The 72089-nt window shown below is 35.0% G+C and overlaps 2 pseudogenes; one reads left to right on the forward strand and one right to left on the reverse strand.

Annotated features, from left to right (window-relative positions):
* The first annotated feature begins 19632 nt into the window (after window positions 1-19632).
* On the forward strand, window positions 19633-19791 carry LOC114501061 (annotated as a pseudogene).
* Window positions 19792-21788: 1997 nt separating this feature from the next.
* Window positions 21789-23209, reverse strand: LOC114498819 (annotated as a pseudogene).
* Window positions 23210-72089: the final 48880 nt, after the last annotated feature.

Consider the following 72089-nt stretch of genomic DNA (forward strand, 5'->3'; position numbering starts at 1 on the left):
GCCATTTTTATGGGTTGAACAAGGCCCGGAAATCAAACTGGAGGGAGATATACATGGGGCAGAAAGCTGGACCTAAAGTTGTTCCCCCAGTTCTGCTACTGTCCAACCCCGTGAACCCCAACCCAAATATTTAAACTTTCAACCTCTTTTCTTCATCTGTAAAATGAGATAAACTGCCTATCTCACAGAAAAAGAGGATTGTTTGACACAGTAGCACAGGCAAAAAAATTATAAACAATAAATAAATAAGTAAGTAAATAATAAATAAAATACGGTCAACACATAATGAAAAGATGCTCCACATTATTATTCAGCTATAAATACCGAATCTTCCCTTTAAATCTCAATATTTTACCCACAAGAAGCATTACATTTAACAGATTTTATCCTGGTATTTAGTCTCTAGGACATACTTTTATAGGGTTGTATAACTTTTGATATCTTCCAAGTTAATGCTAAACTCTTTGAGAGCAGAAAGATCCTCAGTGAACTTCAAGTCTCCACATTTGCTGATTTTGTCATGGAGAGTGCCCAATAAGACACTGAGGGTCTCTTATTTATCATTAATAAAGCTTTGAGCATTTTCTAATGTCATGGGGACATGGTAGGGGGTAGGAAGTTTTACAGTTGACCCCATCATAGGGTCCTGCCTCTCATATAAGCTTCTCTCTGCAAATTTCCATGGGACTTTTAGAAGCACATAAAAATAACAGAAGATAACCATTTTAACACAGAGTCAGAGCTGTCACCTGACAACATTCCAGAGCTGTCAGAGCTTGCCAGAGGAGCTCCCTGGCAAGCTTCACTCCTTACACCTCTGGAATGTTGACACTGGGCAGAAATAGCTTGACATGAAAGCAGATATTATGAATACTGGAATGAATGTTTGAAAACATTCTTTAAAATTAGTAGCTCTGTGCTAGCTTATCTGCACCCATAGAAATTCCTTTCTTCTGTTATCTTTCTCATAAACACCATGGGCCTGTGCCTCCTGACCAGAGCAGCATTTGGGTTTTGATCTGAATCAGTGCTTTCCTAACAACTCTTCCTTTTGGATCCCAACTAAATCCTTATTTCTTCTTACTTTGGCCTTTCATTTTTAGGTAAACAAGCAATAAATGAATATTTTAAATAAATAATTTAATTTAAAAAAGACTGCCATTAAGCTGATGAAATTTTTTTCAGTTTTCCAGGGGTTGATTTCACCATGATTTTCTGTCCCCTAAGCAATTCTGAAAAATATATGTGACTGAAGGAAAGAAAAACAATGGTAGATTAAAGAGAAGGAGAAAAGTAAGAAAAAATGTAAAAGGAAAGGACAACACATAAAAAATGCACCTGTTATAAATGTATTAGTCCTGCCAGAATTTATGGCTCCTCCGACAGTCGGCCCTGCTCAATTAATTGTCTTCATGACTGCAATCCTCCAAACAGTTTAGAATGATGATTTAGAATTGGTGACATCTGGAGGTCTCAACAACGGCTCTAATTTATATAAAATCATGATGTATCAAGGCTGTGGATGTATTTTAGGAGGATAAGCTTATTCTTATTCTCAGAAAAACATATAAATTTTTATAGTATCAAGAGGATAATCACAGGATTTTCTCTAGAAACTGTTCATTGCTAGGCAAAATGGGTAGGAAAGTTGTCTTAATCTGTTTCATACCTTTACCCCTCCAAGGCAAATATTTCAGTCTTTTTGTTTTCACAAAGAGCTATCTAATAATTGACCTAAAGAAAAAAATCAAAGGTAATTGCCCATGGATTAAAAAATTAATAAGATGTGCCACCTGATCCTTTGTCATTAGTATGGCATAAACATTAGAATATCTGAAGTTCTTACTTAAAGAAGAGGTCAAAAGATAACCCCTACAAAAATGACAAAAATTATACCTATGGTAGCTCTTTACTCCTTTCTGTCTATTGCTTGATAGATGCTATAGACATATTCGTCTGTATTTATGCTACACACACACATGCACACACACACATCTCGTTCTTGTTGTCTTAAAACTTGATGCCGTTCGGGAGGAGGGAGAGTTCTTTAATGGGTATAGAATTTTAGACTTGCAAGATGAAAAAGTTCTGGAGATGTGTTTCACAGCAATGTAAATATACTTAACAAATCTGAAACATATGCTTAAAATGGTTGTTAGGGTGGTGACTTTTAAGTAATGGGTTTTTTTGGCCACATTTTTTAAAAAGCTTGAATCAGTGTTGTAAGTATTTTATCAGGAGATTAAACGTGAGTGAGGCTCTGCTTAGCTTTAGATAGCTTATAATTTATGGAGAGTTATTGGACAATGCAAAGGTAACTAATTACACTAAATATCCTGTGTACTGCAGATAAAGTGCTTTAAAAATTTAAAGAGAGAGAAATCTTATCTTGGTAAAAAAAAACATAAATGAGGGTGTTTTCTTTCTATTGAAAACAGGAAAGAGTTTGTGGGGAATCCTTAGCTATACACTAGTGATATTTCTGTTTAAGAATGATATAGGTTAATAAGGTGGTGAAACCTAATCCCCTTCAGGGTTAGAGTTAACTCCATTTTAACCTCACTTTTTCATTTCAATAAAGTTGTCTATTAACAATGGGAGACAGAGTCTACAATATCCATGGCATTCCAAGTGCTTCTAAAGTTTCTAGCTGTATTCAGCAAATATAATTTTAATACATTTTTGGATATAAAATAAAAATATTAAGAATGGGAAATTGAACACTGATCCGGATGATGTAGCATAAAAAAACCCCTCAAAGTTCTTTATTGTCCTGGCTATAGATGTGAACATGTATTCTTGATGTTAAGTCTTCAGATGCAAGCAAGTTAGGGCACTTGAACCTGAAATTGCCCATTAAGGCAAAGACCATTCTTTGGATTAGAATATAATCTCAAATTAGAAGCACTCCCTTCACAGTGACGGAAAAGAAGGCAACTTTTACTGAGGAGGAAATCTACCTCACTCAGCACAGTCCCAATGACATTGCAGATTATGTTCCAGTAAAGAGTTAATTACAAGAAAAAATTTTCAAACACATGAAGAAAGCATGCACTATGAGTGAGAATTCACAGAGATGAGATTTAGATCTCTGTGGTTTCAGATATCCAATTATCAGGAAGAAGCTATAAAATAATAAGCAGATGGGGAATATTGATTCTTCTTTCCCTTGTCTTCTTTCAGTTTCTTTTGTTTTAATTCATATACTATTAAGGATAGAAAAAAAAATTTAAAAATCTTGTGAACATACATTGTAGAGAATAGATAGGAAAACCTTAGCATTTACCTTTGGGGAATTGTGTGCATCTGAAATATGTAGTTTAGTGTTTACTTTTATAGGCACATGTTACTTCACATATGAATTGCTTTAAGTGGAAATCATTCTAAAATAAACTATAGTCTCTTTTCAATGCAATCTTCTGGGCATTAGAAAATATTTTTAACAACCATTTATTTCTTCATTTACTCAGCACATAGGAAGGAATATAAATTTAGCAGATAAAATACAGAATGTCATATGAAATTTAAATTTCAGATACACTTCAGATCACATTTAGCCAAAGTATGCCCCAAAGGGACATTTAACTGGGCATCTTGTATTTTATCAGGTAATCTAACATGTAAATCCTATGCTAAGTGTTAGGGCTATAGGGAAGAATAAAATAGACATTATCTCTGTCTTCATGAACTTTATAATCAGTGGTGGTTTGAAAAGGTATAAATACGTATAAGTATTTTTAAATGAGAGATTTTCTATACCACATCTAAGTATCCTACCATGATTAATGAAATATTCAGGATTACATGATCCTTTGTAAGAAAAGCTCTTGCTTTTGTCTCCTGTTATAATTTTTAACTATTAAATTAAAACATACAATTTCATTGTGCACACACTCCTCCTTCACACCTAGCACAATCTATTTTCCAAAAGAGAGATAATCCCTTGAAAACTGATTACCACACATAATCTTCTACTTTAAAATAATCTTCACATTAAGGTTGATATGTGAGTTTTATTTCAGGGATATCAGTGAAGTTTGAATTAAAGACTAAATATTACAATGGTTTTTGAAATTGAAATAGGTACTTTATTTAAAAAAAACAGTGTTTTAAGTATTCTTCAGAAGTAGCCACAGAGTAACTGAAAATAAATTCAAATGAAAAAGAAACTAAATAAATATCTTGTTTTGATATAATTTTCTCAAGTTGTTAGAGGAATTATCTTTTCATTGACAACAAAACAAATCATTAAGTATAAATACACAGTTCATTCAGAATTGAGTTCTATATCTGGAATGTACTCTCAAAATCCCAAATACATGGAGAATTCAGTCCTCTGCTGCATGTGTGTGTAATTACATTTCTTTCTCAATTTTAACAGAAGTCATTCTCATCTGATTTCAGGATAAAAATGTCTTCAGAGCAATTTTTTGAAGGATGTCTTTTTGTCATCTTGCTTAGAGTTCTAAATCATATTTGCAAACAAAAAGCATTAAAAAATTCTGAACACATTTGATCTCTTGGCTGTTTGTTTGCAATCTAATATGTTGGTGCCAGACTTTTTTCAAAAATTTCAGAGCTAGACAATAAATTACCACTTAGGAATTTTGTCATTGACTAGATAACATGAAGAAGGAGACTGTAGAAATTAGAGATGCATCATAGGTAATAATTGAGTTGATGCTTTTTAATTACCCTGTATTTTCATTGGGTAATGAATTCTCCCTCTCAATCGTGCAGAGTGCAATGACTTCTATAAGGCAAGTCTGTGGTAGATGGATAAGCATGAATCACAAAGCACCTTGTTTTTTGAGACAATGATTATTGAACACATATTTGCAGATGAAGCAGTGTGCATATTCCCTTTCTCTCCTTAATAAAGGAAGTATAGATCTTGGTCAGAAGTATAAAACTGATAAACTGAAAATGTTTCAGGAAATAATATCAGAAATCAACTTCCTCCCTTCTTGTTTTGCCTATTTATTTCTTCTCCAAAAACTAAAGGATGAATTAGGAGGAAAAAGAGAGGTTAGTTTAAAAGACACAGCTGTGTATACATATTCACCTAGTAAGCATTAGAAAATGCATGAAGCTGAGCAAAGGGAAAGGAAAGTAGAGTAGGCAGAAAAAAATTTATAGGAAAGTGATGAGACAGAAAGCGAAGTTTGGTTGCTACAGACTTTCATCTTTTTTTTTTAATAGCTTTACCTGCTATCTCTCAATTGAGGGTATCCACTTTATTTTTTTAAAAGATTTTATTTATTCATTTTTAGAGAGGGAAGGGAAGGAGAAAGAGAGAGAGAGAAACATCAATGTGCAGTTGCTGGGGGTCGTGGCCTGCAACCCAGGCATGTGCCCTGACTGGGAATCGAACCTGCGATGCTCTGGTTCACAGCCTGTGCTCAACCCACTGAGCTATGCCAGCTAGGTCAGACTTTCATCTTAATTTGAATAAATCAACTGGTAAAACAAATGATAGTATGAATATGCTTTCCAAAATAGTGCATTTTATTTTCACAAGAGAAAACATGACTTCACTGAGCTGTGTGGGAAGACAAAACACTTTAAATAAAAGGGATTTATAAAAATAGAAAGATACTTGAACCACAGTTGAGAACATGAAATACATTTTGACATTCCATGTATTAGCCTTCAATTTAGTAGTATTTCATGCACAAATTTCCTTTGTTCTAGAAACCAATTAGAATACACTTCTATTTTTTATTTTTTCTTTCTATTTCCTGTATTTCCCTGCAAAACACTTTTTATGGTTGCATCAGGTTGTGTTCATACACTTGCATTTATACCAAGCTGTGAGCGTTATCCTGAATATATGTTCTCTGCTGGATGCCAAGCCATCAGGTTCTCTCTTAAAGTGGCTATGTTGGATTTATTGGGAAAAAATAGAAAATAATGTAAAAAGACTATTTATATGCAATGGTCAAAATCTCTGTGGTCCAAATAATATGCATCTATATGCTTATGTATATGCAGGAATATGAATATTATATATATACATATAAACATATACACATATACATAAATAGGCAGACTGATTTCTTAGCCAGAAAGATTAAGAGAGGCTACAACAGCAATGATAACTAATAATCACTACGTGCCAGACCATATGCCATTTGCTAAACTCTCATTATTTTCTTTAGTTTTCTCAAAAACATTATGAGCTAGACATTACTAATAAAGAGACCAGTGTTTACATAGGTTAAGTAGCTTTTCCATAGTCCTGCAGCTTGAAAGTAGCACAGAAATATTTGCTCTGAAAAGAACTAATACCAAAATAAATATCATTTGTCTTTTCAAAGGCAAAGAAGAACAGATGAAAATTAGAGGTAATTGAAGGCAGAAACATGAGGAATGGACCTCAAGTGATACCACAAACTAACCTAAATTGTACACCACAAAAATATATTCTTTTCAGTTGGTCAGTTATGTATTTTATTGATTCCATACTGTTTCACAAATCTAAGAATTAAAGTTATTTATAGAAATGAGGCTTGAAATTTCAGTTGGATATCTGTATTTAAAGGGTGCAATGTCAGGTAATGTACAATGTTCTATGACAAGAACACAAACAATAAATAAAAAACACAAAATGTTTATTGGGGCATACAAGTGGAGATCAATTTACTAAGGCAATTTCTCAAAGCATTCCTGAAAGCAAGGTTATCACCATCAGCCCTCTGATCTGGCTGGAAAAACAAAAAAGAAATACCTGAAAGAATAAATATATTGCAAGTGATTCTAGCTCACTGAGTGATGAAGAGTGGAGGTTGCAGTTCATTGCTAAGTACTCCCTATAGAGGAAATTATTTTAGTAGTACGTACATTAGAAATGTCATCATTAAAAAAAATAGCAAGGGAGGGAGGTTGGTTTGGCTGGGTGGCGGTGAGTGGTGGGGAGAAAATGCGGACAACTGTAACTGAACGACAATAAAGTAATTTTAAAAAAGAACAAAGTTAATAATTGAATTAGTATTCTTTAATGAAAACAGAGGGACCTACAGTGGATTCCTGCCATTGTGGAAGAGTGCTAACACCTCTCCAGGATGGGCCAAAGGTTATCACTACCAGTAGTTAGGGAAAAAACAAAATTAACACAAGAAGGCTGATGATATACCTTTCACAAAGCCTATGTACCCAAACCGTTGTACTTCATTACTGAAAATTTCCTGATATCCAAAACTGCCAACTGTTGTTTATAAGTTCTTCTCAAACACTTGAGATGTACACTTTCTCCAGAACAAAGCATGCCCATGCAGCGGGTTACAGAGACCCAGGGAACTGATAGTGTGGGCATAAGTGATGGCTCCCAGCAAAAAACTAGAGAAAAAGATGGAGCTCTTAGAGCAAAGTGTAATAATTAAAGGATGCACTTGTACTTGTAAAAATTCAAAAAGCAAAAAATCAATAGTCTGTTAAAATTTTTAAACATTTCAATAAATTTCATACATGCACATTTTTTAATGAACAGCAAACTACAAAAAGTATAAAATGAAAGTAAATCTTTTATTCTTCTATCACCAATACCATTCCCTCTCCTTCAGAACTAACTTCTGTTTTCATTTCTTTTGGTAGTCATCAAATATAACTTTAAATGACATACAAATCTAATATATAAGCATACAATACTGTAAGCATATTATTAAATATACTTAAGTAATAAATAGATATATAAATAATATATAGAAATTATGTGTTATAAACATAATTATATATTATAATATAAGCATATTAAATATATTTAAGCAATATAGATATATAAATAATATACAGAAGTTATACATTATAAACACTACATTAAAGTTTTAGTTGAACAAATTTTAGATTTATATTTTTAATTACATTTATTGGGGTGACATTGGTTAATTATATTATGCAGGTTTCAAGTGCACATTTCTATGATACATGACCTGTATGTTCCTGTGTGTACCCAACACCCTAAGCCAAATCTCCTGTCACCACATATTTGGCCCCCTTTACCTGTTACTTACCCTAAACCCCTTTCCCTATGGTAACCCCCATGCTGTTGTCTGTGTCTATGAGTTTCAGTTTTATATCCCACATATGAGTGAAGTCATATGGTTCTTAGCTTTTTCTGACTAATATTTCATTCACATAATATTCTCTTTTTCTAGTTTTTTTATTTATTATTTTTTTTCACATAATATTCTCAAGGTCCAACTATGTTGCTGCAAATGGCAGTAGTTCATTTTGTATGCCTGAGTAATATTCCATTGTAGACTCATATATGTACCACATCTTCTTTATCCAATCTTCTGTCAAACAACACTTTGGTTGTTTCCATGTCTTGGCCACTGTGAATAATGCTGCAGTGAACATGGGGGTGCATATATCTTTGCAAATAAATGTTTTCAAATTTCTCAGGTAGATACTATGATATATTTTTGTCAATTTCTCCCTTTAGTTATGTTAGTAGTTTCTTTATACAGTGCTTCCTGATTGCATGCATATATACTGACAAGTGTTATCTCTTCTTAATGTAGCATCCCCTTTATTATTATAAATGTCTATCTTTGTCTCTTGTTAACTTTGTCATCTTGAGATCTATTTTGTCAGATATAAGTATAGCTACACCTGATTTTCTGTGAATTCCATTTACTTGGAGAATCATTATCCACCCCTTCACTATGAGTCTTTCTTTGCCTTTTCAGCCTACATGTGTCTTCTGAAAGGACCATATAGTTGGGTTTTGTTATTGAATCCAATCTACTATTGTGTGTCTTTTTATTGATGAATTCAGTCAATTTACATTTAGGGTGATTATTGATATATAAGGATCTCCTCTAGTCATTTTATCTTTTGTTTTCTGGTAGCTCTATGCCTCCATTATTTCTTTTTCTTTGTGTTTCTGTCTGTTGTTTTTGTTTGATGTTATTCCATAATTTTTTCCTCTATTTTCTCTTTTTTAAGTTATGTGTTTCAGTTTGGATTGTATATGTGTGTAGTTACCGCTAAGTTTATGAAAAAGAAAGTTTTCACATATACAGTAGTCCTTTTTGTCTCAATGTATCTATCTCCACTCCCCTTTACAAATTCAGATGTTTACCACCCCCCCCTCCTCTTTTTTTTTATTTGTCATAAATTACCACTATTTATTCTATAAGGTTGTTGTCTCATCAGGTGTATTCATGCTATAAGGTGTACTCATAATTTTGTTACATTTTGTTCTTTGTTTTAGGTCAAATAATCCTCTTGAGTATTCCCTGCAATGGAGATCTGAAATTAATTCCCACAGCTTCTGTATGTCTGGAAAAGTCTTTTTTTGTTTGTTTCTTTCATATCTAAAGGATAACATTGTTGGATATATTTATTCTTGGCTTGTCATTTCTTTCATTAATTTGTATATTTTGTTGTGCTATCTTGTAACTTGAAGAGTTTCTGCGAAGAAGTCTGCTAATAACCTAATGGGTTTTCTTTCATAGGGTGCTTTCTTCTTTCCCCTGCCTTCCTTGAAAATTCTTTTTTTAATTATTATTAATTTTTGACAGTTTTAATAAAATATGCCTTGGAAAAAGCCTTTTTGAGGTAATTAGGTGTTCTGTTTGTTCCTTAGATTCAAGAATCTAGTTCTTTTCATAGGTTTGGGAAGTTCTCATCCACTATGTGTTTAAATAGGCTCTCAGTTCTCTTCCGTCTTCCTCTTCTGGTATGCCTATTTTTCTCATATTTCTCTTTCAGATGAAATCAGATAATTCTCATAGAATTCTTTCTTTTTTTAAACTCTGAGTCTCATTATTTTTCTCTCTGCATCATTTCTAGATTTTTATTTTTGATTTTACTAGTTCTTCCCTCCATCTGGTCAGCTTTATTTCCTGTGCTTGCAAGTTTATTCTTCATCTCTTTTAGTGAGTTCTTCATCTCCAGAATTTCTAATTGGTTCTTTTTTAAAGTTTCAGTCTCTTTGATAAAATATTTATTTTGTGCATTGACTTGGTTTCTGAGTTCATTAAACTACCTATTTGTGTTTCCTTGAATTTTGTTGAGTTTTTTCATAACTGCAATCTTGAATCTCTGTCATTTAAAATCACATGTTTCCATGTCTTTATTTTTTAGAAATTAATTTTTTTCTGAGCTGCTTCATTATCTTTGTTATTTATGGTGGTTGATGGATTCTTTCTCTGTTTAGACATCTATGCATTGGTGGCATTCTCTGGTAGATTGATAAGGAGTCTTTCAGTTGTTTTTTGCAGGTGACACTGAATCATAAGGTTTTATTTAGCTGTCTTGCCTGCTTTTCAGATCTCCACAAGGTGGTGAAAAATTGCCTGAGTTTCCTGGGAAAGTGGGGACCTGCCATGTGATACAGTTGCTCTGGCCCCAGGGAACCAGCACTGCAGGAGAATTCAGTGGATGATTGGAGCACCGAGTTTATGAAATTCTAGTGCTTTCAGATGCTCCAGTCAGTGGCCACTGGAAGTGCAGTCCTGTCTCAATATACAGAGGTGGGGTGATCTGAGGGAGCTCAGGATCCTTTGTTGCTTCTCCCTCACAACAATGTGGACCAGTGGACCTCCACGTGTACCCCTGGGATTAGCCACAGAGTATATACCTTTTGCTCAAGGTAAAAGTGTTCCTGTGGCACATATGGAGCAAATACAAGGCCTGTGGGCTGAATCCATCCTTCCACCTTGTTTTATTTGGCGCAGCATCTTGTTTCTACCTGGCAGCAGCACCAAGCTCTCACTTAACTGTTAGAAGTAGTTATATTTATACAGTCCTAAACTTACATTCAGCCCTTTGAAGGCAACTGCAAGGCTTATGTGGCCCCTGGTGAAAATGAGTTTGACACCCCTGCTGTAGTACCAGTTCTCAGGTTTTCAGATAATGTGCTCTGTGACCTGACAGAAAGGGTGAGGGGAGGTGACCTCTGGGAGGATAAGGGAAGGTGACTATGCTCTGTGGCTTTGTTTTTCTGTCTGTAATGCTGATTGACAGACAGCTATGATTGCAACTCTGAGTTTTGTCTCTGCCTAGGTCAATGGACTTGGCAGCAGCTTATATTGCCTACTACTGCAGGGATACTCAATAAATCTCTTTGCTCCCCAAGCTGAAGGGATTGCTCGCCACAACCAGACTCCTCCCCTTGCTGGACTGAGCCCCTCAGTGAGCTCTGGGCTGCAGGGCTGCATCCATGATTCCTCTGAGCTCTTCTCCCTTCTCACCTCCCAGTTTGGTCCTACTTGCTCACCTTTAGATGTTCTACTGCATGGATCTCTCAGATGTGTTTGTACATTGAGCAGGGAATCCTTTGTTGAATAATATCTATTCAAACTGTAGAAACTTCAAGAGCAGGAACCAAGGGTATCTCTCATGCCACCATTCCTGGGACATTACCCTATGTTAAACTTTAAATAATATGCTTATGCCTGTGTCTTAATTCTTCTCCTTCACACAATAAATCTGATCACTCTTCATTATGAAAATGAGGATATTATTTATAGTTATTTCCACATGTCTTACCTTTTTAGTCTCAGAAGTTTTGATAGTTGTTTCAATATTTTATATAATCAAATTTATACTGTTTACATTTTATTCAGTAATGTTAATTAAGCTTCATCTTAGTTCTGTTAGCAGAATATCTCAGCCAAAGTGTGTGAGCTATCTGTATCAAAATCCCTTTCACTGCTCACTTAAATGCAGATTCTTAGGTATATCTGCAGGGATCTAATTAAGAAGATCTGAAATGAGGAATAAGGGTTTGTATTTGTAATGATTTCCTCATGTAGTTATTTGGCATACTAAATACTCAGAAACACTTGGGAATTTCCATCTGAAACTTAAAGCAATAAAATGTATATTAAATATGCTCCTGTAAACGTTCTCACTATAGGAGCAACAGAAAAGATAAATTGCTATGCTACTAAAATTAATAACTCAAAACAGAATTTTGCTGTATCCAAATCTAATGCATACACTTTTAATAGCTTTTTGCTTTCCTTCAAGTTTTGCTCATACTTAACTATGGGAGATTTTTGTCAAACATATCCAACTTTGCCCATCCTTAGAATACTTTTGTGGTTGGTGTATATTCTCAGTAGGTACATTCATATGAAAGTTGAAAGCATTTTTTCTCTTACACTTCGTGAATAACATGAGCACTAAATTAAAGGTTCACTTGTTTTTCTATCATAATTGCAAAGACATTAATTCATTTTCTAATATGCATGATTCTAATGAGACAAGCAACATCAGCCAATGGCTGCTCCTTTCTAGATATCCTAATTTTTTTGTGTGTGTTTTTCCCTTTGGAAGCTATTAAGGTGTTTGTGTTTGAAGTTGTGAAATGTCTCCAAGTAATAGGTCTTAGCAAGGAATGGAATATGCTTCTCTAATGAAATAATTTTCTGTAGGTGTCACCAGTTGGCAAGTACATCAAAGGCATGTAGCGTGTCTTCTATGTGTGAGAGGCATATAAATAGGGCGAACTAATTTTTTTAAATGAGTAAAAATGCCATTTATTTTATAGATTTTCTCTCTTGACATTTGAAAATTCCATCTTCTAGCAATATTATTTAAAATGGAGTAGAATTGTCAAAAACCTGAGCTTTGATTCTTTCTCTAGATGCTTTACATTTCTATGACTTTGTTTCCTCAGCACAATGACCAAAATGTATCTCAGGGTGTTCTTTGTGCTGGCATCAGGTTAAAGATTCAAAGTGATACATTTTTTATGGATATCCAAGCCCAGCCATTATTAATATAACTAGAACAGTTTGAATGACTTTGATATAACCTGATTGCCAAGGAGAGTGGACTGGGATGCTCATGCATGAAAATGATGACTTCACTGTACTAGTCAGTGGGGGTGGTAGAAGCCTTTGAATGAGCATGTGTACTGTGTGGCCATCACATTCATTGGTGAGTAGAGCAATGAATTTCCATCAAATTTGTATTAAGCTTGAACACTCCTCTGTAGACACTATTTGGATGATTCAGAAAGCCACAGCTATGGCAAATGGTGATCGGCAGCTTTATCACAACAATGTACCTGCTCATGCATCATGCCTCATGTAGAGTTTTTTTAGTGAAATATCAAATCATCCAGGTGACTCAGCCTCCCTACAGACCAGATTTGTCACCCTGTGACTTCTGGCTTTTCCCAAAGCTAAAATTACCTTTGAAAGGGAAGAGATTGCAGAACATCGATGAAATTCAGGAAAGTATGATGGGGCAGCCAATGATGACTGGGAGAACTGTGTGTGAGGTCCCAAGGTGTCTACTTTAAAGGGGACTAAGGTGCCATCATTCTACATACAATGTTTCTTGTATCTGGTATCTTCAATAAAGGTCTCTTTTTCATATACATGGCTGGATCCTTCTGAACAGATCTTATATACTAGACATATAGATTTATAGTATGTCATGCCTTCTATCATACATTAAGTTTAAAATTTCTTAAGCTTTAAATTTTTCAGCTAGTCCAGTGTTCTAACTAAAGAATGTATCTATGCATATAATTTTTTAAAACTTTCTTAAAGCATGTTCACTCTGTTTCAGTGCAAAAGAGTTATACAGTTTTGGAGATATATTTTATAATAAATAATTGTAATATATGCCATGGTTTATAGGTCTGGCTTTTAAAATGTACTCATTTAACATTACATTGATAGCTACTTGATGGGAAAATGATAGCTCAGAGTATTCTGTGGATGATAAGACTTTGATCAGATTCTTTCTTTTAGTCTGAATGATTATATTTGGTTCTCAGGAAAATTTTTATGCATATCAGGTAGCCAGACAATTGCTTCACCCATTAAGATATTGTGTTTTCCCTTCCTTAACTTAATTTCTTTTAGCAAGGCTATTTTTCAGGGTATTGAATTTTTTTATAACAAGGAGAAATACATGCTCTATTACTTCTTTGCAAAGTCATTTACATATAAATGAGCTCCTCCTCTTATCCCCATCCATTGTCTTAATTCTGCAAACAGTTGCAGATTTGAACAAGTCTTTCAGACCACATATTAAATTCCAGAATAAAAAGAATTGGCAATATTACATTTGGAAAATGGTGATACAATGTTATTACTTATTTACTCAGTTCCCATGAATTCATTGAGTCAGAGAATATACCTGCTTTTCTAAGTATTGATTATTAACTCATGTTCCAGGAGTTTGAAAAATTCCACCTGATTCAGTTTGATTCTCTACTTTTTAATCAAATTAGTTGATAATAGTTCAGCCCTCTACCTTTCCTCACTGGTTCAGGCTTTACATTTTTTAACCGATGGCTACTCTTTTATAAAAAGAGCATGTGGCCCTGGCTAGTGTAGCTCAATGGATTGAGTGCAGGCTGTGAACCAAAGTGTCGCAGGTTCTATTCCCAGCCAGGGTACATGCCTGGGTTGCAGGCCATAACCCCCAGCAGCCCCACATTGATGTTTCTCTCTCTATATTCCTCCCTTCCCTCTCTAAAAATAAATAAATAAAATCTTAAAAATAATAAAAAATAAAAAGAACTTGTGAGAAAATAGGCTACACAATAAATTTGAGAATGTCAGGGGGTCACACCACAGGCCCGATGAGATCAGGGACCTTGAGTAACCAAACAGTGTAGTGTGATCACAAATTCTAATTGGGCTGGTCATGAAGGATAGTCATGTCTCAGACCTACAGCTTAGCAAAGGCCAGTGGTCACCTTCAGTGAGCTTTGTTCATTGTTCTCATGCATCTAGGCCAGCACATCTCTATGAAATTTAAGAGCAGTTATTTTCTCTCCCTACACCCAAAGGCACAACCATTGGTACCACTGTATAAGATCACCCAGGAGATGACAAAACATTTTGTTATTATCTTGTTGCCCACATACAATCTCTACACCAACTATAAATGTTAATTATTACCTATCCTGTACCCACCAAATGTAAAGGAACCATGTGTTTCTCCATTTTGTCTTTTATCAAGTCCTAGAGATTTCCCTGCTTTGCTTTCTGCTGCCCCTTTAAACTACCACCAATGGATTCCATGTACATTCTTTATGTCTTCTCCTTTTATTTGATGTATAAAATAAGGTGACATTCTCCAGAGCATATGAGATCTTTCTTCTCAGAAGATGTCCTAAGTTTTGCTTAAATAAGCTTATGAAAATTCTCTGCAGGTTTGGACATGTCTTAGATTGACAAGCACATCTAGAGCTTGCTAGATGTCATCAGCTGTGTTTCTGGATATTCGTGGTGTGATTTTTACTTTGAACACCATAAATCCCTTGTACTAGACATTTATCATAAAAGTATAAACTCAGCTAAAAGATTATTATTAAAAAGATCTTAAAAGATATATATAAAATTATATATATATAATTACTTTAATCACAATGTAGTTTCTGGCTTAAGATTATCTGGTTTTTAATTTGTTTTATTTTACTTTACTTTTTTCTTTTACTTTATTTTAATTTTAATTTTAGAGAGGAGAAAAGGAGAGAGAAAGAGAGGAAGGAAACATCCATGTATGAAAGAAATTTCAATCTGTTGCCTGTCACATGCCCCAGGAACAGAACCGGCCACCTAGGCATGTGCCCTGACCGGGTAGCAAACTGGCCACCTTGCACTTTACAGGACAGTGCCCAACCAACTGAGCCCATACCAGCCAGAGCTATATGTAAACTTTTAATAATCAGATTAATAAATATGAATTGTAAAATGTACAAAAATACAAAGGACATAAAAGGAGTTAAGATCTATCTTTTATACTCAGTCCCTATCCCCAGTTCTGTACTAACCATTTAGGGATATATTTCCAAACTCAATGTTTATGTCAGAGAAGGCATGGCCAAATGCTGCTGTCATTTGGCCTCTCTGCTGTGTTTCCCAGAGAGGTCATGTGTTTCCCAGTGTGAGGCCCAACCCTATGTCAGCACAAATAATGAGACTCACACACATGTGCCTACACACACACACACACACACACACAGACACAAACTGCTCCTGAAAAGTCCTTTCATTTCTGCCTCTAACTCCCCAGCCATGATCATAAATAAATCTTGATTATTACATTGGCTATAATACATTAAATCTTCCTAAAGAGAATAATTGATCTATAATTATCATTCATAAGCATGAATGGATATTTTTTCTATAACTTTTACCTGGTTTAAGTACCTATTTTTTCTTGTAGTCTATTCCTCTGTAGTGTGTACTGTTTATTACTTCCTTCAGGGATGACTGATAACTTGGCTTCTGCAAATTTAATACCAAGATTTTTTTTTCATTTTTATTATGGTTTATTACACACATTTTGCCCCTGGCCTTTAAATTTTTTTTTAAAGTAGTTACAAAACCAATCCTGCCAAATTTAGAGTCAATACAATGTAATATTCTATATATTTATAACATGGAACCATTTATAATAATATTATAGAAAACTGTCTAAAATAATATTAATCATATAGTTAAAAAATACAAAGTAGAATTATAAAACTAAAAGTGCTCTGATTCAGTTTCTTTACCTCCTAGGTTAGGAATGTTAGCCTTACTTTTTAAAATAATTGTTTTCTGGTTATGAAAGTATTTAAAAAATTTTTAATGGCAGTTTACATTTAATATTTTTAGTTTCAGGGCTACAACATAGTGGTTAGAGAATCGTATTCTTTACAAAGTGCTCCCCTTGACGTTTCCAGTACCAGCTGGCATCATACACAGCTGCTACGGTGTCACTGACACTATGTGTGCTTTACATCCCTGGGACGGTTTTGTAAGTGCCAATCTGCACTGCAGTTTAACATTTTAATCTTACATTTAAAATGTGAAAAACATAAGAGAACTAAAGAAAGAAGTTATTCATAAACTTGCCACTTAAAGGTAACAATTGTTAACATTACAATGTATATATACTGTGAGTCATTTATTTCTACATTTAAAGACAGTTTTTATGATCAGGATATTACTGTATATTGTTTTATAGTCTGCCTTTTCACTTAACATATCAATTTTTTATACATGAAAAATTGTTTATCTGCTTAACTTTTTTCTGAAAACATACTTTGACCACAATTTTGAGCTTAATTTTTTAAAATTCATTTTCTTATACTTACATGACAACTCCCATTGTATGCTTTCTGATAAAATATCTATTTTTAATATAATTGCTGTTTTTCTAGTAAGTTACATTATATTACTATTATTTAGACAAATTAAGGAAGCAACTTTACTCTACCTATTGCTATTTTCAGATAGTTAAAATATCCTACATGCTTGTTTAGGTTTTTCTAAACCAAAAGAATCAGATTTTATGCCTCAATCCCATTAGTGATTGAAACGGTGCCCCATATTCCCTCTTCCCACACAGGTCGCTGCTGCTTACCTGTGTGTGTAAAGTGTGCATGGAGAAAGGAGACAGAGGAAAGACATGGTTGTGGAGATAGTTTGTCCAGAAATGTCAGCCGCTTTGACTTCTTGTTGTTTGCCATTACAATGAAAACAAAAAAAAAAGTGATTAGAAGAAAGTTGAGGTAACTTACTTTTAGAAAAATAGGGGATTATGAACTAGCATATATTTTCTGGAAAACAAATTGCCCCTCTATAAAAAGCTACATTCAGGTTTGGAAGAAGTAGTATCACTTCTGGCATTATATCACAGTAAAATAATTAGAATTTCAAGGGCTATAAACAAAGATGTGTTTGCTACATTGTTTCTCACTCAAATGCTTATCAATTGATCCTGATTAAGTAAATTGTGGTATACCTTTGCAGAGTCAGTCAATAACAGTGTTCAAAAAGAAACTCAGTGAGAGATATATTTATATTCCATACTGGCCTAAGCCAGTTTAGTCTTGAACAACTATAAGTTATTTGGGCATTTTTAGTACTCACCTGTAGCCCTGGGTGAGGAGGGATAGCTGCTACTCCACAATTATCCGCTAAATGTTATACTGAAAACAAGTCTCTGACCCTTTCTGCCACATATTTTGACTTATTTTAATGTCTTCTTTAATGCCAAGAAGAAATGGATTTCAACACAAACCTTTGACCTGAGACAAACGTTAAGAACGGTTGCGGACAATGTGTTCTGCACAGCTCTTTAGCATTCATTCTTTCTTACATTCATTGTAGTCAAGTGATTTGATCAAAGGGTTTGAAGTCAAATCTCATGTATTTTTCTTTCTTTTATTGTTCTATTACAATTGTCCCAATCCCCCCATTGCTCTCCCTTGCCCCCCCAACCCCTGCTCCCACTAATCCCCACCCTGTTGTCCATGTCCATGGGTCATTTACACTTGTTCTTTAACTAGGCCCTTCCCCTTCTTTTCTCCCTTACCCCTCTTGCCATTTCTCTCTGGTCCCTGCCAATCTCTTCCTTGTCTCCATGCCTCTGGTTTTCCATTACCATTTAGTTCCCTTATAACCCCCTCACCCCTGTAACCACCAGACTGTTATCCTTGTCCATAAACCCTTTTTTCTTTTTGCTCAATCCCTCTACCCCCTAACCTTCCCCAACTTAGCTGTCATCCTGCAAGCATTTAATTAAAAGTAGGCACCCAATGTTCTAAAAGCTCTGACTTTTTCAAGAGTTCTCAAAGCATCCTTTATTAAAAAGGTTCATCTGCAGTAAATGGGGCCATATCTCAACTGCAGTATTCATCTATAAATAACCATCTGTAAAGGTCATGTGACTGAGAATTCTCAGAAAAAAAGATCAGAAGATTGACTAGTTGGTTGGAACATTGTCTCACACACCAAAAGGTTGTGGGTTTGATTCCCCAGATGAGAGGCAACCGATCCATGTTTCTCATGTAGATCTCTCTCTCTATTTCTCTCTCTCTCTCTCTGTCTCTCTCTCTCTCTCTCTCTCTCAAATCAATAAACATATCCTTGGGTAAGGATTATTTTCTTTCTAATTGCCCATTTAGGGACTAAGCAGAGGGAAGCTTCTCAACATTACATTTTAAGGTTTTTCCTAAATTTTTATACTCTGCTAATGCTAAGATGGGGAAGTATTTTTTAAATATTCTAGATAATTCATTTATCATCAATACCATTCTAACATTCATTTTGCTAATTAATTTCACCAAAACCCAGTTTTAACATACATTATATTGAGCAGCAGGTGCAGATGGGGCATAGAGGTAGCTAGATTACTCATTGTAACAGCCTCTGTAGTGCAGTGTTTCTGATAAATGCTAGCTGACTGTACCTAGAGTGTGAATTAGTGATTTAGGAACTAACAATCCCTAGAGCATACCTCATACAGTATAACCATTGACTACACTGAAGAATTTAAATTACATAGATCAAAATACATATAACAATGCATTCAAAAGTCTAATAAAAATATGTCTAAACCCTATAATTCCAGGTATATTAAAATATATACATACAAAATATTACTGGGAAATACACCAAAAAGTTAACAGTTATTATAAATTATTGGTATTTTCTTACTTAGAGATATATATTTAGAAAATACCATAAAAATAGTACAGAGTAAATAGGAAAACAAGAGAATTATATTCCTTAGACCAAAAAAACATAGATCAGTGGAGAAGTGTCTCATGTGCTGCATTCTAGACAATGGAACTCTCCAGCTTGATTGTCTCAGTCAGAGGGCTGCTCTAGCAAAAACATCAAAAATTCGGTGCCTTACAAAATTATTTCTCTTAGCTTTGCACAGTGGCAGTATTGTAGCCAATGAGGTTTATCCGAGGTGCGATTATTGCTAATTGAAACAAAATTATTTCTCACCATTCTGGTGGTTGGGATGTCTGAGGTCAAGGTGCCAGCAGATTTCGTGTCTGTTGAGAGATCTCTTCCTAGTTTGCAGCTGGTTGCTTTCTGATTGGATCCTCACATGGCAGAGAGAAAGCAGAAATCAGCTACCTTATGTCTGTTCCTACAATGGTACAAATACCATTTTGAGGGCTCTAATCACTTCCTAAAGGCCCCACCTTCTTCTGTCATCACATTGAGGGGTAGGGCTTTAATATATAAATTTTGGTGGGTGGGACACAAATACATTATTTAATCCACATTGATCCTTCATATATACACGTATAGTCAACAAGGTCAGGATCATTTCATTGGTTCTGCCTTCAGTTTGTGAATAGATGACTCTAAAGCTTTCTTGTATTTTTTCCTTGCTTTTTAAAATTATTTAATGAAAATAGTGTTTCTATAAAGACAAAAATATCAAAAATAAGACACTTAATTCTCCCTGTTGAAAATAAGTAAAGGGGTTTCTTTGCTCTCCTTTTTCTTAGATTACGTACTTTAGAAAACTTTTAGTGTAAGTTCTTTCTATCTCTTTGAAATGTATGTAAATCTTCCTAATACTAATTCCTTTTGCCAGCTTTATGAAACGGGGGTATATTTCTCAAAGACTTGGGAACTATCTGTTTGGAATGCAAACATCCAAGGAATAGAGTGACCCTGCCTCCCAGTTTCTGCCAGATGGTAGAAACCCAACTTTGGCAGGCTTCTTACTCTAATTTGCAAAACTACTCCCAGTCATGAAGATATCAGAACTTTATTTTACTTTGTATAAAACCAATTGACTAGCACTGACAGTTGATTCAATTATAAACTTGATGTTAGATAAGCTGTGTGTAACAAATGGGGTGAAGTCCTCCTACTTCAGGACTAGTTAGTGTTTATCTCAAGAATGCAATGTTGGTGTATCTGCTTAGCTATAGAGAAGTGGAATATTTCTTTTTGTCTTTGCAATCATTTTGTAGATAGCCCATGATGCACATCATATTCTGGTTTAATGGCCATTCAATAATAAAATTGTTTTCTTTCTCTTCTGCCTTTGTAGAGAAGTCTGGGATGGGATGACATTTTATTTTTAATGATGTTTCCCCAATAATGCATACCTTCAAAATCTTTTCCAACTACATTTTAAAATCTATCATTAATAATTATCATTTTTTCTTAGAAATCACCAGTCACAGAGATATTTGTTTACAAATCAGAATTTTTTTCTTCTTATGTTTCAGAGGTTTTGTTTTTTATCCTACTACTTGTACATATTTTAATTACAAGACTAAATACAAATTTTAAAAGGGAAAAGAATACAAGGAAAGGCATAAAAATACGTAAGCCCTACTGTCTCATCCCTTCACATTTAGCATCTCTATTTCTGTAATGTAACCAAGGCAACCATTTGACATTTATTCCCATATATTCCTCCATGGCCCTATAATTCCATACAAAACATCCTTGCAAGCTGTGTAGTACTAGATTAAGTACAGATGATTTTAGAATGCAGTGAGTGTAAAAGTTAATTTGATGAAGTTTATTTCTAAGACCCTCCATCTCTGTTCCCAGTTGTGGGGCTTTTAACAGTGTCAAAAAAATTGCGCTAGATGGGACAAAACAGGATGGAGTTAAAGAAGATAAAAAAAATGTATTCGAGGCCACTGCATTAGTAGTAAAGAGTAATGCCACATGGGAGAGTTGGTGAACTTAACTCTTACTCTCTTAAAACAAAAGGCAGAAGAATTTTGAAGCACTGGGAAGAATTAGTGAAAAAGTACTAGAGGACACTACAGGAGAGGGTGTTCAATATAATTAAGCCATCTGCATTTGCCAATGGATATGTATCAAAGTTAGGCATTGATCTTCCCCCAGGAGACTGGTATATATGCACCCTGTCTGTCTTTTTCTTTTTTTTTCTCTTTCACAGTGAGTGTCCCTATTTTTATTATTTGTAGAAATCTATAATACAAAATGGCAAGCAGCAGTCTGAAGCATTTCAACAATGCCTATGAACTCTTCTTTGCTGACACCAACAAGGCTATTATCCCATGTTCAAAAATCAGGACTTGTTCCAAGAGGACATATTATACATCCTGTGGATACTCAGGCCACGCTGCTCTGGACAAGTGTGTGATGGTGTCTTCTTCCCTCTCCTCTTCACCATCATTAGTGGGGCCTGATCTGCATTCCCTGCCAAGTACCTGACCCCAATGCAGCAAGCTCTTCAACTGCTCTGCTTCATCCAGAGTTGATGCATGTGATATGGCATTCATAACTGCTTCTACATTCTCTGGCAATGGGTCACCATTCTTTTAGTCAGTTGGAAAACTAGAATCTGTACTGAGAGTTTTGCTTGTTCTGGTAATCTCCTTTGCAAGTTATGCACCCCGTTTGCCCTTGAACATTTTCTCTGCTGCCTGACATTCTTTTAGTTTCACCTGGAAATTTAGTACTCTGACTTGTGAAACTTTATAAATTATATAAGTCTATAATATCTCTTGTTTTTAAAAGTATTTTACCAAATACTTAGGTAAGTCAGTGATTTGAGAGATGCCAAAGGGTCCAGCTCACCCAGTTCTATAAGATATGTTGGTGAAAATGAGTTCTGTCAGGTAGGGCAAGGCCTGATCAAGTCTCTCACCTATATGGCATATTCTGTTGTTCACCAATAAAGTTTCCAGTCTTCTCAACAAAGAAAAAAACATTCAGTTTTATGACTTCATTGCGAGAAAAAAATCAATAGCATCAAACTGGTCTAAGGTCATACCCAGATTTTCAATGACAGAAATTTGTCCATGTAAGACACGTAGAAACCTGTGAGAATTTTTTAGTTTATTTGAGCCGAACTGATGACAATTGCTGAACAGCAAAATTTCAACAGATTAAGAAAATGCTCCACCAAATGAGTGTCAGTATCAGCAAAGAAGAGTTCAATGGCAAATTTGATTCTGACATTTTGTACATCAGAATCAAATGAGAAGGCATGAGGGGGTTACATGAAATTCCTGGGCAATAGATGAGGGAGGCTGGAGAAAGCAAAGTGGGAAATCTCTGTGATTGAGTAAAAAGTAAAACAAATAGACACATAATTCTTTTACATAGGTGGGTATTGTATAGTTAACAGTTAAGAATTAACACAGTAACCAGGGCTGGTATAGCTCAATGGATTGAGTACAGGCTGTGAACCAAAGGGTCACTGGTTTGATTCCCAGTCAGGGCGCATGCCTGGGTTGCAGGTCAGGTGTTGGTAGGGAACACAGGAGAGGCAACCACACATTGGTATTTCTCTCCCTCTCTTTCTCCTTCCCTCTCCTCACTCTAAAAATAAGTAAATAAAATCTTAAAAAATAACAATGAGGGGCTCTGTGGTCTACTTTTCTTGTGGGAGATTGTGTCCTGAGCGGTCTGGGAAAAGGAAATTACCCTGACATTCCAATGTATGTTGTTTTAGATACTAAAACCTTAATCAAGAAAGATACCATTGTCAAGAAAGATACCAGACTAGGGAATAACTACCTGCCATGAGTCGCTTTTAGCTTTTAATTTCAGACCATTCCATAAGAGTACTTTTTGTCTCTGACTTCGTAAGGTCACCATGCTGGCCTCTCTGACCATGTCAGATTTGGAATGGGGCCTCTTTTTTCTCCACAAATTTTGTGCACCTGGAGGTCTAGCTCATGGTCCACATAGCATTGATGTACTCTACCACCTGCTCCATCAGTTCTGCCAATAGTTCCACTATCCTGCCACCTCCTAACTGGTATGTGGCCCACTGGGGACCTTATCTGTCTTGATGCGTATGTTTTCTAAAAATGCCTCCCATGTCCTTGAGACATTTCTGGGTTGTAAAATTGACCAGAGTTTAGGAGAACATTTACATCTGAAAGGGGCAGAAAATGAATTTATAATTGAAAGTTTTTTAAGTATGAATGCTCTAAGAAAATGGAGTGGGGAGGTCAGGGGCCTGTAATAGGAAAGAAATATGTCTAAAATTTAGTCAAACTGATAGAAATGTTGAAGTTATCTTGATCAATAGTGAGTAATCTGGCTAGAGTTGAAAATGAGAAATCCAGGAGACTCTGTATGTGAGTAATTTAATCCAAATAATATCAACTTTTATCCTAAACTAGACCATGAAATATTCTACATTGAATCAATATTTCCATTTTAAGAAAACTACATTAATAGAATAAATCATAATGATCACATTTACCATTTTAAATAACTAAATACTTTTAATTTCTCCATGTGATCAGTTTCTTTTACAGTCTCATTGATTGAAAATGGAATCCAATTATATTTTCTAGCCATAATTTCAGGAATTAAAACCAAAGATAAGAAGTCAATAAATATTGGTAGAACTTAGCTCAGTCAGCACAGTCTAATGATCTAATAAATTCCACTTCTTTGGGGCAGTTTTCAATGGAATTAATTTAACCGGGCTTTATGTTTTCTAGCTTTCTGTAACCACATATCATCCTAATTAATTTAAATATCAAGAACTCCATCCATTGACTGTTTTATAAACTTATTAAATGTTTACAGCACTTGTAGGGGAACTTAACTGAGATGCATTATGGCTCCAGCAGCAAAGGCAGCTGGGAAATGTTAGACTCTTAACTCTCTGTAGCCTCAGGCTTGGATGGACTACCCAGAAAACCAGAATATCACCCAAAGATGAACCTCATGCCCCCAGGAAAGAGGTTAATGGGTGTATACAGTGTGATAACTATGTTACTATCCTTTAAGTTAGGAATGCATTCTTTCTGGTGGTCTATGTGACTGCCCAACATATGCTTTTACTATTATTCCCTGGCAGAAAGAGACCTTGTCCTGGGAGGGTGTGGTTTTTCTCAGCAGGCATCTCTGGGAATAGCTGCCTTGCCATGTATGGAAGTTTCTCCTGGTAAAGCTCTATGAACTTGTGTAAGACTTCATGTCAGTTCTTCAGAATCAATCCTGAATTTAGACCTTTGGGGCTTCTCCTTCAAAATATCTACTTGTATGAATGTATGTACGTATGTATATATGTTTCAAAATTTATTATTTGAAAATAAACATGAGCAATCATATCATGTTTCCCATAAATATTACTGGTCTATGGTCAATTTCATAAATGATATGTTATGTGGATTAAAAGGGGGTTCTACTGAAAGTAACCTCACAGGGTGTCCCAATCATAAATTTTTAAATGGGCAGGTCATGGTGGGTAGTCAGGTCCAAGGCATATAACTTCACTGAAAGGTTTATATTTGCCTTAAGAAAGCCCTGCCCATTATTTCTGTACATCTAGGTTAACAACCATTGGAATACCTCTTTTCAGAAGCTTACCCATCCTAAGAGAGCACATAATCTTGTTAACTATCCTGTGATCCACTCTCTGCTTTGCTTTTTCCCATCTTCCTGTAATCTTTCTTAAATTCTCTCCTTAATTCCCAATGCATAAAAGAAACTGCAAACTGCCATTCTGAGAAGCATTTTTCTCAGTCTGTTGAGATCTTGCTTCTAGGCATATCCTCTGTTTGGCTCTAATAAATTCTATTAGGAATTCTCTACAGGTTTGGACATTCTTAATGTTGACAATTATAAGGATACATTGTATCACCAAGTACTGTACCTTATTATAATGAAGATAATATTTTTCTTTTAACTTCTTTTTGTTTTGTTCTGTTTGTACAATACATTGAAAATTGTTCAGCTTGTGGTCCATAGCCAGCAATTAACACCACTTAGAAGCTGTTAAAATGAATAATCTCATGTTGTTATCTTCATGTGGCTAAATTCAAATGCTAATTGCTCTCTGAGCACTGATCATAAACCTACCACATCCTGCAAAATCTGCAGACATTTAAGAAAATAAATAATACTTTTTTGCTGTTCTTTTGATGGTAATACTACTGTTGAGAAAGAGAAATGTTCAAGAGATTTAAAAATTTGGACTATAATGAAATGCAATGAGGGTGCTTCCAGAAAGACTTAGTCACTAGTATCTTGGTGGTACAGTTAGATCAAGGAGAGTTGTGATGTCCATTATGACAGTCAAACACTTGAAATGAGGCTGGTGTCAATTTAGATGTGCTGCAAATGAAATACACACCAGATTGCAAACACTTATTACAAAGAAAAAAGTTAACTATCTCAATAATATTTACATCAATTGCATGTTGGAATGATAACATATTGGGTATACTAGGTTAAAGACAACTTATCACTAAAGTTAATTTTACCTGTTACTTTTATATTTTAGAATGTGGTGACTATAAAACTTAAAATTATATGCGTGACATTATGTTTTTACTGAATAACACTGAAGTAAGGTATGAACATACTCGGAAGGCTCCAGGAAACATCGGAAACAACCATCTTGCCTTTCCAGTTACATGACCCCTGTTTTGTCTGGAGAAAGCATAATAAATGAGAGGTACTAAAACCATATATCCCAATTAATGGCTTAGAAAATTGATATATTACCATTTTTAAAAGGAAATTAAATTCCCTCGAATCTTTAAAAAATTCAGTTAATACAATTCCCAAAGCCAACCAAACTAAAAATATAAAGGACAAATGAAACGGAAGAATGTCACTATGAGAAGCGAAGCAGGCTATAATTAATCAATTATTGAATAAATGGGAGGAAACAACATGCATTTTTAAAATTAGCTTTAATAAAGTTCATTCAATTGCATACACTTTGGAGCCTGTGTGCAGTTTTAAATGAATGCAAATCCTAGCCTCTCCTGCCCGTCCCCTGTCCACTTTGGCTCCATGGCTAATGAGAAAATGGAATGTGTTTTGATCTAAATAGCTTTGTTTGAATACAACACTATTGATTTCCTTATGACTCACTCTTTATTTTAGTGTCTTGAGAGACAAAAGATCTTATTGGATGAGACATGAAGCTGAAGTTCTGAGCATTTGCGGTCATTAAGCATCCCATGGTGCATTTTGCCAGAGAGCAGGCTGGTTGGCCTGCACCCTGGCCCTGTTCCAATTTAAGTAACAAGTGCCGAATGACCTAGATTCTCTGTGTTCATACAAATGAGAAATAGTTACTTTTCCATGTTTATGCCACAAACTGAAAAGTTATGACTATTTTTTGTTAAACTGCTGCCAACTTTCACTCCATAAGTGCCCATTTTTGAGTAAACTGAATGTGTTTGAAGATATAAAATCTTGTCTTATAAGACTGTTTATAATCTGTAGTGAATTAAGAGAGTTCCATTATTATAAAATGTTCTAGAATATCTGTGTATGATGGTCTGTATAATTTATTAAATACAAAAGCTGTGTATTTCAACAAATGTATATTGAGTAACTACTATGTAAGGTTTTATACCAAGCACTAGAGATATAAACATTTAAATATTACTACCTTCAACAAAGTAAAGTTCTGGTAAATGAGACAGAAAAGTAAATGGATATTTGCAAAATCAATTAGTAAAAGTTAAAAAAATATAAATGAAGAAAACAAAGATGGTTTCCTAACCTACAAAGGATAATTGAGGAAAGACAAATATTCTGAAATTCTGAAATAGTTACATGTTTAATATTTTTTATGTTAATAAAAGAAGATGAATAACAATTAAACAAACATAGGAAGAGTAGGGGTAAAAGTTTAACACTGGAAATACTATTACCAAATTCAAAAAGGCTTTGCTTGGAATAGAATATGCAGGAACTATCAGTGGTTTTGTTCTGAGAATAAGTAATGTGAAACGGGGAATAGCAACAAAACATGTAAGGAAAAAATAGGCTATGAGAGCTTTGATTTATCTGGTATTTCTCAATGTGTCTACAAATTACCTTCATTAGAGTTACCTTGGAGACTTATTACATGCAGACTTTTGAGGCTCCTCCTACACTAGAGAAAAAAAACTGGGTGTTAAGCTTGTAGACTGTATTGAGTTCTTCAGATGAAGCTCAGTGGAATTAGAGGAGGAAGTTTATGAGCAGAGAACACTATCGACGAGGCTTAAGTAGGAGATGTGACATAATCACATATTAGATTTATACTCAATAGATTATTCTGACAATTATAGAAAAGATACTTTCCAAAAATGGAAAAACTTGAACTTACAAGATTAATTGGAAGTGATAAAACCAAAACTAGAAGTACAGCATGCTGGGAGGGTGGTTATTTTTCTTAGAACATAAGCCCAAAATTTGCAAGGGACAAACAAAACACAAAAACAAAAGCTTTAAAAACATTTTTATATATTCTTTAGACAATTTGTACATAGGGCCAACCCAGGATTTCCAGATAATGCTAAGCATAGAACAAAGTCTATTGTTTTATTTCTTTTGCTTTAATTTAAAAGAAGGACAATATTCAAAATTAAAACAAAAAATTACAAGTATATCTAAATTCAAATACTCTCTAAATTTTGTGATTGCATAGTTTTGTATAAGTTTATCAATTCCAGTTCAAGGTCAAGATATGGTCAAAATTGTTTTCTTCTGAAGGTTCTTTCTTCAGCTGGCTTGTAGATTGTCATCTTCTTCTGTGTCTTTACATTGTCTTTCCTCTGTTGTGTGTCTGTGTTACAACCTTCTCTTCTTTTAAGAATACTGGTTGTATTGGACTAAGGCCCACCAATGTAATTTCATTCTACCATGATTATATTTTAAAGGCCCTATCTCTAAATACAGTCATTATGAGGTAGTGGTGGGTTAGGACTTCAATATGTGAATTTGGGTGAAAACAAAATTCAGCTCCTAACAATGCTTAAAAACAAAATATATTTAAAACTTGAGTTTAAAACTTGTAAGGCTCGTATTAAGAATGGTGGCATAGGCGAGGGAAGATGGTGGTATGATAGGAGGGAGCAGATTCCACTTCACTCCACACATGGGAGAAAAACCTAGCTGATGTACGGAGGAACAAAGGAAACAGCCAATAGTACCACAACACTTATGAAAATAGGAGATCGAAAATTGTAGTGGACATTGAAAAACCAGACAGTAAGGAGAATTTTCTTCAGGATAATAATGGCCCAAGGATGAGCGTAGGGCCCAGGGAAGTTGCAGCCCCAGGCCCAACACTCCTGGGTCTGCTTCAGGGCACTCAGGTGAGAGCTGGGTCAACTACTCTGCACCGCCGAACAAAGATTGAGCAACACCAGGGGAGGGTCGGTTGCTTGAAGGCACAGAGAGGGAAGTGAGGACTGAGTGGCAATAACTCAGGGGCTGTGAGCACCCACACATACCCCTGGGAAGAGTGTGTGCCCCAGCCTGTGTAAACAAGGTGGTCTGGCCTCGCGCCCATTCCTGCAACTGGGAGATAGTGTGGTTTTGTGGAAGACCCAGAGCCCACAGCCACGGACATGGAAAAGGTGCAGGCACTTTACAGGATCCCCAGTGGCCAGGGCTGTGAACTCGGGGGAAGTGTGTGCCCCTGAGGATCCCCAGAGCCCACACCTATGACCCCAGAAAAGCCCTGGGCACCCTGCAGGATGTCCGGAGCACACAGCCATGAACATGGGGAAGACACACACACTCCTCAGGATCCTGGGACCCCACAGCAGTAAGCTCCAGAGAGGGTGCTTAGGAGGGCCCAGATCCCACACCCTGGACCCTACGGAGAGACATCACACTGGCTCTGGGGAGAACGTGTGGCTAGCCTTGGGGAGAGACTGACTGAGTGCTGAATGGAAGGGGAAAAAAGTGATACCAATCACCCTTCAGTCTACTGAAGCCAACAAGACAAGAAAAAATGGTTTGGCCAGTTTGAAACCAACAAGAGGTTTTATTGTTTGACTGTTTCATTTTGTCTTTTTTTTAAGTAACTTTATTTTTTAAATTCTTATTATTTTTATATCTATCAATTCCTTATGCTTCTTTTACTTTCATTCTAGTGTTATTCCTTCTTCCTTTCTTTCCAAATTTATCCCTTCTTCTCTCCAACTTCTGCTTTTTTTCCTTTTTTTGAACCTGCAAGTTACTGCATATTTGTATTATTATTTTTTCATTATTCTTACATTTTTATTTTAATAGTATTTTTGTATTCGTCTTCTTTTTGTATAGTCTTCTTTGCTTGGCTGGTTATATTGTATCATTTGATAGGTTTCTCCTGTTATCTCATTCATCGTCTATTGAAAATTTACTGTCCTTCATTTGTGTTCCATTAGTACACTACTCAAGATTCTATACTCCCTATTCTTGTTATCTAGATCTCATAGATTCTGTCATATGATTGTTGCCCTAATATTACTGCAAATAATAGCTATTCTATACAATTGTAAATACTACATAACATCTCTCCCAGGTCTTAGACCGATTCACTGTTCCCCAAACTCTATTACTGTAGTGGTTAACTCTATTCTCTCACACACTACACCTATTTACTATTCTTTACTCTCACCCTACTCTCACCCAACCTGAGGTTGTGGGAGGGAATCTGACCTCCCACAACCTCACTGCTTTCTAGATCCAACTCACAATCCTTCCCTCCCCAAAAAGAGTCTTATCTTCTTTCCATCCTTTCTAAAAAGTGGCAGGTGGGGTGGAAGATCATGGTTAACACGATACATAGCCAAAGGATCTCCTATCTCTTCTCTACTGGCTGCTACTGTAAATATCATAGAATACTTTCTTGCTGTCTTAAGCCATTTTGCCTTCCCCCTCCAACTGATTACAAAAAAAGAGCAGGGTGAAGCTGTGAACACCAGGATACCCGAAGGAGACTGCACCACTGAATCTCACAGGTATTCTACCACAGAAGTTCAGACCATAAACCCAGGAAACCAGAACAGATCAATTTAAGAAACAGAGGCTAACAAGAAGAGTTTCACAAACAATGAGAAGACAAAGAAACAATCCCCAAATGAAAGGAAAGGAGGAAGCCTCAGAAAGAATGCTAAATAAAATAGAGGCAACTCAACTATCAGATACTGAGTTCAAAGAAACAATTATCAGGAAGCTCAGTGAGCTCACAATGAGCTGTCAGAAACTACAGGGAAACTACAATGAACTCACAGCAAATTATATCATCATGAAAAGGAAATAAAAACTATCAACAAGGGCCAAGAGGAAATGAAGAATACAATTTCTGAACTGAAGAACACAGTAGAAGGAATCAAAAGCAGGATCAATGAAGAAGAACATCGGATCAGCAAATTGGAGGACAAAGTAGAAAAAAAACACCCAGAAAGAGCAAGAAAAGGAAAAGAGGCTCAGAAAGAATGAAGAGGGATTAAGAGAAATGCAAGACAATATGAAACGTAATAATATCCATATAATAGGGATACCAGAAGGAGAAGAAGAAGAGCAAGGGATAGAAAACCTATTTGAAAAACTAATGACGGAAAACTACCCTAGTTTGATGAGAGAAAAAGTCACACAAATCCAGGAAACATAGAGAGTCCCAATCAAGAGGAACCCAAAGAGGCCCGTCTCAAGACACATCATAATTAAAATGGCAAAATTTCAAGACAAAGAGACAATCTTAAAGGCAGCAAGGGAGAAAAAGGAAGTAACATACAAGGGGGCCCCAATAAGGCTAGCAGCTGACTTCTCAATGGAAAAACTTCAAGCCACAAGAGAATGGCAAGAAATATTCCAAGTAATGAGAACCAGAGGTCTGCAACCAAGGCTACTTTACCCAGCAAGGCTCTCAATCAAGATAGAAGGCCAAATGCAAAGTTTCCCAGACAAAACGAGTCTAAAGAAATACACCTCCACCAAACCAGCTCTGCAAAAGGTGCTAAACGGACTGCTTTAAGGAAAGGAAGGAAAAGAGAGAGAGAGAGGAACACAAATATGTAAATGGCAATGAATAAGTACCTATCATTAATAACCTTAAATATAAATGGATTAAATGCTCTAATCAAAAGACAGAATAGCTGAATGGATAAGAAGGCAGTACCCACACACATGCTGCCTACAAGAGACCCACCTCAGGATAAAAGACCTATACAGGCTGAAAGTGAAGGGCTGGAAATAAATTTTCCAAGCAAACAGACAGGAAAAAAAAAAGCCAGAGTAGTAATACTCATATCAGACAAAATAGACTACAAAAAAAAGGGCCATAGAGAAGGACCCAGAAGGTCACTTCATAATACCCAAGGGAAGAATCCACCAAGAAGACATAAATATTGTAACTATATATGTGCCCAACATAGGAGCACCCAAATACATAAAGAAAATCTTAGAGGACTTCAAGAAAGATATTGACAGCAACATGATTATAGTGGGGGATTTTAACACCTCACTACCAAAAATGGACAGATTTTCCAAACAAAATATCAACAGAGATATTGTGGCATTGAACAATGCCCTAAATCAAATGGACTTAACTGATATATATAGAGCCCTCCATCCCAAAGAAGCTAAATACACATTCTTTTCAAATGTACATGGAACATTTTCAAAGATAGACAACATGATAGGGCACAAAACAAGCCTCAACAATTTCAAGAAAATTGAAATCATACCAAGCATTTTCTTGGATCACAAGGGACTGAAACTAGAAACCAATCCCAAGAAAAAAAAAAAAAACACTCAAAATCATGGAGATTAAATAGCATGCTATTAAACAAAGAATGGGTCAAGAATGAGATTAGGGAAGAAATCAAAAAGTTCCTGGAAACAAATGAAAATGAACTCACAACAACCCAAAACTTATGGGACACAGTGAAGGCAGTCCTGAGAGGGAAGTTCATAGTGATACAGGCCTACCTAAAAAAGATAGAAGCATTTCAAACAAACATCCTAACCCTATGTCTACAAGAACTCGATGATCAACAACAAAGACAGCCCAGAGCAAGTAGAAAGAAGGAAATAACCAAGATCAGAGCAGAATTAAATGACATAGAGACTAAAAGCACAATTCTAAGGAGCAATGATTCCAAGAGCTGGTTGTTTGAAAAGATAAACAAACTCGACAAGTCTTTAAGCAGGCTCATCAAGAAAAAAAGACAGAAGACCCAAATAAACACAATCAGAAATGAAAGAGGAGAGATTACAACTGCTACCACAAAAATATGAAGGATTGTAAGAAATTACTACAAAGAACTGTATGCCAAGAAATTTGAAAACCTAGATGAAATGGACAAATTTCTAGAAAACTATAATCTTCCAAAACTCAATGAAAAAGAAGCAGAAAGCCTGAATAGACCAATAACACCAAATGGATTTGAAGCAGTGATCAAAAAACCCCCAACATACAAAAGCCCTGGACCAGATGGTTTCACAGGAGAATTCTACAAAGCATTTAAGGAAGAGCTAACCCCTATCCTTCACAGACTATTCCAAATAATCCAAAAAGATGGAAGATGCCCAAACTCTTTTTATGAGGCCAGCATCATTCTAATCCCAAAACCAGATAAAGACACAACAAAGAAAGAAAACTTCAGGCCAATATTGTGATGAAAATAGATGCTAAAATCCTCAACAAAATACTGGCAAACCGCATCCAACAATACATTAAAAAGATCATACACCATGACCAAATGGGATTCATTCCAAGGATGCAAGAATGGTTCAAAATTCACAAATCAGTAAATGTAATACATCACATAAACAAAAGCAAAGACAAAAATCACATGATCATATCAATAGATGAGGAAAAGGCATTTGATAAGGTACAGCACCCATTTATGATAAAAACACTCAGCAAAGTGGGGATAGAGGGAGCATTCCTCAACATCATAAAGGCCGTATATGAGAGACCTACAGCCAACATCGTACTCAATGGGTAAAAACTAAAATCTTTTCCACTAACGTCAAGAACAAGATAAGGCTGTCCACTGTCACAACTTCTATTCAATTGGAAGACTTCTATTGGAAGTTTTAGTCACAGCAATCAGACAAGAAAAGGAAATAAAAGGCATCCAAATTGGAAATGAGAAAACAAAACTGTCACTGTTTGCAGAGGACATGATAGTATACATAGAAAATCCTATAGACTCTGCCAAAAAACTGCTTGACTTAATAAAGGAATTCTGCAAAACAGCAGGATACAAATATCAATATCCAGAAATTAAAGGCATTTCTGTACACCAACAATGAAACAGCAGAAGCAGAAATCAAGAATAAAATCCCACTTGATATAGCAAAAAGAAAAATAAAATACCTGGGAATAAACCTAACCAAAGAGGGAAAAGACCTGTATTCAGAAAACTACATAACACTGAAGAAAGAAATCAAGGAAGACACAAACAAATGGGAACATATATCATGTTCATGGATTGGAAGAATTAACATCATCAAAATGTCCATACTACCCAAAGCAATTTACACATTCAATGCGATACCTATTAAAGTACTAATGACATATTTCACAAACATAGAACAAATACTTCAAAAATCTATATGGAACCATAAATGACTTCAAATAGCTGCTGCAATTTTGACAAAGAAGAGTAAAGTAGGAGGGATCACAATACCAGATACTAAACTATACTACCAGGCCACTGTAATCCAAGCAGCCCTGTACTGGCATAAAAACAGGCACATGGACCAATGGAACAGAACAGGGAGCCCAGAAATAAACCCAAGCCTCTATGGTCAATTAATCTTTGACAAAGGGGGCAGCAACATAAAATGGAGTAAAAATAGCCTCTTCAACAAATGGTGTTGGGAGAGCTGGACAGCTACATGCAAAAAAAAAAAAATGAAACTCGAGTACCAACTTAAACCATATACAAAAATAAATTCAAGGTGGATAAAAGACTTAAATATAAACCGTGATACCACTAAAGTCCTAGAGGAGAACATAGGCAGGAAAATCTCAGATATTTCATGCAGAAACATTTTTACTGACATGTCTCCTAGAGCAAGGGACAAAAAGGAAAGAATAAACAAATGAGATCTCATCAAAATTAAAAGATTCTGCATGGCTAAAGAAAATAGTATTAAAATAAAAAGTGAAGCAACTGTATGGGAAAACATATTTGCCAATGATACTTCAGACAAGGGTTCAATCTCCAAAATATATAAAGAACTTACACAACTCCATTCTAAGAAGACAAGCAACCCAATCCTGCTCTCTGTGAGTCTGTCTATTTTCCTTGATCATTCAGTTTGTTCATTAGATTCCACATATGAGTGAAATCATATGGTATTTGTCCGTTCTGACTTAGCATAGTGTTCTCCAGGTCCATCTATAATGTCACAAAGAGTAAAATTATCTTTTTTATGTCTGAAAAATTTTTGCAACAATTCCATTGTTGTAAATGCCCTGTAGCTGTTTTATCCACTTATTTACAGATGGACAACTGCGCTGCTTCCATATCTTTGCAATTGTAATCAATGCTACAATGAACATACGGGTGCTTATGTTCTTTCAAATTAGTGTCTTTGGTACCTTCAGCTACATTTACAGAAGTGGGATAACTGGGTCAAAAGGCAGATCCATTTTTACTTTTTTGAGGTATAACCATACTGCTTTCCACAGTGGCTGCAGCAATCTGCACTCCCAGCAACATTGCAAAGGGTTTCTCCTTCCTCTACATCCTCTCCAGCACTTGTTAATGGTAGATTTATAGATGAGAGCTTTATGACAGGTGAAAGATGATATCACATCGTGGTTTCAATTTGCATTTCTCTGATGATTAGTGAGGCTGAGCATCTTTTCATATGCCTATTGACCATCTGTATGTCCTCTTTAGAGAAATGTCTATTCATGTTCTTTGCCCAATTTTTAATTGTTTGTTTGTTTATTTGTTTGTTTTGGTGTTGAGTTTTATAAGTTACTTGTATCTTTTGGATATTAATCCCTTATCAGGTATATGGGAGAATATGCTCTCCCATTCTGTGGGTTGTATTTTAGTTTGTTGATATTTTCTTTGCTATGCAAAAACTTTTTAGTTTGGTATAGTCCCATTTGTTTATTTTTTCTTTTGTTCCTCTTGCCTGGGGAGATAGATCCAATAAAATATTGTTATGAGCAATGTCTAAGATTTTGCTACCTATAATTTCTTCTAAAATTTTTATGGTTTCAGGCCTAACATTTAAGAATTTGATCCATTTTGAATGTATTCTCGTGTGTGGTGTAAGAAAGTGGTCTATTTTCATTTTTCTGCACCTATCTGTCCAATTTTCCCAACACCATTTATTGAATAAACTATTTTTATCCCATATTACATGCTTGCTTCCTTTGTCAAATATTAATTGACTATAAAGATGTGGATTTATTTCTGGCCTCTCTATTCTGTTGCATTGATCTATGTGTCTGTTTTTATGCCAGTACCATGCTGTCCTGATTACTATCACTTTATAATATAGTTTCATATTAGGTAGTGATTCTTCCAACTTTGTTCTTTCTCAACATCACTGTTGCTGTGTGGGGCATTTTTTGGTTCTATGTAAATTTTTTGAAACATTTGTTCTAGTTCTGTTAAATATGTCATTAGAATCTGATAGGTATTACATTGAATCTATAGATTACTTTGGGTGGTATGGACATTTTAACGATGTCAGTTCTTCCTGTCCATATAAATGGTATGTGCTTCCACTTATTTGTACGTACTTCAGTTTCTTTCTTCAGCATCTTATAATTTTCTGAGTATAGGTCTTTTACATACTTGCTTAGGTTTATTCATAGGTATCTAATTCTTTTTGAAGCCATTGTAAATTCGATTATTTTCTTAATTTCCCATTCTCTTAGGTCACTATTGGTAGAATCTTTGGTCACTTGGTCATTTGGTCACTTTCTTGGTAGAATCTTTGAACTTCTCTATATACATTATCATGTCATCTGCAAATAAAGACAGTTTTACTTCTTCTATTCCAATTTGGATGCCTTTTATTTCTTCTTGTCTCTTTTTTGTGGCTAGGACTTCCAGTATTATTTTAAATAAGAGAAATGAGAGTGGACATCCCTGTCTGTATTATTTTGCCCACTGAGTATGATGCTGCGAGTGGGTTTGTTATACATGCTGTTTATTATGTTTAGGTATGTTACCTCTAATCCCAATTTTGAGAGTTTTTGTCATAAATGGGTGCTGGATTTTATCAAATGCTTTTCCTGCATCTATGGATATGATCATGTGGCATTTATCCTTCATTTTGTTTATATGGTGAATCACATTCATTGATTAGCAAATGTTGTACCAACCTTGCATTCCTGGGATAAATCCCAGCTGATCATAGTTTATGATCTTTTTTATGCATTGCTGTATTCAGTTTGCTAATATTTTGTTGAGGATTTTAGCTCCTATGTTCATCAGGGATATTGGTCTATAATTTTCTTTCTTTGTAGTGTCTTATGTGGTTTTGGAATCAGTATAATAATGCTAGCCTTGTAAAATGAGTTTGGGGGACTTCCTTTCTCTTAAATTTTATGAAATAGTTTGAGAAGGACAGGTGTTAGTTCTTCTTGAAATGTTTGGTAAAATTAATCTGTAAGCCATTTGGTCCAGGGTTTTTGTTTGCTGGGAGTTTTTTTATTACTGCTCAGTTTCACTAGTTGTAATCTATTTATTCAGATTCTTCCTAAATTATTCTTGGAAGATTATATGTTTCTAGGAATTTCTTCATTTCCTACATGTACAGTTTGTTGGCATATAGTGCTTAATAATATTTTCTTACAATCCTTTGTATTCCTTTGGTGTCAGTTGTTATTTCTTCTCTTTCATTTCTGGTTTTGTTTATTTGGGTCCTCTTTTTTTGACGTCTGTTTAAAGATTTGTCAACCTTGTTTATCTCTTGGATTCATTGACCTTTAGCATCATTTTTTAGACTCTATTTTGTTTATTTATGCTCTGAATTTTATTATTTTCTTCTTTCTACTCACCTTGGTCTTTGTTTGTTGTTCTTTTACAATTTATTTCCTCTAAGTGTAAAGTTAGATTGTTTATTTCAGGTTTTTCTTTTCTTCCCCATTCTTTTCTTTACTTTTGAGATGGGCTTGTAATGTTATGAATTTCCCTCTTTGTCCCACAGATTTTGGATGGTTGGGTCCTCATTTTCATTTGTTTAAAGGTATCTTTTGATCTCTTTCTTAATCTCTTTGTTGACCCATTTTTTGTTTAATGACATTATTTAGCTTCCATGTTTGTGTGATTTTCTTTGTTCTTCTTTTGTTTGATTTCTAATTTTATAGCAATGTAGCCAGAGAAGATGTGATTTCAATTTTCTTAAATTATTGACTTGTTTGTTTACTAACATGTGGTCTATCCTAGAAAATGTCCCATGTGCACAGAAATGTATCTATATTCTGCTGATCTAGGGTGAAATACTCTGAAGAGATGAATTAAATCCAGTGATCTAGTGTGTAAATTAAGGCCACTGTCTCTGATTATTTTCTGCCTGGAAGATATACCCATTGAAGTCAATGGGGTGTTAAAATCTTCAACTATGACTGTATTTCTGTTTATCTCTCCTTTTATGTCCATCATGATTTACATATTTACATATTTACATATTTAGGTGCTCCTATGTTGGGTACATAAATGTTTAATAGGGATACATCCTCTTGCTGGATTGTTCTTTTCATTATTAAGTGTGTCCTTCTTTGTCTGTTCCTATATCTTTGGTTTTAAAGTCTACTTTATTGAATATAAATACTGCTACCCTAGATTTGTTTTCCTCTCCTTTTGCATGAAATACCTCTTTCCAATGCTTTACTTTTAGTCTGTGTGTATCTTTTGATTTGATGTGGTTCTCTTGGAGGCAGCACATATATGGGTCTTGTTTTCTTATCCATTCAGCTACCCTCTGTCTTTGGTCAGAGCATTTAAGCCATTTACATTTAAGGTGATTATTAATAGATATGTATTTAATGCCATTTTATTGTTAGACTATTTTCCTCTGTTGTTTTTTTCTTTTTATTTTTCTTATTCTTCCTTTTAAAGCAAGCGTTTTAACTTTTTTTTTCAGTTCTGGTTTGGCATTAACAAATATATATAGCTATTTTTTTGTCTGGGAAGCTTCTTGTATCTCATTCGATTTTAAAGGATAGCCTTGCTGGGTGAAGTAGCCTTGGTTGTAGGTTCTTGTTTTTCATCACCTTGAATATTTCACACCACTCTCTTCTCATCTGAAATGTTGCTTTGATTAATCAGACGCCAGTCTAATTGGTGGTTCCTTGTAAGTAACTATCTGCTTTTCTCTGCAGTTTTAGAATTCTTTCCTTGTCTTAAAGCTGTCATTTTAATTATGATGTCTTAGTGTAGACCAAGTTGTTTGGGACTTTGGGGCCAAGTTGTTTGGGACTCTCTGAGTTTCCTGGACTTGTGTGACTTTTTCCCTCATCAGATTAGAGAAGTTTTTGGTCATTATTGCTTCAAATAGGTTCTTGATCCCTTGCTCACTCTCTTCTCCTTCTGGTATTCCCATGATGCAGATGTTGTTATGCTTCATATTGTCCCATAGGTTTCTTAAGCTCTCCTAATTTTTTAAAATTCTTTTTTCTTTTTGCTGAGTTGCCTGTTTTTTCTCCCTTGTTTTCCAAGTCACTGATGCAATCTTCTGCTTCATGTAACCTATAGTTTATTCCTTCCAGTGTATTATTTATTTCAGATATTGCATTCTTTATTTCTGAATGATCCTTTTTTATGTTTTCTTTGTCTTTTTTCACACTGTTCAGTATCCTTAAAATCAGTACTCTAAGCTCATTATCTGATAAATTGCTTGTCTCCATTTCATCTAGTTCTTCTAGAGAATTTTCTTGTTCTTTCATTTGGGATCTGACTCTTTGTCTCCCCACTTTGGCTGCCCCTGTTATTTGTTATATATGTATTAGGTAGTTCTGCAAAGATGCTGTTGCAGAACTTTGTCAGACGATGCTATGACTAATCCTGGGCCACCTGTTTGGAGCTATCAGTGATCCAAAGCTTGTGGCTCACTCTGCTAGGCCTGTTTCTAATTTTATCCTCACTATATTATAATATTAGAATAGAATATTAGGAGTTAGATTATTAGTATGAGTTATTTAAAGATGTAGAAACTGATGCACGAGGCAGTAAATTACTGCCAAATGACACACACATACAGTAGGTGTCAGAGTCAGGTTGCAAGCCTGGGCAATCTGACTCTCAGGGCCTGTTTATATCTACTGTCTCCAAATGAGGAAAATAATTTAAATAGTAAGATTACTAATTTCCAGTGACATCCTAGACTGCATGAAAAGCAACAAGGTTGGGGGAATAGGGTCATCAGACACACTGTAGATACTGACTAGGAGGATCAAAGGCTGAAACAGGCAGTCTAATTACTATATCCCCTTCTCCATTGATTCACTTGGAAATTAGTTTTCTAGGGCTGTCACAATAAAGTATTACAAAGTAAAGGGATTTGTTGTAAAACAACCAAAACTTATTGTCTCACAATCCTGGAGACTAGAAGTTCAAAATCAAGGTGTTGGCAGAATTGGATGGTTGCTTCTGGGAGTGTGTGAGGGAAGGATTTGTTCCAGACCTGTTAGGTTGTCTCATAGGCATTCTTTCTGTGTACATGCTTATGTACAAGTTTCCTTCTTTTATAATGATGCCAGTCATATTGGATTAGGGTCCACCTTAATGATCTCATTTTAACTTAATTATCTCTATAAAAGTGCTATCTGCAAATAAGGTCACCTTCTGCAATATTGGCAGTTAGGACTTCAACCTTAAGAAATTTTCTTGGAAATTTTCTCAGCTAAATACTGAGTTCATTACTTAACAAAATTGGCTTCCATGTAAATATAACACAATTCAGCTCAGTTTTCTCTACTTCCTAATAAGGATCTCTATTCCTCTAGTTTCCAATAACATGTACTTTAAGTGTTTTTTGAGTTCTCATCAGAATAATCTTCAACATTAATATTTTTGCCAACCATTTGTTTATAATAATATATGTATTTTCTAAGACAATACAGGACTTCTCTACCATGCTCCTTAGTTTCACCTGAGTCTTCACTGGAAGTCTTTAATATACATATTTCTACCAACAGTCTGGTCAAGGCAAGCTAGGATTTTTCGATTACACTTCCTGCCTATACCCATTACCCAGTTCTAAGCCATTTCCATGTTTTTAGGCATTGCTTACAGTAGTATATACATCTTCCTTATACCAAAATATGTATTGAAAGTCATTGGCTTATATTATTATGGAGATTGACTTGGAAAGTTTACTAGGAAAGGCAGACTGGAAGAGTCAGACATAAACTGAAGCAGCATCCACAATTTTTGTTGCTGTTGTTTAAGGAAGCTTCAATTTATCTCTTAATGCCTTTCAGATTATTGAATCGACACTCTTCAGATTATTTAGAATAGTCTTCCTTACTTTAAGTAAAGTTATTATACTGTGATCACATGTACAAGATAACATCACAGTAACACTGAGATTAATGTTTGAATAACTGGGGACTATAGCATAGCCATATTGACACATAAACCTGACCATTATACTTGGATTTATGTTTTGCCTTGTCTATCCCAGACTTGGCATTCAATACAAAATAAACAAGCCAATAGACAAAAAACAGAACCTTGGAAAAGCCAGTGGGGGGAAAAAGTACCCAATAGAACTCTGCTCTCCCTAAGACCAGGAAACAAGACAACCCAGAAAGGCAGAAACTTTAGACAATAACCATCTTACCCCAGACAAACTGAAGAAACCCATGATACCACCTCCACACCCATCAGCAAAAGATAAATGAAGACTCTAAATTTTCATTATTTCTGGACTGAAATGAATCACCCCTTGTAGCCTGTTACCCTGCAAGTTTTAGAGAAGACTGAATGAGGAGCTGTGCTATTATCCCAGCTCAGTAGTAACAAAGACACCCTCCACAGTATTAGTGGAGACCAAGTTCAACAATCATAAGTCACCACTCTCTTCCCATGGCCTGTCTCAGAGAAAAACAAGTGGGAAGCTGAAACTCTCACTGTCAAATCATGACCAGGAGTCCTTTCCCTTCCTACTGTGTCAGTGTAGATCACTCAGAAAAGAGTACCAGGAGTTTCTCCTTTCCCTGGCCAGGCTGGTGTCAGTGAAGTCCTGGTGGGGAGCTTAAAATCCAAGCTCCATCCATACAGTAAAAAAACCCTCCTCCACCAGTAGCACCAAAGGAGGCCCAGTATGGACCCTGAACTTTAATCCACATCTAGAAGTAAGGAGGTAGTATTCTTGCCACTTCATATATCTAAAAGGGAATATTTAAATATGACCATGTATCTTTTAATCTTGTACTCCCAGTGCCCAAGAAATAATAAAAAAGTCATTAGTCCTATCAAAATGTACAATTAAAAACTAAATTTGAGAAGATTATCAACAGATGCAAACATTGAGATGACAAAGATTTGGAATTGTGATAAGAATTTTAAAGCAAATATCAAAGTAATAACAGAAGCTTAGACACATAAAACAGACTGACAGGTGCCAGAAAAGAGGTGGGTATGGGATGAAAGGTGGTGAAGGGATTAACCAAAAAACATTTGTGCACAACCCAGGACATGAACAACCATATGGGGATTGGCTTGGGGTGGGGAGAATGTGGGGCTGGGAAGAGGTGAGGAAGGGGAGAAAAATCTGGAACAACTGTAGCAGCATAAGCAATGAAAATAAAACTAAAAAAACTCTACAAAAAATTATAAACATGCTTGACACAAATTAAAAAAGAATGAAGGTCTTGGCAGAGAAAAAAACAGTAAATATAAAAAAGGAACATGAAACATGATACATATATACACACATATATGTGTATACATATGTATATATGTGTATATGTATGTATATATGTATATACACACATACATATATATGTAATTTGTTTACTGAAACTACATGAAAACAAAGCTAAACAACTAAATGCAATTAGGAAAATAATTCAATCACAATGAGAAGTTAAACAAAGAAACAGAAACTATTTAAAAAACAGCAATACTAGAGTTGAAGAATATAGTGACTGAAATGAAGACTTCAACAGAGAGCTTTGATAACAGTCTTAAACAAGCAGAAGAAATAATTAGTGAATAAAAAGTCAGGTTATTTAAAATAATATAGTCAGAGTAGAAAGAAGTAATAAAATAAAATAAAAACAGTGAATAAAGCTTACATGAATTATGGAAACCAATAAAATAAACCATCTATGCATTAGTAGATAAAAGGAGAAGATAGAAAGAAAAAGGGGCAAAAAGCTTATTTGAAGAAATAATACCTGAGAACTTCCTGATCTGGGGAGAGATTTGGACATCCAAGTTGATGAAGCTGATAGGTAGCTCCAAACTTTCAACCCTGAACAGGCCTTTCCAAGACATTATAATAAAATTGTCTAAAATCAAAGATAAAACATTTTAAAAAGCAGTAAGAGAAAAATAATTTTTCATACATAAAGGAGTCTCCTTAAGGCTATCAGTGGATTTCTCAGCAGAAATCATGCAGGCCAGCAGGGAGTAGAATGTTCTCTTCAATGTACTGAATGATTAAATCTGCCAACCAAAAATACTTTACACAAAAGAGTTGTTTTTCATAAATGAATGAGAGATAAAGTCTCCCCCCTCCAAAATCAAAAGCTTAAGAAGGTCATCACCACTATACTTGCCTTATATGAAATACTAAAAGGAGACTTGCGAGCTAAAATGAAAAGATTCTCATTAATACATGAAACATAAAAATATGAAACATACTGGTAAAGGTAAATATATAGTCAAATTCAGAATACTGTAATGTGGTGTTCTATTAATAAATTAAATGTAGTATGAAGGTTTAAATAACAAAAGTTTAAAAAAATAACTACATATGTATAATGTTAAGAATGCACAATATACATTGAGGTACATTATGACATCAAAACATAAAATACGGCAGGGAAGTCTTAATGGGTAGAAATTTTGTATGTAATCTAAGTTGTTATAAGCTTAAAGTAAAACATATCATTTCTTAAAGATGTTATATATAGAAATAAGATGGTTTATGTTAGCTTCATGGAAACAAAGCAAAAACCTACTCAAAAGACAACAATGAAATCAAAGCATACCACCATAGAATATCAATTCAAAAAGACAACATAAGAGGAAGAAGGAAACAAAGGAACTACATAACAGCTAGAAAAGAATTAACAAGATAGCATTAGTAAGTCCTTACTTATAAATAATTACTTCACATGAAAATAGATTGATATCTTCAATCAAAGGCATAAGAGTTGCTGAATGTATTAAAAAACAAGACCCAACTATATGGTTCCTATAAGAGATTAACTTTAGCTTTAAATAGATACATAGGTTCAAAGTAAAAGAATGGCAAATGATATTTCATGAAAATGAAAACAGAAAGAGAGCAGGAATAGATAAACTTACATCAAACAAAATAGATTTTAAGTCAAAAACTGTAACAAGAGACAAAGAAGATCAATATATAATGATAAAGAGTTTAAGCCATCAAGAGCATATCACGATGGAAATATATTTGTGCGTGCTCCTAACATTGGAGCACCTAAATATATTAACCAAATACTAACATATCTGAAGGGAAAACTAAACAGCAGTACAAAAGTAATAGAGATCTTCAATACCCCACTATCAACAACACATAGATCATCCATAAAGAAAGTCAATAAGGAAACACTGAACTTAAATGATACCTTAGACCGAATGGGCTAACAGCCATGTACAGAACACTTTACCCAACAGCAGCAGAATATACATTCTTCTTAAATATATATAGAACAGTCTCCAGAACATCTCATGTGATAGGCTACAAAGCAAGCCTTAGAAAATTTAAGAAAATAGAAATTATACCAAGTATCTTTTCCAAACTTGATGCTATAAAACTAGAAAGCAACAAGAATAACAATAAATAGAAAATTAACAAATGTGTGTAAATTAAACAACACATTGGGATGTGTTGAACAACAACTGTGATGACAGGATAAATCAAAAGGAAAATTAAAAATATCTTGAAATGAACAAAAATAAAAATGTATATACTAAAATTTATGGAACACAAAAAGAGTAGTTCTAAGAGGGATGATTATAACAATAAATGCCTACATAAAGAAAAAAAGAAAGATCACAAATAAATAATTAACTATGCATCTCAAAAATTTTGAAAAAAAAAAAAAAAGACAGCTTAGCCCACACTTTGTAGAAGAAAAACAAAGAAGCAAATGAAATAGAAAACAGACAAACAATAGAAAGATTGATGAATATAAGAGCTGGTTTTTAAAAGATGAACAAAACTGACCAATCTTAATTAAACTTACTAAGAAAAAGAGAAGAGTAAAATAAATAAAATCATAACTGAAAGAGAACACAATACACCTGATGCCACAGAACTATAAAGAGTGATAATAGACTACTATGAACAATTATGTGCCAACAAATTGGATAATCTAGAAATGAGTACATTCCTAGAAATATACAACCTACCATGACTAAATCATGGAAAAAAATATTGAACAAGCCAATGATGATAAGAAAATTAAAACAGTAATCAAAAAACTCCCAACAAAGAAAAGCCTAGGAATAGATAGCTTCACTGGTGAATTCTACCAAATATTTAAAGAAGAATTAACACTAATCCTCAAACTCTTCCAAAAAATTGATGAGGAAGAAACACTCGTTTTACAAAGGCCAGCATCACCCTGATACCAAAGCCAGACAGGACGCTTAAAAAACCAAACCAAACCAAACAAAAAACACCTTAACATCTGACATCCCTGGGATCATCTGAAATACAGATGTGAAAGTTCTGAACTAAATATCAGCAAATCAAATAAAACTGCACATTAATAAGGTTATATACCATTATCCAGTGGAATAAATGCCTGGATGCAAGGACAGTTTCACATGCACATATCAATAAATGTATTAATAAAATAAAAGATAAGCATATGATCATCTCAGTATATGCAGAACAGCATTTCACAAATTAAATATCCTACATTAATAAATGTGCTCCAAAAATAGGTATAGAAGGAATGTGCCTCAAAATAATAAACACCATAAATGACAAATACACAGCTAACATCATACTTGATAGTGAAAATTTGAAAGCTTTTCTAATGAGATCAGTAACAAAGATGAGAGTCCCCACTCTCTCCACTCCTACTCAGCACCATGCTACAAGTCCTGGTCAGATCAATTACACAAGAAATAGGAATAAAAAACATTCAACTCAGAAAGGAACAAGTAAACCTGTCTCTGTTTGCAGATAATATTCTATTATATAGAAAATCCCAAAGGCCACCAAAAATCTGTTAGAACTAATCACCAAATTCAGGAATGTTGTGAGGTACCGAATAAACAGAAATCAGTTGTATTTCTATACATTATGAGAAATTATCTAAAAAAATAAAGAAAGAAAACAACTCCATTGACAATACCATCAAGAATAATAAAATACATGGGTATAAAAGTAACCAGAGGTGATAGATTTGTACCTTGAAAATTATAAAATGATAAAAAAAATTGTAGAAGGCACTATAGATTCAATGTGATCCTTATCAAAATTCTAATTGCATTGTCCTGGTCTACATGGATCAGTTGGTCAGGCATTGTCTCACAAATCAAAAGGTCTCTGATTTGATTCCTGATCAGGGCACATGCCAGGGTCATTGACCTGTTGCCCATCGGAGCAGGTGCAAAAGGCAACCAACTGATGTTTTTCACATGGATGTTTCTCTCCTTGTTTTGTTCCTTCTCTTCCTCTCTCTCTAAAAATAAATAAATAAAATATTTAGAAAATTCTAATAGCATTTTTACAGAAATATGAAAAAATCTTAAAATTTGTACAAAACCACAAGAGAAGCTGAATGACCAATGAAATCCTGAGAAAGAACAAAGCTGGTTGTATCACAATTCCTTTAAACCTTGCACAAATCTCCAATAATCAAAAGAGTATGATACTAGAATAAAAACGAATACACTGAGCAATGGAACAATGTTGAGATGAAAAGATAAACCCATAAATATAAGGTCAATTAACATTTTACAAGGAATTCAACAATTCTCAATGGGGCATGGATAGACTCTTCAATAAATGGCATTGTGAAAATTGGATATTTACATCAAGAAATTGAGCTCCTTTCTTATACCACTCACAAAGATCAACTTGTATTAAAGACCTAGATTAAAGACACAAACTTGTAAAATTACTAGAAGAAAACAAGGAAAAGCTCCTTGATATTGATATTGGCAATAATTTATTGGATGTGATGTCAAAAGTGAAAGCAACAAAAGCAAAAATTAACAAGCAGACAACATCAAAATTAAAAGGTTCTGCATAAGAAAGAAACAATCAGGAAAATGAGAAAGCAAACTACAGAATTAGGGAAAATATTTGCAAACTACCTATTGGAAAAGAGACCAATATCTAAAATATATAAGAACTCATACAATTTCACAGAAAAAAATTCTTTTTAAAAAATGGACAAAAAACTTGAATAGATAATTTTCCTAGGTCAATAGCTACATGAGAATATGCTTAATATCATTAATCATCAGAGCAATACAAATCAAAACTACAGTGAAATATCCTCTTACACCCGTTAGAATAGCTACAAAAAAAAAGATTTGTTGATAAGACTGTAAAGAAAAAAGTACATTGTTCGTGAGAGTGTAAACTGGTATAGTCATTATTGAAAATGCTATGGAGTTTCCTTAAAAAAATAAAAATAGAACCTCCACTTGATATAGCAATTTGACTTCTGGCTATATTTGAACAAAATGAAATTGGTATCTCAAGAGATAGCTGTACTTTCATATTTATTGCAGCATTAATTACAACAACCAAGATATGGAAAGGACCTATATGTCCTGCCCATCAATCAACTGTAAAAAGAAAATGTGTACACTTATACACACACTCAAACACACACTCAAACACACAGAATAGACTATCATTCAGACATAAAAAGGAGGAAATCATGCCATTTGTTTCAACATGGATGAAATTTGAGGGTGTAATACTAAGTTAGACAAGTAAGACAGAGAAAGAAAATAGTATCTGTTCTGACTGTATTGTTGGAATCTTAAAATTTGATTTCATAGAAACAAAGAATATGGTGGTAACTACCAGCAGCTGAGGAATAGAAGAAAGAGGAAGATTTTGGGCAAATTATACAAATTTCCATCTATAAGATAAATTCTTGAGATCTAATGTACTGTAAAATGACTATAACTAACAATGCTATTTGATAATTGTTAGAGATTAGAGAATAAATCTAAAATGTTGTCACCACACACCAAAAAAAAAGGTAATTAAGAGAGTGGATGGAGATATTAACTAATATTATTTTGGTTATCCTTTTTCACTTTATATATGAATCAAATCAATGCATTGTACACCTTCAACTTATATATATTATATGTCAATAAAGCTGGGAAAAAGTTCTTCTGTAAGAAAAAAATTTAGCAAATTAAAGATACAAAAAGCAAATTACTTAACCTAAACAAAAATTGATAAAAAATGAGGATATTAAGGATCTGTAGATCTAGACCTAATGTTTATCTTCTTGAAGTCCTAGAGATAAAACAGGTGAAGCTGGAAATAATTTTGAATAAATAATGTGAAAATTTTCCAAATTTGGCAAAAGCCTACAGACTCAAGAAGCTGAGTGAACCCTAAATAATATAAACCCAAAAATACCCTCATGAAGACATACCATAATCAAACTCTGAAAACTAAAGACAATAATCTTGAAAGCTATGAAAGATAACTGACACATTTAGGAGAAAATCAAAAAATGAGAGGATTTCCCATCTGTGGTCATGGACTCCAGAAGGAAGTGGCACAACATTTTTCAAATTCTGGAAAACAAACAATGGTCAACAGTGAATTCTACATTAAGTATAAGGAAAATAAATACACTCCCACACAAAAGAAACTAAGAGAATTTGTCACGAGTCAATCTAACCTAAATGAAAGTCCTTGCCCTGGCTGATGTAGTTCAGTGGATTGAGCATGGGCCTGCAAACCAAAAGGTTGCTGATTTGATTCCCAGTCAGGGCACCTGCCTGGGCTATTGGCCAGTTCATGAGTATGGGGCAAGTGAGAGGCAACCACACACTGATGTTTCTCTCCCTTTCTTTCTCCTTTGCTTCCTCTCTCTCTAAAAAAAAATAAATAAATATCTTTAAAACAATGAATGTCCAAAGGGAATAATAAGTAGAAAAGAATGGTAAAATAAGGTATTTTAGAACATCAGAATGGAAGAAACTCAATGAAAAGAGTAAAAGGACAATTTACAAAGCCAACTGCTAGAAGCAACCTAAGTGCCCATCAGCAAATGAGTAGGTAAAAAATATGGTACATTTAGACAATGGAATATTATGCAGCAGAAAGAAAGAAGGAGCTCCTACCCTTTTAGGCAGCATAGATGGAACTGGAGAACATTATGCTAAGTGAAATAATCCAGGCAGTGAATGACTAATACCATATGATCTCACCTATAAATGAATCTAATTGACAAAACAAAGAAGCAAGCAAAATATAACCAGAGACGTTGAAATAAAGAAGAAACTGGCAGTAACCAGAGGTGAGGGGAGAGAGAGATAATGGAAGAAAATAAGAGAAGGGCCATCAAGGAACATGTATGAAGGACATATGGATAAAGTTAAAGGGGGGTAGTTTCAAGGGTAAAAGGCAGTGATGAGTGGGACAGAGGACCATAGTGGTGTGAAAATGGAGATAACTGTACTAGAACAACAATAAAAATAAATAAACAAGTAAATAAATAAATAAGAAAAGAGCAAATGGTTTGTTTCTCCTTTAAGTTTTCTAAATTATGTTTAATGTTTGAATCAAAAAGCATATTTTCTGATGTGGTTCTTAATATTATTACACACAATAGAGGATTAGGAAACTCAAAGTAATGAATGATTTCTACACTAAATTCAAATTATTAAAATGTGCTCAGTAGATGGATAAGTTGTGTGTGTATATATATATAATGTAATATATAGAGAAACCACTAAAGTATTATATAAAATATACACCAAAACTATAAATAAATCAAAACAGTATTCTAAATAATTTCCAAGTAACACAAGAAGGAAAAATAAAGACTAATGAAAAAAATGAAAAAAAAATTTCCAGACTTAAGTTTTAAAAAATCCATAATTACATCAAATATAAATAGACTAAATAAACAAATTAAAAAGCAGATATTGGTAAAATGATTCAAAAACCATGACCCAGAGACATTGAAATTAAGAACAAGATGGTTACCAGAGGGAAGGTGGGAGGGGATTGTGGAGGAGAAAAGGGAAGGGTTTTCAGGAACAAGTATAAAGGACACATGGACAAAACCAACTGGGGGTAGGATCAAGGGTGGGAGGTGGGAATGGCTGGGGTGTGGGGCAGTGTGGGGAGAAAATAGAAACAACTGTACTTGAACAACAATAAAAGGTGGAGACAAGAGCCCTGGCTGGCGTAGCTCAGTGGATTGAGCTCGGGCTGCGAACCAAAATGTCGCAGGTTCGATTCCCAGTCAGGGTACATGCCTGGGTTGCAGGCCATGACCCCCAGCAACCACACATTGATGTTTCTCTCTCTCTCTCTTTCTCCCTCCCTTCCCTCTCTAAAAACAAATAAGTAAAATCTTTTTAAAAAGTGGAAAAAAATACAAATTAAAAAATTAAATATTAAAAAAAGTTTCGAGTTGAAAAAATAAAATAAAATAAAATTTGATGAAATGACCCAAATATGCATACATGTGTTATTTTGAATAAAAATCCCCAATCCCCAAATGTAATGGACTGTATGATTCCATTTATGTAGTATTCTTAAAATGAAGTTATGGAGATTGAGAACACATTAGTGACTGACTGTGCTTACAGGGTAAATTTATCTATAAAGTAGTAGCACAAGAGACAACTTTGTGTTTATAAAATAGTTCCACATCTTGATTCTGGTGGTAGTTATGTAAATTTGTGCATGTGAGAAAATGGACAAGACTATATACACACATGTGCCTGGTTTGGGTATTGTACCAGAGTTATATAAGATATAGCCACTAGGGAAAACTGGGTGAAGAGTACATGACATTTCTCATTGGAGTAAAAGAGCTTCAGAACTAGAAGAAATTTAACATTGTTATTTTTTTAATGTAGGAACAAGCATAACAATCTTTATCCTTCAGGTGTAATTTGGTCCTTGAATAAGACATCTTGATCTCTACTTGTTAACTCCTTTCACTTTTCTGTCCTGTTCTTAAACACCACCTCAATAACACATTAACTATGTCTTCCTGTTATACTACTGTGGAATCTCCTAAAAACAGAAATCACTTTGTTTGTGGAATCTTAGTTCTTAATCTAATGTTCTCTCTCCCTTTATATATGCAAACACTATAAATCAAGTTTATCAGATAAGCATCAATATTTAAAGGATTTCCAGCCATAACATTTTTATATGATTTCCCAGTGTTTAAGTATTTTTAATTTGATCAAATTCATCCTCAACTTTGTTTATATGTCTGAAGAAAAATAATGCTATTTGTTATATTTCTAATGTAGTACTACTACAATAGATATCAGATTCCCTGTATGCAATTTTTTTCCAAAACATCCTGGTGCCAATAAAAAAAATTTGGGGGTAATATGTCTCATAATTATTGAATCCCTCAGTATTTCATCTAGATACAAAACAGATAAAATTTTTTTTAAAATTATAAAGATTACTTTTAGGAAGATATCTGATGTTCTGGATCCATGACTCCCTCCTTTTGGTTTGGAGAGTCTGGGGTGGTAAGTCTTCCACCTTAATTCTAGAGAAAGTTGGCATCAGTAGTGAGCACCATCACACATTAATGCTTGTCCCTGTAGACGGGGGATACGCTGAATGATAGCCTCATTCTCAACTACCAAATCTAGAGAGAGAGCAATGAACTCATGTGTTGATTTGCTAAGCGAGGAGAGGGTTTCGATATATTTTGCTTCAGTTTTTGATGGGTAACTTTGCTTTTCCAAAGCTTGTAAAGTCAAATGATACATGAGTATATTCTGTGACTACAAAAGACAAAGAGAGCCAGAGTGGGGTAATATTTGCCCTGAACAATAGGCCTAGAGGGGTAGGAGACAGTGGCAGGGAAGCGGGGGATGAGCAGTAAATTTCAAGAAGTTAAAAGAAAGCTTCATGGACTAACCAGAATGACATTCATTTGCTGTTCAAGGGAACTTATAAAAGGTACTGAGCTACGGACATGTCTGAGGAGCCATGGATATGCTGAGAAACTAAAATGTCGGTTTTAAGTGACTTCCATGCCCACAGAATAGAAAAAAAGCCTACATAATAAGCTGAATATATTTTAAAGGAATAAAGTAAACCAAAATCAGGGTACGTTTTTATTATAGTACACGAAGTAATAGTTTAAAATGCCAAAGATTACATGGATAGACAGATAGATGGATACAATTTTCAAATAAATATTGTTTTTAGTCTAAATAATCTTGAAAAAATTTAAAAAACCTATGATGTCTCTTGCAAATGCTTTCATAGTGGCCATTTAATTAGTTAGTGCAATGTTTAGAAGAGTGTAATCTTTGACCTAATTTATGCTCCTATTTTCCCCAGAGGAACGTACTGAACAGATAACAACACTGAGGTCAGAAGAATGAAAGAAGAGCAGCAATTTAGTCTTGGGAGTGTGGCCAAACATAGGTAAATGGCATTGTCATTTCAGTTGAGTGGGCACAACAAAAACCAAATTGAATGTGTCAAGAAGAGAATATTAGAGGATGAAGTAGGAAAGCAAGTATAAGAGGCAGCTTGAAGAACTAGTAATACACTTAAATATTCTTATACTTTATATTCCCCTACCAAAATTACAAGTGCATTATCCCAACTAGGAAAAAATTTCAAAGCAACATAAAGGATATTTATATAAATGCGAATATATTTTCTTCATGCAAAATATTTTTAGATTTTAAGAAATTTTAAACTGTTTTTCTATATTAAAAAAATAGATGTATTTGTTTTAGAAAGCAAAGAAGCTGAAGAAGCAGACACTTAAATTTTTTAAAGTATATTTTTTCCTCATAGGTACATGCGCTCACTATTAAAATGAGAGATAAAATTAAAAACACCCATATTTTGACTATTGAAAAATGTAACATTTTAACTTATTTTCAATAAAACATTCATTGTGTGAAACATTCACATGTTTCAGTCTGCTGAACTTATGTGAATTTTTTGTGTGATTTAAAATTATTTTTAAACTTGACAAAAGAATGGAGGTCATTTTTAAAATACATTGTGTCTCTGCCCCTTCTGTTGTTGCTTAGTACCCATACACACATCCCTCTTCTGTTTTCCATTGACTGGATGCTCAGCCATATCTTCCATGTCTTACCTCTTCACTGACAGTATAGAATCAGGACTTCTGTACCATAGGTACTTCCTGCACTTATCCACCTGTCCAGCACCCTCCAGGTTAATTATCTTAGAATCTCAGCTACTCACATTGAGAAATAAATATGTAACAGGGGCTATTTGATAACCTTATAGAGGAAGCAGTTTGGAGGAAATAAAATATAAACATATCCCCTGCTTGTGTGTTTTGATTGTCTGAGAAAGCAACAACATTATATGCTATATAAATTATATGCTATATAAATATTGATTACCATTATTTATTTATCACAACAAACTATTAATGCACCAAATTGTTGCAAATAGAATTAGAGTAATACCTAAACACAGAACAGAGATAATTCTCTTACATTCCTTCTGTAATTGAAGGTATATATATAGGGCAGATTGTTGGTTGAATTATCTGTAAATCTTGTAAGTAGAAAATAATAGCATTAGTTCTTAATCTATACCAAATCTCAGTATTGGTAAACCATTTGTCATGCTGTTCTATTATACCATGTTTTTTTTTGTAATTTTTATCTCATGTTCTGTAAAAAAATGTGTTCTGTTGCCAAAGTTTGCTCATTTCTATTAAAAATTTACTTGAGTTTCAAGTAACCAAGTTATTTATAATATTATTTAAAATATTTTGCTTATTTATTTTTAGAGAGAGAGGAAGAGAGAGAGAGAAAGAGGGAGAGAAATATCAATCTGTGGTTGCCTCTTGTGTGCCCCCCTACTGGGGGCCTGGCCTGTAACCCAGGCATGTGCCCTGACTGGGAATCGAACTAGTGACCTTTTGTTTTGCAGGCTGGCACTCAATCCACTGAGCCACACCAGCCAGGGCAAGTTCTTTATAATTTTTAAAAACTTTATAAATAGTATTCATGTACTAGGTGACTTTTTCACACAGATAAAATCCTTTTGCTTTTTATTCATTATAACTGATTTCACATTTAAAACATTTAAAATTGTTCAACCTAGTCCTTTGTTCTTATTTACCAGCTCAATAATGTTTCATCTAGTTGATGCATTCTATTTTTAATAATTATAATTCCTCCATTTAAAAATAAGTAACTTAAAAAGTAAATGTTAAAATTGAGCCAATTGATAACTTGAAAATTGTGTTTATCACTAGCATTATAGAACCAAAACAGTTGGTAGCATAATAATTATTGCATGTCTTCTCTAAACACTTTGTATACATTAAGACAGAAGGAGCTGTATAACCCAGTAGTTACTTAGTAACTTTTGACTAACAAGAATTTCTACACCAGGAACTGGTAAACTGTGGTCCTTAGGAGAGATGCCTGTTTGAGTGAATAAAGTTTCATTGGAATACAGCCATGCTCATTTGATTACAAATTGTTCACAACCACTTTTGCACTATGCTGACAGAGTTGAGTATTTGTTACAGAGACACCACTGCTCACAAAGCCTAAACTATATACTATCTAATCTAAACTTCTTTACAAATTTAGGATTAATCCCTCCACATTGTTTTATGTTCATAGAAGATACCAAAATAATACCAGCAAATTAGCTGTTGAATAGGATTAAAAAAGTGTTTAAAACAATATTGAATTTCCTCAAAAACCTAAAAATGGAACTGTCTTTTGACCTGGCAATTCCACTGCTGAGATTATACCCTAAGAATCCTGAAACACAAATTCAAAAGAACCTATGCACCCCAGTGTTCACAGCAGCACTATTTACAATAGCCAAGTGTTAGGAACAGCCTAAGTGTTCATCAGTAAATGAGTGGATCAAAAAACGATGGTACATTTACCCAATGGAAAACTACACAGCAGAAAGAAAGAAGGAACTCCTGCCTTTTGCAACAGCCTGGATGGATCTGGAGGGAAAGTGAAATAAGCCAGGTGGTGAAAGACAAATACCTTACGATCTCACCTAAAAGTGGTACCTAATCAACAAAACAAATAAGCAAGCAAAATAGAAGGATGGAAACAAAGAACAAATTGACAGAGACAAGAAGGGGGTGGGCAGGTGATAAGGAAAGAAAGAAAAGGAAGGGCCTAGTTAAATAACAAGTATAAATAACCCATGGGCACGGACAACAGGGTGGGGATTGACTGTGGGAGTGGGGACTGGCAGGGCAAGGGCGAACAATGGAGGGGATTGGGACAACTATAACAGAACAATAATAAAAAAATAAAAATTGCAAAATGTTAAAGAAAAAGAGTGTTTAGAACAGGACAACTCATTCTGCTCACCCTCTCTATAAATCATTAACCCTGGCTTTAGAGTGACTTTTCCATCATACACATATAATAATGTCACTTCACTGTGGAAAAACTAAGTAGTTACAAATAGTTTTCTGATAGACTTTTAATTTCTTAGCATGTTTACAGATCAAATGTGAAAAGATGTTCTGTCATTATAAAAGTTTCATTCACAGTAGACATAACAATGTCTATGACTATCAATCAGTAGTTGCATATTATTTGATGTTTTATTCATAGATTCTTATGTGTCTAGTTTTCCTTACATGAAATGTTTTTGTTCAGATTTTATTATTTTATATCTGTTAATCCCCTAGTTGAACATTTGAATATTGGAAGCACTTTATATTTGTGTAGTTATAGGCGTTACAATAAAAATTCATGGAAACCTTTTTAAATAAAACCTTAATATAATTCCTCAAATACTGCATTAAACTGAAATATGCCTGCATTGAGTACAATCAAGAATAATAAAAACACTAGTCAGTAACATTATTTTGGCTTACATTCAGCTCTAAAATCAACTTTTTATTGAGGTAGAGTACCTTTAATAAAAACAAAATTTGAGTGTAATTTCATGATTTATATCTTTCAAAATGTAAGTAATGTTCTTGAAAATGCTGAAACAAAAACATAGATTTCAGGATTCCAAAATTGATTCTGCTTAGAACTCCAATGATATTTAACACAGGTCACATGTATTTCCCACTCACAACGTCATGCACATATCTCAGCATCTGGTAAATACACAGAGAGGGAATTAATGTCAGACTCTACATCCATATACATTAAAAGAAAGTTAACTTTTGATACTTAGACTCTAGGTAGAAAGCTCACAGTAAAAAATATCATCACCCAGGATACGAGCCCAGGATGAGTTAAAATGAGCATACCTGGACCCTCTCTCTATAATGCAAATTCAAAATGAGCAGCCAATTTAATGCTAGCTTGTTTTGGACTCTCTCCAAGGTGCTTACCAGTAAAATCGAGGACATCCTTGTTATGCCATGACTCTAACCTATAATTCATTACTATAGAAAACACCATTCATAATGGCACAGTGAGGCTTCTGTGTGGACTTTAATCATGATCATCATCATAATAAAATAATATGCTTTGCTCAGGAAGTTGTGGAGAAATAAGAATTATCTGAGAATGTTTCTAGGAGCTCTGTCTGAGTTCCTCAAACACACATGTAGAGGAGAAGATGACTTTCCCTTATGACAACAGGAAATGATATATCCAAGCTTAGCTTCCCCTGCAATGGGGGATCCCCATTCTCCATCCACATGTCTACCTCAGCAGAAGGCACCGTGAAACCCCATGCACCTACAAAATCCAGCTGACTCTGAACTCTGTATATTATACTATTATAAACATGCATTGTCATGTTAGACTTAACAAAAAGGAAGCAAAACAAGGGGCACAATTCCTTTATTGGAATGCAAAACAACACAGCTGGCTCAGCAATACCCAGCCTAACTTCCTTTGCTGTGAAATAATGGGACAGTGTGGACCTGTGCTTTTGGATCTCTTCATGCTCATTCTACCATTCAGGATTTTCTGTTTTTCTAATAATACTATTTTGATACTATGAAGCAAGGTAAAATGCACCCCAAACCTAGAAGAGACAAACTTTAGCAATACAAGCTAAGTGCTAGTATGCAAATTAATATTTTTGGATATCTATGAAATGATGAAGTTGTCATATAATATTTTTTTAATGTGGGGAAAGCTATATGAGTATGTCAATGTGAATGTGAATGGTGAGTATGGAAAAATATACACATTGAATAGATTTTTTCCCATTAAATCCTTACCCAAGGGCATGTTTATTGATTTGTTCTAGAGAAAGAGAGAGAGAGAGAGAGACATCGATGTGAGAGAGAAACATTGATTGGTTGCCTCCTGTATGCACTTCAACCAGGGATCACACCAGAAACCTAGGTATGTGCCCTGACTTGTAATCAAACCCACAATGTTCTGGGATGATGCTCCAACTAATGAGCCACTCAGCCAAAGCTGAATATCTTGTTTTTAAGAGGAAGTATTTAAGACTTCCTCAACTTGGAAGGTTAGTTATTACAAAGACCTTGATCTGAATTATCACACCAGTTGGTCTAAAGTTTGAGCCATAGCAAAGCATAATTTCAGAAACATGAAGGTGAAGGGTATTTCAAAAGGTCACATGCCAAGTGGCATGGACAATACTGACTTATATTATTCTCCACAGAATCTGACTATCCAGTTCAATTTCATTTGCATTTTTAGTATACATGGAGGCTTCAGGAGAATTAATCCAGTAGCATTGCAATTGCTTCTTCTGCCAAAATGAAATGACTAATCAGAATACACAGTTTTTGACATAAGGATGGTACAAGTACAATGACAGAAATAGAGCTAATAAAGTTCAAGTATTAGACTATTATTTTGTAAGCAGGATAGTTTCCCATCATGATGGACCATGAGGCTAGCTTTCTAATGAAGACAGAAATGTTTTGCCTAGAAAAGTATACCTATCATACTGAGCCCATAGGCAGTTTAGAATTACAAACACAACATGATCAAGCATAACTGGGAGCATAAAATCAAATCTCTGTACAACAGAGTTACTCCAGGCACAGATCCCAGAGGGTAGCAGAGAAAGAGGACTTAGATGGTAAGAAAGTACAGAGTTCAAAAGTTACAGAGATCAAAAGAAGAACATGAGTCAAGGTCAGCTAGTAAGTAAGGACACTACATAAGCACCCTCATGTTAAAAAACAAACAAAAACCAGCAAATGAACCTCAAAGCTGACCTTTTTGCTAAGGATGAAGTTAATGTCAAGGTGTGCTCTTTGGGTGAGGCATGCAAATAAGGACAGAATGACAGTAATTAAGGTAAACTTATCAGCAAAGTTTAGGGAAACTCTTTAAGTCACTCTATGGAATACCATGTACAAGTTTACAATTTTTACCAAGGTGATACTGCCCTTCTAATTGCTTTTTGTAGAATGATGGAGTCTACTGTAACTGAAAATCCCAGGCAACTCTGAGAACACTCCTGGGCAAATGCAAAAGAAAACTATGTGTTTAGCACAGTAGAGAAAATCTCTTGGTTTAGTACTCAGATTAATATATCCCAACTTGAGTCAATTGCACAGTAGTTGAGAGCAAAATCATGGATTCCTGAGCCGAGATTAGACACACCTAGAATGCCACTCAGGGATGTAATTGTCCATAGAGTGAATCCTACATTGGCAGTTTCACTCTGAAGTCAACACGATCTCCAAGGGGATTGTTTCTGTGGGGCCCTCATAGTACTTGGAGGACATGGCCTTCAAGAATAACATGTATAGCTCTGGTGGGGTAACTCATTTAGTTGGAGTGTCACCCTACACACCAAAAATAAACAAACAAACAAACAAATAAATAAATAAATTTTTTAAAAAAGGGGGTTTCAGGTTGGATCCCTGTTCAGGTCGCATACAGAAGGCAGCCAATAGGTATGTCTCTCTCAGGTTGATGTCTGCCTGTCTGTCTGTCTCTCTCTAAAATCAATTAAAAAATATCCTGATGTAAGAATAAAAGTAGAATAATCTATATAGTTTTTATAACCATGTTACAAGTCTTTATTTCCATTTTTTAAAAATTTCTTCTCCCACTGAAATTTCTCTGGTCTGAAACTAAACTCCTAGTATAGTTTAAAATCTATTTTTCTCCCTAGGGAATTAATTATTTGTTGGGATTTTATAAAATTCCAACTGATTTTTATAAATACTCTAATTTTATATGGAATATATTCTACTTATATGCATATCACATTTTTAAGGATTCTAAATCTTTTATAAGTTCCTCAATCAGGAATTTTCATACATTAAAAAATAAAAACCATGTTCCAACTCCTAAGAATGTAAAATAATATTTTAGGAATATACTATGTTAAAATACTTTAATTGGAAACAACAGGAACACAAAACTTGGCTTAAAAAATTAGCTAGAGAATTCACTGGCTTATGTAATTAAAAAGTCTAATATCTCAAATGTGCCTAATCCTCCAGCTCAAAGAAAAATTTCTTTCCCCTTTTCTTGGCTCTGATTTATTCTCTCCTGGCTTTAAGTATATTGTTGTTATGTGAGTGCAAGAACACAGTATCTTTAACACTCACAATCATGTAGAAAAGAGAAGGCCTTTTTTTCTTATTCTGATCACTCTAGAAAATTTTTTTCCTGGAGGAAGCTTATTGGCCCACCTTTGGTTCTATGTCCATTCCTGTGAAATGGGGGCCAAGTCTGTGTGATTAACAGTTTCATGAGGTGAAGTAGGGGGATCTAAAGAAAAGAAGAAACGTTGAACTAAAATAAAGTAACTCAGCAGCATCTAAACTGCTTTTGATTGCATTTAAATATATTATAAGGTCACATCCCTCTCTTACCTTATTTAGCCTCATGAATAGATATTCTCTATTTATTTAGCTATTTTTAGACTAACCATAAACACTTTAGGAGAAAAAAATGACTGATTAAAACAATCAATAGCAGATCTTACACATGCAAAGTAGTTCAAGAGATCACCTGGATGAGCCCTTTGCATGATGAAAATGATAAAATAACCAGAGATTATGATGTATCTTTTTGAACCATTCAGGTTTTACTGGATACCTATACTGGAAACAGGTCATTTAGAAACAGCATGACAAATGATTGTTTAAACATTTTCAGAAAGATGCCTGGAGTTAGGCAGTCAAAAAAAGTTGTTACGGATTTTTCCACACTGCAGGTACCATGGATATCAGAGAAAGCAAATCCTAAGTACATGCACCATCACTCCTTCCTCCCATATCTATGGCAGACATATTCTTGATTCTGGACATGAATTCATAACTATTGAAGAAATAGAACTAACTATAGAGGTAAATGCTCATTGTTATACTGTTTATAGATTGAATTTAGCTGAATGCAATGAAATACACTTATTTATCAGTTTCATAGACTTATGCTTGGGTTACTCCATAATAAAGCTGAATTATACTACATAATTTATCACAATAACTCATACACTCAAGATAAACACAAAAGAAACCACATGCAAAAAAGTGACCACCCTAACCAAAAAAGAAATAGATGATTAACAAATATTATTATTAATGTCAAATATATAATGTAAAAGTTATAATGATTTATTACCCATTGTATTTATACTGCAGAGTTAACAGACCAGTATGCTTAAAAGGGCAACTACTTAGATCCATGCTTGCCACACTGTCTGTGGTGAAAACCAGTCTCTTCCTTAATCCACTGCATCCTGATACATAAACAAAATAAAGGCTTTCAAATTCTCAAAGTATTACCATTAGATAAACATACTTCATATTATTTTAACATGGACCAATGTGGGGTAACTCAGGACACAGCCCCTCCATGACCTCAGGGAACAGGTGGCTGCCTGGCCAGCAGCCACAAGGAGCAAGGAAGAGTCTGTATCTGGACATCCCAGCCCTTTTAAGGTCCCTGTGTCTCAAGGCTGCTGTGTTTATCACGAAAGTGTAGAATTTTCACATGCTACCCTCTCCCTAACCCTATGAGTAGCACCAAGGCTGGAGGCGGGGTGTGGTCTTTCTGGCACCAATCTGCCCATTGGTGCACTGCCCTGTAATGTGAGTAATAAATACCATGTCCATGACATGTCCACCTCTGCTGGTCCTCTGGGTGGTCTTTAGGGAATATCATGAACACAGTTCCAGCTTCCCCATTTGGAGCTCCCAGGTTATAACCAGTAACAGTTGATAGAGTGTGGCTAGTTTTCACAAAACAAATTTGAGTAGCAATTTTATAGATCTTTGAAGTGTCTTAGTAGGTATCTTAGTACCTTATATTATTTTGTATCATTATATTTCTGTGTGTTTGTATATGTATATATTATAATATAACACACACACACACACACACACACACATATATATATATATATATTCATAGATATATTTATATATGTATTCCAAAGGTTTAACCTTATTCAATTGTGGAAGCTTATTAAGCAGTCTTTGTAAGGCTACTGTCTTCACACCTGATGCTGGAGCCTGAAGTCCACAGGGCAAGAAACAGAATAAGAGCAAACTAGAATCAATAAAGATAAGCTGGAGTCACAAGAGCAGACTGACACTTGTGTAAGGTCTTACTGACTCTGACCTTGGTGTTGTGGGTGTCTTGCAGAAGCTGGTTCCCTTTGTCACAAAGCTGAACACACATCTGTCTGAGGAGTTGGAGCAGCTAAGGAGGATCCAGGGAAGACAGAAAAATGGCACCCAGCTGCTGATTCACACCAAGTCAACAGGTGAGTACAAATGGTTGCTGCTTTGCTTCTGCTCCCCAGTCTCCCACAGGAATCACTCTGACAGCCCACCCTCATTGGGAAATACTGGAATGGAATTCTGGGAAGTACAGTGTAACCTAGCCAAGTTGGGATATCATAAATCCATTACACATGCACTTGTTCTCCAATTATTCTTATAGGTAATGTTCGTTATGCTCAAAGGTATGAGAAAAACTTAAATACATATTTGATAAATCAACAACTTACACTGAGCCTTGGCATTTAGGATATTTTGATTAATCAAGAAAAGTCAGAATTCTGAATTATTACATGAAAACGTTCAATCGCTAAATTTTGAAAAATATTATAATGTGAGTTTAAAAAACAAAACTGCTATGCAAGGAAAACAAAGAGGCCTGTAGGTCATATTTATTTAATCCACAAGCAACATTTTGCAATTTCTGTACTAGATTATCAGCATGTTGAGCGCCATATGTTAAACAGATCTGAGGCTCCTGCATTAGAGATTTTTTTTTAAGGAAAAAATGAATGCTTGTATTACTGAGTGAATAAATTGGAAATTTGGGGGGATTAGACATTGGTATAATGGTCTAAATATTCCCAGATAACATAATGTCTGTGATATATCAATGATTTTCTGATAAACTTTATTTTTTCTATAACAATTTATAAAAATTTTAGCACATTATTTGCTCTGACTCATAATTACAAAGTTAAATGAAGATTAAATCGAGAATACACTACACTCTTTAAACGGTCATTTATTCCTTAAAGGGATGGAACATAATGAAGGAAAAGGCAAATGATGAATATAAGCTGTAAGAATTTAGCTTTCACATCTTGGTAAGCATAGTCTTTTATGAATTATTTATAAACTAATTGAAATAGCATAAATCACACATTTCTGATGAATACAGACAGGACTCTGTATTGACAGTCCACCAGGAAAGACAGCCTTGATATGACCTTAAAGTGTTTAGTAATTGCTATTTAGTAGAGCAGTTCAGAATTGTAATATTGCCTGTTTCGTAGGCCACAATGAACCAGCACCATGTTGATTAGCATACATTACAGCCACCTCTTCTTTATTCTCTTGCCGGGGGGAGCAGCTGCTTGAAGGAAATGATTTCTCATTGGAACTTTGAAAAGCGAAAAATTGTTACAATAAGGTTTAAGTGGGCATACCGTGAAAACTTTTTTTTAGAATGTAGAAGATACATGTGTGTATGTGTGTGTATATATACGTATTATATATAATGTATATTATACTTGCACATTATATATTATATATAATATGTGTATGTAGTTTGTAGATTGGCTGTTTTTTAACAAATTTCTCACCTGCCAAAGTTGGCCTGCAGATTCGCTTTCATGCTTGGGCAGAGACAGAAACCGCAGCACTGGTGCTGGCTGCTTGAGATAAAAAGCCTATCTGCTTAGCATTGAAGAAAAAAGGAAGATGCATGTATAGCCTTGTAGTTGACAAAGCAGTGGCAGAGCAGATAGTATAGAAAGGACCAGAGGATCCAAGTGTAAGGTGAGTCAACCAAAGAGATACAAGAAGCCACAAGTGACAAAGGAAACTGAATGTAGGGAACTGGAAGGTCTTTTCAGGATCAAATAATGACCAGTGGAAGCATCAACTATTTCCAAGGGTGTTCAGAACACTGAAAATTTTAGCATGTAACACATTACTTGATTAAGAAAATAGATGCTAAACACTTTAAACTTTTTTATTTTTTGATTTTAATCATTGTTCAAATACAGTTTTCTCCTTTTTACTTCCATTCCAGCCCACCCACCCAACCCTCCCCACTTCCCTCCCATTACCACCCTCCCCCTAGTTTTTGTCCATGTGTCCTTTAAATTTGTTCCAGTAAACCCTTCCCATTGTCCCCTGAAATTCCCTCTTCTCTCTCCTCCAGTCACTGTCAGCCTGTCCTCTATTTCAGTGTCTTTGGTTATATATTGCTTGTTTCTTTGTTTTCTTGTTTAGGTTCCTGTTAAAGGTGAGATCATATGGTATTTGTCTTTCACTGCCTGGCTTATTTCTCTTTGCATAATGCTTTCCAGCTCCATCCATGCTGTTGCAAAGGGTAGGAGCTCCTTCTTTCTTTCTGCTGCATAGAATTCCATTGTGTAAATGTACCATAGCTTTTCGATCCATTCATTTACTGGTGGGCATCTAGGTTGCCTCCAACACCTAGCTATTGTAAAGTGTGCTGCTATGAACACTGGGGTGCAAAGGTGCTTTTGTATTGGTGTTTTAGTGTTCTTAGGATATAGTCCCAGCAGTGGAATTGCAGGGTCAAAAGGCAGATCCATTTTTAGTTTTCTGAGGAAGTTCTATACTGCTTTCCATAGTGGTTGTACCAGTCTGCAGTCCCACCAGCAGTGCACTAGGGTCCCCTTTTCTCCACAACCTCTCCAACACTTGTTGTTTGTTGCTTTGTTTATGAGGGCCATTCTGACTGGTGTGAAGTGGTATCTCATTGTGGTTTTAATTTGCATCTCTCTGATAGCTAGCGATATTGAACACCGTTTCATGTGTCTTTGGATCTTCTGTATGTCCTCCTTGGAGAAGTGTCTGTTCAAGTCTTTTGCCCATTTTTTAATTGGGTTGCTTGTCTTCTTAGAGTGGTCGTGTTCTTTATATATTTTGGAGATTAAACCCTTGTCTGAGGTATCATTGGCAAATATGTTTTCCCATACAGTTGGCTCTCTTTTTATTTTGATACTGTTTTCTTTAGCTGTGCAGAAGCTTTTAATTTTGATGAGCTCCCATTTGTTTATTCTTTCCTTTATGTCCCTTGCTCTAGGGGACATGTCAGTAAAAAAGTTTCTGTGTGAAATATCTGAGATTTTCCTACCTACGTTCTCACTTTGAACTTTTTACATGTCGATTTTTATACCTACTATGATTCATTTTTTAAGTCTGCCATAATTAACTACAAACTTAGTTTCCTGAAACAATGCAGATTTACTCTTTCACAGTTTAATAGACCAGAAATCCAAAATCAAGGTTGGATCCTCTGGAAGCTCTGAAAGAGACACTTTCCCTTGCTCCCCTTCTAGATTTTGGCGATCACCAGCAACCTTGGCATCCCTTTGCCTGCAGGCACTATAACCTCCACCTCCATCACCTTCTCTGTGTCTGTGTCCTTTTATGTCTCTTATGTTGTACTCACTGGGTCTAGGGCCTACCCTAATATACTATGATGGCACCTTTTTTCTTAGTTACATCTACAAAGACCCTATTTCCACACATAATCCAGTCTCAGATTCCAGGGTAGATATCAATTTTGGGGAAATATGATTCAATCTACTATGATGATTTTTTCAAAGTCTACAAATGGATCATTCAGTTACTTCTTAGAACTTCTTAAAGAAAAATTTTTCTTCCATATTTTCTAACTAAGAGCTATATAATATAAACTTGATAATATAAAATATTATGCTACTTGAACCATTATTTTTAATCAAGTGACATCAGAATGGTCATGTAACTACCTATACTAATACTATAAAGTATTGTTTCTATGGTATTATATTCATAAAAACTAAATATATTTACCAAATCTATTTTTTTCTTAATAAAAGTTAACTGAATCCTGTCGTGGGGGGGCGGGTGTTACAGGTATACTTCAGACATATTCAGGGTTTTGTTTCAGACTGCTGTAATAAAGCTAATATCTTTATAATCTTTAAAGCTTATAAAGATTATAAGGGGATTATAATCTTTTTGCCTTCAATTTCTAAAAAAAAAAACCAACACCTGTGTTATGCAATAAAGTGAAGTGCAATAAAACAAAACAAGGTATGGCCATAGTTTTCCTATTGGAAGGATGTCAATTGAAGAGGTTGAAAGTCTTGATATTGATACAATGCTTGCAAAGGGCTGCTTCACCAAGTTCTCCAGGTGACCCTAGTGCTCACTACAGTTTGAGAAGCACTACTTGAAAGTGCCAAGTGATTTCACCTGCATTACCCATTTGTTTCTTGATACAATCCAATATTTTAGGTAACATGTTTCCTTCTTTATGCATTCCAAATAGAAGGCTCAAGGTGAATTGACTTGTGTTGGATAATTCTCACAGTTGATGGCAGAGTTGAATGAAAATTTTATTTTTATCATTTTATAGAATATGTACACAGTGTCATGAACTAAACAATCTATTAAGAATACAGAAACAAACAATATGCAGCCCACCAAATCCACCTACCTGAAATATATTTCACTTGTTCTATTTTCTTTTTTTCTCAGGCTGGATATGGCAGGGAAAGCCAGCACCCTATTCCAGATGCCACCCCGTTGGCAGCCAGGACATTCTGGCTCCCTCTATGATCTGCCTTGGAGCTCTGTGCACTAGTGAATCTGGGTGCTTGGAGAATCCAAATGTGGAAGTGGTGGCCTGACCTCCACAGGTGTGTTACTTTTCCTCTACAGGGAAATTCTCAATGAAAAACAAATGGCAGAATAATTTAGATTTGGATATTTAGATTTATGACTTTTGCCAGGATCTCTCTCTCCTTTAAAAATGGGCACTTTTCATTCACTGGGAAAGTTATTCTTGTCCTAAGTGTAGCTAACAAGCATCAAAATAATAGTCAACCTTTCAAATATCACTCATTGCTAATCATCAGGAACTGTAAAATTACAACTCATGGATAAACAGAATCTTAACTGCTCCTTTTCATCTTGTCTGCCAATTTTTTTTCCTCATCTAGAAAATATGAAAGAAAATCATGGATTGAAAATAAGATGACAAATGTATGAATCACATTATATGGAACAGGAAAGAGAATACATAACTATTTAAAAGAGAACACTCAGGTCTCTTCCAGGTCCATTCTTAACTCATTTGGGTATCTTTATTTTTGTTAACTTAAGGTGTTGTCATAAATGTTATCTTTCTTATGTATATATTAGAACTGACAAAGTCTATGTGAAATTTTAGCTTTCCATAAGAAATATTTTGTCACATGTTTTTATTTTGAGAAAAACTTCATTATTTCATAGAAAGGATTTATAAATCACCATATTATTAAAGGTCTGTAAGGGGGCTATTTCATTACCTTTTTAGAGCAGGTAATCTAAAGAGAATTAACAGAGCTTAAAATTGCACTGATCCTAAGACCAACTGCACAGGTCTAACAAGTTAGGCAAAACCTGTAGATTATGAACAATATAATCACTTACTTATAATGCTTTGCAGCAGTGACATTAAATTAGCAACATTTAGAGATCAGCAACAGTGCACAGAGCTTTACAGTCCAATCTTGGTTTTCTTTTTTTCATGCTTGGTTAACCTCTTGGAGTATGTGTGGTATTAAAATGCCACATTACAAAAAACTATGCCAGTAAAGCAGATCCCAATAAAAGTGTTTCTTTGAAATAGCACTGAATGTTGCACATAGAAGTTTCTAATACAGACATACCTTAGAGATATTGTGGTTTCAGTTCCAGGCCACAGCAATAAAGCAAGTATCGCAATAAAACAAATCATGGTCTTTTTGCTGGTGGAGGGTCTTGCCTCCAATTTTTAAAAAGCACATCTGTGAAGCACAGTAAAGCAAAGCACAATAAAACAAGGTATGGCTGTTTTTGCACTGTCCTAGGTTGAAATAACATCTTCAGGATACAAGGCATAATGTACCATCTGAAAAAGAAAATATTTATTTTTAACCTCGGTTTTATTAACTTTAAAATTATAATAACACAGCATCTTGATGTTACAAGGATTTTAAAAGATAACTTTAAGGACTTTGGAGTTTATCTGTACTTTTCAAGATGTTACTCATGAGCAACATATCAGTATTTAAAGTTAATTTATATAAAACAAAATTAAATACTTGGTTCTTCCATTGAAAATCACATTTTAAATCCTTGATAGCTACAATGGCTAGTGGCTACCTTAAGGGATATCACAGAAAATATTTCCATTGTCATAATAAGTTCTATATGACATATACAGTGCTGGTATAGGTGCTTGAAATTTAGAAGTACTTGGTGTTAAACAAGGGGAGGCCATCCGTTTTGCATTTAGATAATTTGCTTAGTAGGCCACATGAAAAATGAAATGTTGGACAGAAAGACTACAGGCAGGAATACCTAGTTGGTCCCTGTACCTAGGTATTCCTAGGTTTGTACCTAGGCTTGTTTTTTCTTTTCTTTTTTTTTAAAGATTTTATTTATAGGCAGAGGGGAAGGAAAGGAGAAAGAGAGAGAGAGAGAAACCTCAAGGTGTCATTGCCTCTCGCATGCCCCTTACTTTGGATCTGGCACACAACCCAGGCATGTGCCTTGACTGGGAATTGAACCAGGGATACTTTGGTTTGTAGGCTGGTACTCAATCCACTGAGCCACACCAGCCAGGAATCGCTGGCTGTTATTGCTAGGGGACTTCTTTAACATCTCTGGTCTGAAGTAGGTCCCCTTTCTCCGTGCACCTGTAGCTGGTTGCATTTAACAAGTTCAGTACCCCAGTCTCCCTGTTCTTACAATATGCCATTAACACTCATCCTTTGTGAGGTGAGGTCTATAATTTCTACCAAGGAAGCTGGTAGGTTAGGCTGAGAGTGACACTGATATCTTTTGAGGCAGAGCCATGAGAGACAATATAGCTTTGTTAGCTCTCTTGGTGATATGTATCTAAGAGTCTTGAGTCTATACATAAGAAGTTTGCTTTGCATAGTGGCCACACTGGAGATATCATAGAGATAAGAAGGGATGACTGAGATGCACCTGTTGTTCCAGTGACTAGATGTTTGTGTGTTTCTAGACAAGACACCTTCAGATGATTCCAGTCCTTACCTAGTGCTGAATGAAGCAGTAGGCAGAAGGCAGTATGGAATTTCCTCAAAAAACTAAAAATGGAACTGCCTTTTGACCCAGTAATTCTGCTGCTGGGACTATACCTTAAGAATCTCTAATCACCAATTCATAAGAATGTATGCACCCCTATGTTCACAGCAGCACAATTTACAATAGCCAAATGCTGAAAGAGTCTAAGTGCCCACCAGTAAGTGAGTGGATCAAAAAACTGTAGCACATTGACACAATGGAATACTATGCAGCAGAAAGAAAAAAGGAACTCCTACCCTTCTCAACATGAGAAAAAAATATACATATACTATTGTTATTGAGTTGGGGTGAATTAGATACAATACACTATATAATGGACTTCTCATTGCCCTGAGATTTATTCTGTGTTTCAACTGTCTGGTTATTCAGTGATTCAAACAATAACTCTAGACCATTAGAAATACTTTCTATTCTTGTCTGGTTTGAAACCTCTACTTTCTTCCAACTAGGGTCCCAGTCATACTGAAAATAAGCAAGACAGTGCTGCCTCTGGTTCTTGCACAATTGCATAGAATGGCATTGGGGAATAAAGGAGAGCAATTCTTAATTGACTCTAAACTTATAATGTAGTGTTGGTGCTCTCTGAATACGCTAGATGTCTACATGTCTGCTCTTTTGCCTATTGTATGCTTTGGATTTTCTGAGAGATTCTCTGACCTGAGGAATGCAAAGTACACTCTGGGGGGGTCTCTCTCCATGCCTCACTCTGTGACCAGTCACTACCAGCATCCAGGAATAAACCTTTATCTCTGCTTACTGAGTATGATTGTTAATTTTATGTGTTAACTTGACAGAGCCATGGGTGAACAGATATTTGGCCAAATATTATTCTGGGTGTTTCTGTGCGGGTGTTTTTGAATGAGATTAACATCTGAATTGGTAGACTAAATAAAGCAGATTGCTCTCCCTATTGTGGGTGGGCCTCATCCAATCAATTGAAGGTTTGAATATAACAGAAAGTTAGACTTTCTTCAAAGTAAGAGAGAATTATCCCTGCCTACTGACCTTTGCACGGGGACTTTAACATTTCTCTGTTTTCAGACTGGAATCGAAATATTGACTCTTCCTGGTTCTTTCGCCTGTTGGCCTCTGGACCAGAACAACATTATCAGCTCTCCTGGTTCTCAGGCTTTTGGACTCTGACTGACACAGTAGCATTGACTTTCCTGGGTCTATGGTATGTCAGCACACCTCACCAGCAGATCTTCAGACTAGCCCAGCATCCATAAGCATGTGAATTCATTGCTTATAACAACTCTCCCATACAGGGGTAGACAAAAGCAGGTTTATAGTTGTAATACAAATAAATAATACAACCACTAGAAAGTAATAATACAAGAATATACTCTGTTTGACATACAACTATAAACCTACATTTCCCCATGCCTGTATATGTCTATAATAATTTCCTATTGGTTGTTTTCCTCTGCAATATATTGGAGATGCTTTACTCCTTAAAGAAAGACATCTTCTATGAGGTCCTTTTGAAGCCCATTCAAACCTGGCTATCTTTTTCTCCTTTTTTTTAATAGCTCATTTTATTGTATTTTCCCCCCATACTCTCTTCCACACCCACCCACCTCCAACCCACCAGAATCACAACACTGTTGTATATGTCCATGAGTGCTTTTTCTTTTTTGCTTGATCCTTCTACCCCTGCCCCAACCCCCACCCTGATCTGTCTGCCTATTTTCTATGAATCTGCCTGTATTTTACTTGTTAGTTCAGTGCTATCTTCTGAAACTCACTTTATTCGTGAAAAAGCATTCATCTTTATCTGTCAACAGTAGAAATGCAATTTCTTTTGCTGTAGTCCTCCCTATTCAACCACCCATCAGGGTGGCTCCAGCTGGCCCCTCTCTTTCATATTTTTTAGTCTATTGTATGGATCAAGTATTCAGAAGCCAAAAAGTGCAGTGTACATATGTCAGATTCCTCCAAGCATCCTCTCTGTGTGTACCATTCTAGTCACTTGTCAGCACCAGAATAGAAGTAGCAGAATTCTATATTTTATTAAACATAAAACTAGTAAGGCTGGCAAGGCTCTCCTCACACTTTATCATCCCTACTGCTAGAGGAGAGATTATGAATAAATCCTTAACAACTCTCTAAAATTTAACCATGTCCAAAATATCTGATCAATCTGTTTGGGATTAGTGATGAGCAAACAAGGGAACAGACAAGAGTTGAGCCATGTGGAAAGCCATCTCCACATGGAGAGAGTTGAGCCATGGCCATCTCATGGAAAGTCATGTGTAGATGGCTAGTATCTCTACTGGTTTTCAGCTATAGGTCCTGAGTTGAGCCAGGATAACAGGAAGGCATTCACATTTAACATACCCTTACCTATACAAAAAATAAAGATACAGACTACTAAGTGTTCTCTAAGGGATTGATAAATGGCTGTGAGAGTTCAGAGAAAAGAAAGATAAATAACATCTTAGTGGAAATGAGGAAAATATGATGCCTTTGATGCTAGAATAAAAACAATAAGTGGAATTTTCAAATGCAGAATGGAGATATAATCATTTCATATTAAGAAATAGCATGAGCAAGAGCCCAAAGCTAGAGAAGAATAGAAAGTATAAGGAGACATGCTAGTCAGCCATTCTTTTTAACTGGGGGTACATAAATAGGGGTGGAAATTTTAAAAAATGGAAAAAAAACTAAGTTGGATTAAGTACTATCAAATAACATAATACCTTATTGATCAGGCCAAATAGTTTGGACATTGTGTGTATTTATAGAATGAAAATCCAGTATGGTTTGGGAGGCTGAGCAATACCATAATTAGAACTAATTTAAAAAAGAATAATCTGGAAATAATGTACAATTAAGAGTGCCTGAAAGACTGGCTTGGATTAGTTTGCACTTAACAGTCCAGCAGATATATTACCTAGACTATTAAAAAGTCTATTTCAAGTTTACTTAAAAAGCATGTTCTAAAAAAATATGTAAGTCAATTATTTATAAATTAATCTGTAAATTTGCATTTTAACATATAAACACTACATTGATCGAAGATAGAAGCTTAGACTTGCCTCTCCCTTCCCCTGCCCCCAAAGCAAATAACAAAACAAAGATGAATTGTACCCAACAAGGCATAATCAAGGTCATCTGTAGATGTCCAGGTGTGAATTTTTTAAAGTGACTCAGGACTCTTTGTCATATTGCAACTTGTATATCATTTAGGAAGTTTATTCTTGATGGAAGAGAGTGAACATCCCATATACCTTTTATTTCAGAAGTTTATCACTGCAAAAGGAAGATTTAAATTCCATAGATATTTTCAGTAAAAAGAGGTTTCATATGAGCAAATGGAAACTTAAATAATCAGTAAGAAGGCTGAGAGAACAAAGAGAGCAAAGCGGCTTCCAGGAAATCTGATAATGCAGAGAGCTTAGGGATGATACCACAAGGATTCCACCTGTGAAGCCCAAAGGAGATGATTTTCAAGTCTTTTTGCAGCTCCTGAAAGCCAGCAATGATTTCAGCTACCCGTCTATAATACCTGCCAATAAATAATGTTTTCTTCAGCTCTGCCTGTTTTTGTTTGCTCGGACTACTGTAACCAAGTGTCATCATCTGTGTGACTTAAACAACAGATATTTATTTCTCTCAGTTCTGGAGGCTGAGGAGTCCACAATCACAATGTTGACCAATTCAGTCTCTGGCAAAGAGACCTCTTTCTGGTTTGCCTTTTCTCTGGGTTTGTAAAATTCAGA

The sequence above is a fragment of the Phyllostomus discolor genome, chromosome 6 (assembly GCF_004126475.2).
Source record: "Phyllostomus discolor isolate MPI-MPIP mPhyDis1 chromosome 6, mPhyDis1.pri.v3, whole genome shotgun sequence".
NCBI classification, from domain to species: Eukaryota; Metazoa; Chordata; class Mammalia; order Chiroptera; family Phyllostomidae; genus Phyllostomus; species Phyllostomus discolor.